The 72,089-nt window shown below is 37.0% G+C and overlaps 2 protein-coding genes across 3 annotated transcripts; both read right to left on the minus strand.

Annotated features, from left to right (window-relative positions):
* Nucleotides 1-17,418: 17,418 nt before the first annotated feature.
* Nucleotides 17,419-20,364, minus strand: LOC122314987 (pectinesterase-like). Its single transcript, XM_043130653.1, has 2 exons — nt 19,231-20,364; nt 17,419-18,394 (listed from the first exon to the last, which is right to left on the minus strand). Exons 1-2 carry the CDS (start codon nt 20,267-20,269, stop codon nt 17,697-17,699), a joined length of 1,737 nt encoding a protein of 578 aa, XP_042986587.1. The 5' UTR covers nt 20,270-20,364; the 3' UTR covers nt 17,419-17,696.
* An 8,575-nt stretch (nt 20,365-28,939) lies between these two features.
* LOC122314996 (ATP-dependent DNA helicase 2 subunit KU70) lies at nt 28,940-60,209 on the minus strand. 2 transcript variants are annotated; one of them, XM_043130664.1, is made up of 19 exons: nt 59,991-60,208; nt 59,816-59,893; nt 56,887-57,003; nt 55,775-55,889; nt 46,600-46,705; nt 46,350-46,467; nt 46,191-46,274; nt 46,061-46,113; nt 45,442-45,575; nt 45,264-45,307; nt 44,367-44,443; nt 39,996-40,143; nt 39,187-39,248; nt 32,685-32,745; nt 31,147-31,239; nt 30,951-31,071; nt 30,085-30,187; nt 29,687-29,873; nt 28,940-29,398 (listed from the first exon to the last, which is right to left on the minus strand). In XM_043130664.1, exons 1-19 carry the CDS (start codon nt 60,054-60,056, stop codon nt 29,285-29,287), a joined length of 1,881 nt encoding a protein of 626 aa, XP_042986598.1. In that variant the 5' UTR covers nt 60,057-60,208; the 3' UTR covers nt 28,940-29,284. The 2 variants fall into 2 exon arrangements, with proteins under 2 accessions (XP_042986598.1, XP_042986605.1); XM_043130671.1 differs by lacking the exon at nt 31,147-31,239 and having other exon boundaries at nt 59,991-60,209.
* Nucleotides 60,210-72,089: the final 11,880 nt, after the last annotated feature.

Here is a 72,089-nt window from a genome sequence, read left to right on the forward strand (position 1 = left end):
TTTTGACTTTGTATAAATTTTGGGTTAATTTTTTTGACTTTGTATATGTATATATGTGTGTGTGTGTGTGTGTGTTTGTTGACACAGGAATTAATATGATCGTGGTTTTACCCTGATCACATTTTCTAAACAACCAATTAATGAACATGTGTTGGGCTTTAAAATTCTCGAAATCTTTCCAATGTTCCTATATTTCTCCAAAACCAAGCGGCTGAGCTAACCGAAGAGAAATTAACAAACCAGTTGGACATCATGAAAACGTTGTGTGTGTATATATACTAGGTCAGGAATATCTGTAAAAGCATGTTTTCCTTGTTGGGTTAAACAGATTTTTTACAAAAATAATATGGTTTTTTTTTCTAAAAAAACTTGATTGATGAATAATTAAATGCATAGAGATAAAAAAGTAAACTTTAGCAAATATCTTTGAATAATGATAGGTCGATAAGTATAATAATTACATATTTAGATATATTAGAAAATAAAAAGATTAGTTCAAAATTAAAATCAATATACATTAGAATAACATAGACAAATATTCTGAAATGGAAACGTATGAGATGGTAGATTTGATGGGGGTAAGTAGAGAGACAGACATCAGAGAGTGGAAAAGAGGTTTGAAATGAAAGGGGAGAGAGAGAGAGAGAGAGAGAGAGAGAGAGAGAGAGAGAGAGAGAGAGAGAGAGAGAGAATGAGAGAGAGAGGGGGGTAGAAAAAGACTACTATATCCCTAAAACAAGAAAGTAATTGACTTAATTACAATACAAACAGACCTAACGGAAAAAAAAATTACTGTAGCAGTTACATAGCCACATGTGATAATAAAATAGATATGTGTGTGTGTCCAATTAATAAAGTAAGATCTTTACTTTGTTTGAAATTAATTGTAATTACAATTGAAATTACTCACATAATTTAAGGCATTGTAAACAAAAATAAAAGTAAAATAACAACAGCAATATTAACAAATGATTTTTTAAAAATATCCCACCTCTTCTAGAGAGAGAACTCTCTCTTCTCTTTAAAAAGTTCTCATCCTCTCCAATTAGTGTTTCCACTAGAGAGGGCTTTCATTCTCCTTTCGATTCCTTTTCAATTCCTATTTGTGTATAAGTTTTCTAACTAGTGTTTTTAGTCACCTCCTTTCTGCCTACTCAGTTTTGGTCAAATATATCACACTCCAACGATCGATGGCCTGCACATGCCCCACCATGCAACTTTCCATTTGCCAAGCTATCTGAACAAAGTGGAACCACGGCAAAAATTCATGCGTGTGATGCTCACGCGTGGCTTGTTCCACGCATGGCTGCCACACACCACCATGACAAAATGTGTCTAAGAGGTTACACGCGCCAAACCAGTAGATTCTCCACCTTAAGATCTTCCAAATTTGACCCACCCCACCTTACAATCACCGACATGTGATCCCCACACACCACCACCAATGAGCCTAAAGTAACTTAGTCTGCCGTAGTTCAGCCCATTCAATGCCGGTCTCCTTACTATGCTTTTGCTTTCCCTAATCGATGATATGGAGAAATGGAATATAGGTCTCTTTAGGAGACATCTCAAGACAACAAACTGCAGTGCACTTTTAGTATCCACTACCTCCAGTGGTATCATTATAGTTCGTACAGTTGTTCAAACTGTAAAAGCTGTCATTTAAGATGATGCCCTCTTTTGTAAGGCATGGGCGAGGACCAAGTTTTTATTCCCGAAACCCAATTTCTTTTTCACATTTGCATTGTGATTGTCATAATGGGGTGTTTGTTGGGGAATTACACCCCCTCCTTTTGTATATTGCTTAGAAAAACAAAAATACGAATAATTGAGAACATCATTATATGATCATGTGCAAAAACGCATGAAAATTATAGAATTGGTCATCTGTCCAAATGATGTCGTTCCATCATGGTGCTAGCTAATTAGAACTAAAGCAATGCTTGTTGCATGCTCCATATATCTCTCTATAATAATAAGCGCCTATCGCGCTTCTACAGGAATGAGCAGTGAATTCACATTCCATTTTTTTTCTTCCGTATTTATTGCATAGTTACTTTTTTAACCTTTTGTTTTATTCATTTGTGTTCGTTAAAATAAAGATATTTTGGTATTTTGCAACTGTGTTAGAGAGTCAGCTGCTTTTCTCGATTCTTCTTCTATTCGTCTCTCTCTTCTCTCTTATCTCTGTCTCCACTCCCCATCTTGCCGAACCACTCTCTCTCTCTCTCTCTCTCTCTCTCTCTCTCTCTCTCTCTCTCTCTCTCTCTCTCTCTCTCTCTCTCTCTGTTTTTGAATTTATGTATTATTTTGTTTATGGATTTGATGATCCGTGATTTTTGTTTGCAGAAAAAGGAAAATATTACTCCGATTAGCTTGAAGATTGTAGTAATTTCAACTCCATGTCTTTTTACTTTTCAACTCCTCACCCATTGATGTTAAGCTATCCCTTGGGGGTGTCGGGTTTAGTGGATACACCACCACAGGATAGAGCACTTGCCGCTTTGAAGAATCATAAAGAGGAGGAGAGAGAGAATCAACTCCCATCTCGATAAACTCAGGAGTCTTGTTCCTTGTAATTCTAAGGTAATTAATTGGCATATTATCTTAACTTACATGCACGGGTGCGCATATGTGTAAATTCTTTCTATATATGTGGGGGTTAGGTACTTTACTGACTTTGATGTTTGAGAAGGATTTTCTTTTCCAAGTGAAGGGTTAGTGTCTGCGAACGAGAAAGAAATTGTTTTTTTTTTACTCAACAGTCTCAACATGTGTTTTCAATTTGATTTTTGAATGGTCATTGTAAAAACTATTACAGCCTTGAAGGGTCACAAATATGCCTTACTCCACATAAGATTCTCGTGTTCGTTGTGTTTTTTGCTTTCATGTTGACTGTTTGGTTACTAAGAAAGTACACAAGGAAATGAGAGAGATAGATACATTGAATCTTGTACTTTCCACTATTTATGTCCGAGTAAGACGGCTTCTCTTTGGCAAAGAGTACTCTCATGGCCGGCTTACTTGCTCAAACTTAATTTTTTTCATCAACTAATACTTTGATTTTATTTTCGTTTTGGTCTGTGTGTCGGGCAGAAGCATTTTTTGAAAGAAAGGACTCGTGTTGTTTCTATTTCTAGGGAGATTAATTAATTAGGATGTTCTGCTACAAGAGAAGAAGAAGAAGAAGGGAGTACTTAAGAACCAGCTTTATAAATTTAGATGATCTGAAATTTTGGGTTCACAAAATTCTTTTGAGACTTTAGAATGTTCAAACTGCATATACAGAATCTGAAAAGAGATAAGGGGTCAAGGCCTTTCTAGCTTCTATGGCTACTCATCACTTTAATTGGGAAAGTTGCTCCAGCTTTTCAAAATACGGTTTTCTGATCCCCCCCCCCCCCCCCCCCCAACTTTATCCCTTCTGATCATCTTTACTTTTTCTGCATCCTCTCAGACAGACAAAGCTTCACTATTGGCAAAAGTGGTTGAACGTGTTAAAGAGCTGATAGAACAAACATCAGAAATCACTGAACTGGAAACCTTCCCGTCTGAAACTGATGAATCACCGTACTCTCGGGCGAAAGTGGCTAATCATCCCCACCACCATTAATTAATTAATTATCGCCCTGCAGCAGTAGTTTTACAGGGTGATAAGACGTCTGGATGATTGAGGACAATAGGCACCTTGAATAATTGAGTGGACCCCACTCGATTAGGAAACATACTGGTTGGAGATTGAAATAATTCAATAATTGCCCCCACTACTCATTTTTTTTATTTTTCATCTGTCACTGAAAGAAATAATATTGCCCCATCATTACTTTATAATGGTTCACAGAATCACACATATGAACTAATGAAAGCAACTAATTAAATAAATCAATTAATCAATCAATCAAACAACTAATTATTTTCCCATCATTACTTTATAATGGTTCACACATATGAACTAATGAAAGCAACTAATTAAATAAATTAATTAATCAATCAATCAAACAAAGCTAGCTAGCTAGGCCATTTTACCCATGAGATCGAGAGTTTTTGATCTTTTTTCTACTAAGATCTTAATTAACCCACCTCTTGTGATTAATTACCTAAAAAGAGACAGCTAGATAACTCAGGAAAGTTTGCATGCATACATGGTGAATTGATATTGAAGATAGCTCAACTGCACAACTGTGTTAAAATAAATATGCAAAGGTTATATACAGAAAGATGCGATTAAACTAAAGGAAGGTTGTTGGAGAGGTTTGTTTTGTGGGTGATTGATTATGTATGTTGTGGGACCAGGCTCTTTTCCATGCATGCTAGCTTTTTTTATTTTATTTTATTTTATTTTTATGAATCTTCATGGATAGCAAAAGATCATCATATAGATATAGGTCATGTGTTGACATATATAAATGATGAATAATCAGAGGGAATTTAAAAGGTTTTTGTGTCGGCAACTTGGATTTTTAGCTTTGTTAAATGCATCAATTAAGGTAGAGAAAAAATGATCTATTATGGAGGGAGACATTATAACACCTGGGCCCAAAGATATACATATATATATATATATATATTAATCTAAGCACTATTGCTTTAATATTCTCTCATGGATTGTCAAAGATTAACAGTACAAAAGGCTCATTTTATCTTGGTTAGGTAGTTTTTTTTTTTTTTTTGATAGAAAATGCTTCACTGCATATATTCATAGGCGAAGTTACAACTGTAACTTAACAAACTGGAGAACCAGACCATAAGCTAACTAACGCATCTGCTCAGGAGCTTCCCCGTCAACAAATTTCTTTGTGACGGACATTGTCTAAAACTTCTATACCTCCTCTCTTGACAGCAGTCTAAAGAGAAAGCTCTCTGATAAACAGAGATAAACGACCTCTCTTCCGAAGAAGAGAGGTACACCCACGCTCCATCCTCCCACAGAGGAGGAGTACCACTACACTCTCTCCTCCCACGGAGGAAGAGTACCAACACCTACATTCCTCCAAAAGAGGAGTAGGACAAAACCCACATTCCTTTTAGGAAGGAGTGGGACTCTAGACAATATTTATATATAAAAGCTAAAATATATTAAAACAAATACAGAACAACCTAATAAAAACAGAAAAGGGCTGTGCAAAACAGAAGGCCCAGCCCAGGCCCATGACCCAACATCGTGGGGGCCCAACCCGCTAACAAAAGAGGCGCCTAAGGATCGGACTAGGGTTTCTTCACTGCATCCGCCGCCCCTTCTTCCTTCTCTGTTCCTGTGCTGCGCTGCTGCTGCCGATCACCACAAGGCACGGGAAGACCCCCGATGCCTAGATAAGCCCCTCAAAACCGTCGGCCAGAAACAGATAGAGTAAACCAGCAGCCCCATCGTACGAAACCCAACACTCTGTTACGAAAACAGAGTATCAAGCCTCTTGCCGTCGAGCCACCCTGCCGTATCCTCGCCTCACCATAGCCCAAGCCGTCAGCCTTCCGTCAACACGAATAGGCTAGCTTCTCACCCGTCCAACTCCTCCTATCTGTTTCGCCCTCGCCGTACGTCTCCACTGCAAAGCGCCACCTCGCAGGATTGCTCACGCCTCCTCTGCAAAGCGCCACCTCGCTGGGTTGGTCGGGGCCCTTACCGGTGATCCTCGCTCCAGGAAGACACTGAAACTAGGGGAGAAGAGCTAACCACCACAAACGCAAGAACCGACTGATAAAAACCAAAAACTAGCCAAAACAACAGACGAAAAGGAAAAAATAGAAAAACAAAGGAACAAAACTAAAGGGAGGAGGGAGGGAGGAGGGAGGGAGGAGCCGAGGCAACCACCTCTCACACCCACTGTTTACTCCTATAACATTGATGATGATGATGATGATGTACTGGTGAAGTTATTGGTGATTTTGACAAAAGATTATCAAGATGATTAGGACTAAAAGTTTCTTAATTATTGAGTGCTGGCTAGCTAACTAGAAGATGATCAAGACAAGACAAGAAAATAAATGGTGGGATGGAAAATTGATTACACCTAGCTAGCAGCTAGCTTTCTGTATATAACCTGACTACAGATGGTGCGTTGAAAGTGAAATCAGAACTTAAAATATGGAAAATCAGTCGGCAAGAGCAGAAAACAACGACAAATTAGGAAAAAAGTAGACATGATTAAGAATAAAAAATTTAAAAAAAAATTGCCTAACCACTATAATGAGTTGATGCATTGGTTGTCGTTAACCTTGATTCCATTACTATTACTACATCACTCTTAATCATCCCCCACTATCATTAATTAATTAATTAATTTTTAAGTTTTCAAAATAGTCTACGTGAAAAGAAAACAACCGCGACCCCATTTTCATTCTTTTCACTTTCTTAATGATGGTGATAAGATACCTACAGCAGATCGAATTACTGTTTCAAAACTTATTTAAAAATCGAGTAATCCTACGTACATTCGTGAAATGCGTAAGTGTCGTGTAATCGTTTTGAAAAAGATTATGATCTATTATTAAAAAAATAATTTTTTTATATAGATCTCATATTTATTCACTTTTTTTAAATAATTATGCGGCGTTTACACACTCAAAACTGCAATTATCATTTATCTTAAAAGCTATAAATACTTTAGCCGCAACAAATCTCACAAATGTAAATTCAATGTAAGGCGGATTAGATTATAAAGTTATTTTTATTATAAAATAGATCTAACGTATTATATAAAATTATATCAATTTGTAAATTTAGAATTTTTTATAGATAAATACTTTTTTAAAAAAAAAAAAAATAGAAGAGATAATAGAACGTCAACTTGCATTATTTTAAAAAACTGGAAAATAATGCACCTCTTTAACTTCTTCTTCTAAAGACAAGGTTAGCGGCAGGATTAGTTTCATGCTTTATATTTTGTCGGGAGATCTTTTGATAACTTTATTTAATGTAGAGATTATCTTTGGCGGATCACAAAGATAATACATGGTTATTGATCGAAACGAATAACTTATAGAAAGAGGGTTCATTAATTAATCATGTTTGATGAAAAAGAACTGAAAGAAAGAATCTTATAAAATTAATCAAGATTGTAAGGTGATCGAATTTAACAAAAGCACACCAGTCAAATGATGTTGTTTGGCACCAATGATGATCATTGTTTGGCACCGATGATGATCATCAAATATTGCAAAAATATCACAAATAAATAAAACCACCTCAATATTATACATCATCATGTTCATGTTATAACCTGATGGAAAATTATGTTTATCACTTAACTCATGCTGTATTTCTTTTTCATGATTTGATTAGACCTCATCTCACCCTCACCATAATTTTTCTATGCCATGCAGCGTGGACCCATGATTCAAGGCTAGCTAAGGGTTCTCTAGCTCATGAATTAAGTGTCCATCACGTGCCTTAAAATCTAATCTTGAATTTATTAATTATTTAAATATTTTGTGTCAAATCCATATCAATTAAGCAACAGGGTATGGGTATCCCAAGTGGGCAGCCCTAATTGAAATGATCTGTCATTTATTAAATGGATCCACGAAGTCTTTCTTCTTTTTCGTCTTTTATGTTTTGAATCAAAGGAGGTCAGGCTGCAGCATTTTCAAAAACAAAAAGTCACTTCACGGACTAAGTGAGGAAAAAAAAAAACAAACTGCAACTTGTTGTATTTGGGACACGTTAACCAATTAAATTTTTAAATATAAATCCATCATTCCATATACTCCATATTATCTATTTTGTAAATCAAACCAAGATGTACTATATATGTTGAACTATTTTTAAATTGAAGCTATATAATAGTAGATCAACTGCATTTAATTTATATTCTTTTAACTCACCTACTCACCCCACTGGGCCCTACAAAGAGTGTGACGCCCCCAAATCCCCACACACGGACACGAGGAAATCTAGACGTCCGGATGATGACAACCCGGGTCACCACCCTAAGACGAGTGTCAAGTGTGTGTAAGAGCAACAAATGTGCAAAAGGAAACGCAACGGATAACGAAAGTCATATAACTAAGTACCAGAATTTTTCTTAATATAATACAACCTGTTTAAAACATACATAAATAAAATATTACATAACACAAAAATAGTTTTAAAAACAGCTACATAGCACAACTTCAACTCAAAATTCCGGCGGAGCCGCATCCTCGGGCTCAGCCTCCTCCTCCTCCTCGAACCCTGCACCAAAATCTACGGAATCAAAAAATGGCGCCGCAGGTAAGTAAAATCCAAATACCACCAGATAAATACATATAAAACTCAAACAATATGCATGAAGTATGCCCAATGCACATGTCTCATAAACCACATCTCAAAACCCATAAAAACATATTTTTTTCCACGCACGCCAAAAATCTCATTTGGCCCAAAAACATATCCTTTCCAAATATCACACCAAAAGTCACATTTGGCCCATATCCATCTCAACCCATTATCCAATTAATCTGTATGCACCATGACCTCCCCTAGGGGTCATCCGCACACCCTGGCTCCAGTGCCACACCGCAGGTTACGACCACGTATGTGACACCTAACGAGCGATGCCCAGTTCCGCGCCCCGCGCGTTCATACCCAAGCATCCTCTAGCCCTCGCCAGCGAAGGGCCACGGAGTCGGTGCGTAGAGTGATGCCCGGTTCCGCGCCCGGCGCGTTCGTAGCCAAGCATCCCCTAAACCCCGCTCTCGTCCTCGCCTAGCGACAACTCAGGGGACGTCACTCAGTTTATTCCACTCCCGAGTGACCAGAGGAGCTCCACCGAAATAATACCCCATCCCAGCTTGGGGTCGTGATACACACACACCCGAAAATCCACTTACGCCAATAAAACAGGCTTTTCTCAATTAAATAAAAAAATGCATGTGCATGCACCATGTAAATGCGATATCAATGCACAAAAATAAACAACCATCCATAAATCAATAAAACAAGCAACTCCGTCCTCCATCCATCCGACCCCCAAACTCCTCGGACTCAGTCCGGAATCAGCCAACCAACAGATAAATAATTATTGAATGAGCAAAATATATTTAAATCTGAAAGTAGGATTTGGAAAATACATACAGCGCTATACGGTATTTTTAGAAAGCTTGCGGCGTTGCAAACGACGGAGAAAAAGCAACGTAACAGTGAAAATTCACTGTGGCCGTGGGTTGCAAAATACCCACTTTTGAATGGGGATAAACCAAGGCTTGAGATTGATAGGGAATGGTCTAAGGGTGATTATGAAGCTAGTGGAAGTGAAGTTTGGTCGTGGGTGGCGGCGAAAACGGTGGTTAATGGCCGGATTTCCCAAAATGGAAAGCTAGCTCGTGGGAGCTGTTCCGGTGGCTATTAGAGGCCGGAAATGGGTGGGTTAGGACGGCAAGGAACCGGTGATGAAGTGGTGAAGAGGTGGTGGCCGGAGGTGGAGCGACGGCGGCGGATCGGGGGTAAAAACCGTGGGGCTTCTTGGGCATTTTCCGGCTAAACGGCTGGCCGGATGGGGCTGGGGTTCGATGGGGTGGTGCGCCGGCAGGAGGGGGTTCGACCGGCGGGGGTGGTGTCGACCACGGTGGCCGAACGGCGGTGGGTCGGGGCTGAGCTGCAACCGGCGTGGGAGAGGAGAGAGAGAGAGAGGGTCGATGCACAGGAGAGAGAAAAGGAAGAAGAAAAAGAAAAGAAAGAAAAAAGAAAAAGAAAAAGAAAGAAGAAAAAGACAAGAGAAAAAGGAAAAAGGGAAAAAGAGATGTAGGAAGAAATGAGGTCCAATCCTCACTCCGGACAACAAAACAAATCCGCTGAGAACGAGATTAAAAGCCGTAAAATAAATAAATAAATGAAACACAACATCCAACAAATAAAAACCAAATTTAAAACGCAATAATTTAAAATAAATAAAGCAATATATTAATTAAATTAAAAACAATCCTTCAGTGAAGATACACGCAAAAGCGGGTCATCACAAAGAGATATGTAGATGATGATCATGTTAGCATAATGCGATGTTGAAAATGACCCTATCGGTTTGGTAGAAGGATTGGCTTGGTGTCTCTCTACACTGTATGTCTATTTTAGGGCCCTTTTATGAATTGTAAGGATGATAATTGCTTGTCTCTCTCTACATTGCAATTAATTATAGTTTATCGTCACCAACACCTTGTCTCAATACGCATGGTAGCCAGCTCATCGTCCATTGAGGGAGTCCACCATGTCGTTGTTTGTCGTGGCATGATGACCTGTTAATTGTGAAAAGAAACCAAAGATATTTATTTTCATCATGTCTTCCATGCATGATGGGTGATCGATCGTCCATGCATGCATGCATGATTAGATGAGAAAATAACATGATATATTAGAGGAAAAAAGAAGCCGATTGAATAATATTAATTCTTGTTGAATTAAAATATAGCTAGCTAGCTGTAAAGTCATGAATATTAATGCAATATCTATATAATATTTTTGAGATTATATAATATATAAGATGAGTTGAGAGTAGCTACATGCGAACAAAAGATAGAAGAGGCCATTCAGTGGACATGACTAAAGCCACTTTTAGACACATTAATGTCGCGTGCACCAAATTAAATAGCTAAGTCATGTGATTAGACCCTGATTATGTTCATATAAATTAACTTCCCACCCACCTAATTACTTTGATCATCATGTTCATATAAATTAATTTGGTGTTGATTTTGTCGATCTGTAAGACATGAAGTAAAGGGATTTGCACTTTATATATTTTTGCTTGATTTAGAGATCAAAGTAGAAGAAGAATCACATGCTCTTATGTCATGCTTTCGTAAACAAATTAATCTTTTATATATATATATATATATATGGTCTTTCCCTCACTAAGAAATTAAACCCATCCGATCCTCCATCGACCATGTACGTACGTGGTGGTTTGCAATTAGCTAGCTGCTTCCATGATCATCATCACATTTTGGTGCTAAAAGTCAATTGGAGTGGACCTAAGATTTATTTTTCTTTAGTTGTTAGCTCTTTGTTTTGGACCAATTAATCATGCACCACACATATTATATGTATATATATAAGAAAAATATTTTAGATATAAATAAATTATACAAAAGTAAACTTACAAGCTGATATAATTTGATATGATATATGAGATTGTAAAATTAATTTTATTATAAAATAGATTTAAAAAATTATATTAATTTAGAAATTTATTTTAATGAAATTTTTAGACGCGACACTTCTCAATATATAATACACCAACGGCGCCAACAAGCTCTTAATTTCGTGTACGTTAAATAATATCTTTCTCTGCGAGTATTGCGGGAAGATTAACCCTTGAATAAGAAAATTAGCCTCTAATAAGCTGATCCCACAACACAGCATGTTGATTAGTTTGTTAATGGTGCTGAGTTGTGTTTAGGATTTTGACCCTTCAATAATTATATGTCCATGAAAAACCAATGTCCAATCATCATTAACTGGTATGATGTGGTACATATCCCTCTCAATATACCTTCTTAATATATATTTTTTTATATTAACTCACCCACCCACCCCACTGGGCTCTACTTTCACTATAACATTTTCTCACTAAATCATTTTCTATGTTTCAAAAGTTCCAAACAAATATCTTTGTACAAGGTCTTCATTGGAGCATTAAATTTCTCTCTTCTGGCTGCTATATATGATAGCTTGATGCATAGATTGATGCTTACGATGCGCAATTATTGAGCAAAAAGTTGTATCAGAAAAGATTGAATACGATTTTATATATAAAAATATTAATGATTTTTAGAGCTAATTAATATAAAAGTATATCTTTTTCTTGCATAACATGAATAATAATTAATAATGAATTGAGTTGATCATGATCAGTTTATTTCAATCTCCAACCAGCACGTTTCCTAATCGAATGGGATCCACTCAATTATTCGAACCCATCTTATAAAAAGTATCAGTAACTATTCACGTGTCGAGAAAGAATCCAAAATTGATTGACGTGTTGAATTGAAGATTGCAAAAAATTAATGAAAATCGTTCAGTTATTTTTCTGTCGACTTCTCTCTCATTTTCTTTCTTTAATTTAAAAGTTTAAGCACAATTTTTATTTTTTATTTTTTTATTTTTTAAAATCTTTAATCAATCATAATTAATGTTTTTATATTTTTTTTATTAAGACTAAATACCAATACTGTAATTGAATGATTAATTAATAATGAACGGGTAGTGTAATGTATTAAATATGATGTTATATCATGTTGATGGTGTTGCGAGTAGAGTAGTTAATCTAGGGATCTAACGGGTTGAAGACATACTTAGTCAAGCATCCAAACAAGTCGTAATTCACCAAAAAATAAAACCGAAAACTGCTTTAAGGACGCCTGGTTTTCATTTGGTGGGAGAGAATCCACTTCTCAGCACAAATACATTGCATGTGGGTTTTCCTTGTGTATATTATCACGTACACAAACCTCCCACATTCCTCTCACGAAATAAAACTATTCTTCATTGACCCACCCCGACTCCTATCATTTCACTCCTCACCTTCTCTTTCCTCTCACTTATTTTCTCTATTTTTTTTTGCCCTATCTCATAGAATTTGCATGTGGGTTTCCGTTTTTGTTGATAAAGCTCAGTATGAAGAGATTTTGGCTGTTGTCTTCTTTGTTTTTCTCTTTTTTGCTCTGTTTGGAAGGTTTTCTGATAGAAAACGGTGCGGATTCGACCTCTCGGGATTTTTTCAGCTGTACCCATGTCTAACATCTTCGGTTTCAGTGGTAAACTCTCGATTGCTTTAGAAAAATATAAATGATATACTTTAACTGTTCTTCTAAAAAACATACTTAGTAAAGAATTCATCAAAATTAAGCCGTTAACCACTCTCTCTCTCTCTCTCTCTCTCTCTCTCTCTCTCTCTCTCTCTCTCTCTCTCTCTCTCTCTCTCTCTCTCTCTCTCTCTCTCTCTCTCTCTTAACAAGAGCGGTGGCCCTCTGTTTTAGACTAGACAACTCTAATCCGTAGGATTTTTATGGGTCTTCTGTAGCTGTCAGGCGCCACATAGCTATGACACTACATTGCTCTTTTGTAGTTGTTAGGCGCCGCAGCTATGATACTACATTACTCTTCTGTAGCTGTCAAGCACCGCAGCTATGATACTACATCACTCATGTCTCTTGTAGAGAAATACTTCACGAGAGATGATTCATCATAATTTTCTCTATAAAAAAATTATTCAGTTCATCTTCTTTCGCATCTCATTTTCTTCACTTTTATGAAATTAGTCTACATTCTTACTCTGCAATCTCTTTCTGCTTTCTCACTTTGCAATGGCTCAGCAATCTTCTCATTACCAATATATGAGGTCTTCTGCACCTCGTTCACCAGTTGTTTCTACTTCTTCCGTAGGTGCTATAATGCAATCCAATAATGATCTGACTAATAAGTCAGATAATAAAATTATCTACAAGCTTGTGAGTCTCGGTACCCAATACTCATCAACCCTCGTCGCATATTCTCAGCAACTACAATCTAGGACTGGTGAGGTTGACAAACTCCACGAGAATATTTCTATCCTTCAGCGGCTTCTTATGGAGTCCAACATGAAGATAGAAGCACTAAAACGAGATAACAGAGATTTAAAATCTTTGCTTAACTCTTCTTTTCGAGTGGCTACTCCTTTATATAGGAAAGACATGCAGATTTTTGAAGAGCAAGAGCGTTTAAAGATTGAGACAAAGAGCTTCAAATTTCTGTAATTTTGCTTTGTGATACTAAAATAATACTTCACAAATATTCATATTTGTGTTTCTATCTTCTGGTATATGTTTTATGTGCTCTATTTTATTTCTTTCAGGGATTTTTATATATATGACATGATCCAATGACTCATATAAATATGCATTTAATCATGCATATCCAAACTCTCGGTAATCTTCAAGTTAATAAAAACCTCAAGGTGTTCTACTGGTCTAGGACTAACTTACTTCTTTATAATCGCAACAATTAGTCCTCTTCCTAAGTGGTAATTCGATAACTGACCAGTTAATAACTTAAACTTGAGACTTTCTCTCTTATGATTATCATAACTCTTCTATCCATCATGAGTTATCAATTATTCTAACTCTAAATGATTTGTTTCTAATGTTCACATAAATTCTCAAGACCAAGATTTTACTCCCCATATAATAGTCTCCAAAAGAAGATCGATCTGTAATTTCTATAATTTTATTTCGAGATAATAAAATAATACTTTACAAATATTCATATTTGTGTTTCTATCTTCTGTTAGATCTTCTATATGTTCCATTTTATTTCTCCTTTAATAATGCACACTTTCTTATAAAACCGTAATATGAATCTGAAATACTAATTGTATTTAAGAGATGATATTTTAGATCTAATAATTTCATTCATCTCCCCCATGAATGTTCTCTAAATCCCAATTGAAGCTTCTCATTTTACAAATTTTTTAGTTACAGTTCACTTGTAAAATCTTTGCTTGTTATTTAGAAAAATTTCAATGGATCAAGATATCAACAATCATAACAGTCTTGCTGCTCTCCTTCTAAACAGGTTGATTCACATGAATAACCTCAGTTGCTTCAGTATACTGAATGAGATATACTTATTTCTTTTATTCTTTATTTTAGGGCATTTCATAAATTTGAATTTGACTATGTACGAAAACTTGCTGCTGAGCTTTGTGGTCGCATTCACCCCCAAGTATCAACAACTATGCCCAACCTTGTTATTAGTGCATCTTATTTGGCTCATACTTGAGACTGTTTGATTATTTGATTATATTCCTGTTAGAAAAAAATTGTAATTTCAATAAAACTCTAATTTCAATTCCTCCAAATTTGTATCAGTTTTAACTTATTTGTCTTTGACTTAATACTTTAGTATTTATGTTTTTATATTTTTTTTTTTGTTAAGACTAAATACCAATACTGTAATTGAATGATTTATTAATAATTAACAGGTAGTGGTGGCTTTGGTTTGAGATCTCTGTTGGTCAATACAGATAGGTAGGGTTATAATAAAGCATAAGATTTTGAATTAGTTGTTGGGCGCTACAATTTGAATAATGAGAAATAATTTTTAGATAAATCTGGGTGTTTTTTATACATGGTAATTGAGTGTTGTATATTCAAGTTCTCTATTTTGATCAATTGATGGAAAAAACATCTTCATCATATATGCTCATGTTGGGAAAAAATTGTAATTTTAATAAAACTGTAATTTCAATTCCTTCAAACTTGTATCAGTTTTAACTTATTTGTCTTTGACTTAATACTTTAGTAATAGAAAGTAATTATTACTATCATTACTATCTTTTCATGCATTTTATTTATTGGTCTTTATTTTAGGAAATTTTGATAATTTTCTAGTAATATTGTATCTAATGAACATATTTTTTTCCTTCTCACTAGAAAAACGTGCCTTGCACGTTGAGTGCCAACTAGTATATATATATAGCATTAATTAATGATGAACATGATAAATTTGTGATTGTAAACCATGCAATATGCAGTTTGATTATCTCTGTTTTGTTTTTTTCAATTAGGTAAATTTAATCCCTCTAATTTATATTAGAGAGTATCCAACGTGGTGACTCTTCGTTGGACTATGTCCCTTTGTATGCATGCTACTTTTGAGAGACAAGGTAGGTAGGTACTCGGGGGTAGAAAAGTGGTAAGAGTACCACAAAGGCCGCCTTTTATTGGGGAATAAATGTATTCGGCCCCAACTCAACGATTCCAGAGAATATGACTGTTCAATATCAGATTCGGGCTTCTCTTCTTGGGCCAAGATTTAGGAAATGATTGTTTGAACATAATGAAGCTTGGACTTTGAAACCGAAAGATATAGATAACATTGAGAATCAGTCCTGATTATAAATCTTTGTTTTCTTGGACCGTCAAAAGTTGAATCTTTTAAATTGTATTCGGAGTCTTATTATGACCATTTTTGTTATGATCCTCGGATTCAGCTAGTAGCCCTACCACTTTGCAATCGTTGACACAATGTGTCTTTTAAAAAAAAATAAAAATTAACAAATAGCCATTTTTATAATATATTCGTCTCTTTATATATATATATATATATAGTAATGCTGTATATAGTCATGCAATGTATAAACGTCGTCTAGTTGTTTTGAGAAAAATAGAGTCCACTATTAAAAAATTAATTATTTTTATATAAATCTCATATTTATTCATATTTTTTTAAATGATTGCATCACGCTTGCACACTCATAACTATAACTATTATTTATATATATATATATATATATGAAATTGAAGCGTATTCAAGGAGATATATTTACAGAGCGCGAGTTGAAAGAATATCACTATAAATGATGCACATAGAGACAAACCGAAAAAGGGACATTTCATAAAATTATTGTGAAGATGTTTTGTTTCACATGAGGAATATGGATTTGCATGAACTATCCACAATAATATGAAGCAAAGATGCTCTCAATATATTCTCTCATGATGTGTACGTAAACATTAAATATTGGGTGCCGTCATATGTTCTATTTTCAAGCTAGTTTGTAAAACACAATATTTAAATGGTCACTTAATTAATTGTATCCGTAAGATTTAATTTATAATATTCAAATTTAAAATTTATCTGCCAAATCAAATAATATATATACATATATGTTATGTAAGTACTTTAATAGATGTGTTATCTACTCTAACTTATAAATAGAATTATATATATATTTATATATATATATATAAGATCGAAAAAAACTTCCCTTTTTGTAAAGGTGTGTGCCCCTAATATGAAAAGAAAAACTAAAACCAAAGCATGGTGATCAAGATAATGATTGAATTTGAAGAAATCCATAACTCAAAATAGAAATTTGGAATTGGGGATCATGATGAGTAATACTACATGAAATCATGGAGTCATATACAAGCCGATCATGCAGTCACTTTGGAAAAAAAAATGAGATCTATTATTAAAAAATCAATTTCTTTTTATGTAGGTCCCTTATTTATTTACATTTTTCAAACTAATTATACGATGCTTGCTTACTCATAATAGTAAGTACCATTTCTTAAACTAAAGAGTAATGAAAAAGTCGAAAGCATGCAGCCCGCATTTCTTTTGCTCTTACTAACTTTAAAATCAAATAATATTGTTGTTTCTAATTTGGTAATTTCAAGATACAAATTGTAAAAATGGCATGTTAAGTTCAAGACCTTATCAAGTATTTCATCAACTTTAGACAGAATTATTTCTCATGCATGTAGGTCCACCGACGAGGCCGGAAATGACTTTAATATATAATGTGTCAAGACCAAAAGATCATAGAGAGCAAAGATAAAAAGGTAATATGAAGCCACATTAATTTGATTATATCAGTTTCAAAATGCATTTGAATTTAAGAATAACTTTTGATTTCAAGGAAAATTTACAAAGAAATAAAGGAAATACAGTACTAATCAGACTTTGCTAATAGATAATTCTGAAATCCTTTCATACAATTAAACACAATTTGTATATATACATGCATACACCAACTTCTTTTTATTCCTGATTTTTCGAAGTTGCTTAGAAAATAGAAAGAAAATGCAAACTAATTAACAACTTATTTGTAATTAATGAGATATTGGCAAATATAGCTAGGGACCGGATCATGTTTTCCGGCTAGCAACATACACTTGGCTTTTGAATAGATATGAACACTTGAAAGGTGGCTAGCTAGGCCTGCTATCAATGACATGGTTCATCCAAGAAGTCCTGAATCAAAAGACACCCCGGTGGAGGGCAACCAAAGATTTCCGGCGATAAAACCGGCGACGGTAAAAGTCTGAGCTTCAGCAGATGTGAGAGAAGAATGGTAGCCAGGCCACTTAACCCTACCAGAAGTGGAGGCACCAGGCCCTGAGTTCATGTATTCCCCATAATACAGTGTATTCAAGGCAAAAGACCCCGACCATGGCGACCATCCTGCTGGGTGAATTAACCCACCCAGAGACGACTGCATGATTACCGTCCTCGAATGCTGCTTCCATGGCCTTCCAAGATACGTAGCAAACTTCGACTGCACAGGAGCGAGGTCGGATGCTGCTGCTATCTTACAGTTATGGATCGAAATGCCGGTGTTTTCATCTGAGCTGCTCCGACCTTGCGCTGTGATGAAGTTGTCGCGCCCTGACGGAGGCTTCCTCACGTATATGCCACAGCTTTGGAAGACGGCCGCGGAGTTGCCGAATATGAAATCTACTGTACCATAGATGTCGGTTTCTCTATAGAACTGGCGTTTGGAGAGAGTGTAGAGGGTGTCTTGGTAACCGAGGATGGAGCATCGGAAAATCACCGACTTGTCGGAACCAACACGAAGGGCAACAGCTTGGTGTTTTTCCGGGCCCGCAGAGTTCACAAATGTAATGTCTCGAGCTATAAATCCGTCTCCCATGGCGCCTGAAAGAGACATCCATAGTATATTAATGTTTATCAAAATTATATATGGTCAGCCCCACATTAATTTAATTTGAGTGACTATTTAGAAACACATAACCACCAAATTAAGTACATGAAATAGTGATCCCAGGCCTATCAAGCATATATTTCTGATCCTCGAACCCTATATAGCTAACCACCAATATTTCTTAAGAGTTGGGCTTATCTTCTTCTGATCTCATGATCAAGAAGATGGCCACAATCATGTCTATTTCCAGGGTCGCTTTCATCATCTAAAGGAAAGTAGGGAACAATATCAGAGCTGGTTATGGTGTTTGTTTAATCAACGTGTGGCCTACGTGAAGCTAGAGATCATCTATCGATTCTTCCCATCCACCCACAATTTTAATATGAGCATGCATGCTAGCTAGCATGTACATTAATTATTAAAATTCAATTCATAATTTAGTCAGAGAAATGATATTTACAGTAATGAAATATGTAAATACCGTATAGTTTAAATACAGAATTCATATAAAAATAATAATAAATATAATTTTTTAATAGTAAACTTTAATCTTTTCTAAAAAAATTATATACTTTACGTTTGTTTATAACATTAGTATGATATAATTAATTGAACTATCACAATAACGTTTTTATTGTTTTGAACGGACTATATATAATATTAAAGTGGTAATAAAAACCGATTTGAAATTAAGTTTATCGGCGAAGGGACTAAATAAAATAATAATAACCATAATAATAATCATAATAATAATAATAAATTTAAAAAACAAAAAAAACAAAAATTGTACGTGCAGTGAGTACTTCCCTTAATTATAATATGTACGTACCAACGGTGGCAGTCCCGTAAGTGGTCGAGCCATCAACAGAATTCTTATCACCAACAATGACCGTTACGCCCTTTCCATCCCCAACCAACATGACGTTATGTTGCTTACTGGGAATGTTTAGATTTTCCCGATAAGTCCCTGCTTTTATGTGAATGACAGTCCTACCGCCATCCGCCAATGATGCCACCAGCTCAAGTGCCTCTCCTATGCTCCCGTGCGTCCCACTCCCATCCTTTGCCACCACTGCATTTGCTTCTATCTCTCCTATCGAAGCTTGCAAAAGCTTCCGTTCTGCCGCCGACACCCACGTCGGAAAATCCTCCGACAACGTTTTTCTCCGGCCACCAGTACTTGATCTTGTGCTCGACTTTTTTGCCTCCTTTGGCTTGGAAGACATGTAAAGGTTTAGGGAGTTGCTAATGAAATGGCTCAAATTTTGAGCCTTAGCATCCATCACGCCTTTCCCTACCTTAAATCGATAATTCTCAAGGCTTTCGAGACATGCTGCCTGATTAGTAAGAGCAGCACTAAGCCATGTCCGGACATCATCATCGATGCTGGTGCCAGGCTTATTCTCACGGTTGTCAACATTCGAGAGCTGGTCTAGACTATCCTCGAGCAACTCGAGGCAGTCATTCATGCCGCCGCCAATTAGGTTGCCGGGGGCCGAGGGGTAGGAAAGGCTAAGGTTGTAAGCAAGGGCTCGAGCCGAGTGAGCCTGGCCCATGCTGTACTTGACCGAGTGGTCAAACAGATCTGCTAGGGTTTGTGGGGTCGCAGTAGTAGTACTTGTTGTAGTTAGCACCGATGACAGCATGGATTCACAAGCTGCTTTGTGGGGGGCACGCTTGCAATAAGCTGAGAAAATGTCTCCAGAAGAGAATTCGGAAAAATGGGACGATATTGGTGCAGTTGTTGCTGGCAGAGATCCAGCTGCCAATCCAACAAACAACAAGATTTCAGTGGTTACGAACACAGATAGTACTGAGACTACCCATGAATTATTTCCTAGTTTTGAACGAGAGGAGATGATCGGCATTTTGTACGTGATTATGATTGTATGAAGTTGAGAGACAGATAAGAGAGAGATCAGGGAGAGAGATGATCAGTGGTATGCCTTAATCAAGCATACACTAGCTGCTATATATAGAAAGTTTATGATATGGAAGATGGCATATTAATCATGAAGCTAGCTAGCCAATAATTAAATCTATGTATATTAATCTTTTTGATCTTCCAGCTTTTACTTACGTAACTAATTGTTTTCTGTTGGATATATGGTAAACTAGCTGAAGCCATGGGCTCCATTACGTACATGATCGAGTGCACGCATGCATATATAATAAGTACGTACTAGTACTGGTACGTACGTACATATGTAATTTTACATCGTCGTATGAAAGCAACCTTGCTCTTAATAATTGGTAGCTAGGTCATGATCAAGCCAGCTGGCTCGCTCGATCGTTGAATTGAAGGTAGCCCATCTGCCAAACACTAAATTGCAAAGAAGTCCTCGATACCAGCTGATCCAAACACTCGATAGTTGCTTGAATAAAGAAGATACTAGAAAATCAAATGATAATTTTTTTTTTTTTTTTTTTATATCTTCTTCCCCAGCTCAAGTACTTAGCTAATTATTTGGTCCCAAACTTTGAACTTGGTTAATTAATTAATTTGAGGAAAATGTTGGCAGTGCTATTTTATATATAAAGGCAGTTATAATAAATTAATATAATATTATCTTTTCATGGAAAACCTAGTGTGTAATATATAACTAATTATAGCTAGTGATTAAATAAAAAAACTAAATAAAAAGAGAAGTGTTTGGTCTATATAGAGGTCTTACAAATTAAATAAATATTATAAATTTACGTGACTCAACATAATATAAGTTAAAAGTTTTACAATAGGACATATATATTATATATATTAAGTTATATCAATTTGTAAGTTTAATTTCTTTTATAAGATCTCTTTATAATAAATCTAACGCGTGCTTCTCACATAAAAATGTTTCAAATTAGATTCCCTTATTAATTATAAGTAGCTAGCAAAGGACAAAAACCGTTGATTTATTCTCCATGTAGATATGCGTATGGATCATGTACAATATATCTTTCAACAGCGATTGATCAGAGACGGCAACCGAAATTATGCCGAAAAGTATATTAGCCTTAGGGAAATTAACATGATCCATGGGCTCTACTGCGATGCTTTTCATTGTGGTAACATGGAAAAGTCTCCACACGAACAGCAACATCTATCATGACCAGCTTTTTATTCATTTGAGATGATTCTAATTCATATATAATCTCGTTATATATATGATCCAGCTTTTTGGCTGTCGGCTTTCTGTATATGTCAAGGTTTAATGGGATCGGACGTTTCAACTAAATATAGAGAGAGAGAGAGAGAGAGAGAGAGAGAGAGAGAGAGAGAGAGAGAGAGAGAGATGGATTATAACTAATGGGACCGTGAATATATAGAAAAATTAATAGTACTCATGCACTACTCATAAGAAACGTCTTAATCTTTTTTTGCTACGTAGTGATCTTTTTGAGTCATGTTATTTCAAGAGCTATCTTTTTCTTTTGGTTTTATTTTTTAATTAAGTGAATGGTTAATTTAGCAAGCATGAAGAGCTAGGAGATCAGGAGTTATATATAAGTATGAATTATTCTTCTTATCAACCCCCTTAACCCATTTTACACCCACATCTTACGTGGCAGTCAGACCTTAACTCATAACTGAGATTTTCTCTACCTCTTTCTCTCAGTTCGCAAAATCTCGCCACGCATTTTCACCAAAATCCATATTTCAGCAATTGCATATCTTCGTTGAATTCGCAAATGAATAGTGAATACATTGTTTGTTTGTTTCTTGGTTGAGTTTGCAGGAAGAGATGAATAGGGATGATTCTCCGACCGTTTTGACAAAACGTAAAAGTTCTTTGACTATATTTGAAATTTGGGATCTATCCCTATTATTCCAGTTGCCCTGTTCGTGTGTATGTGCAATCAAAATAACTAAATATGTTAACATGATTTTGTAGAAATAGAAAAACATAAAAAAAAAAATGGGATGAAAATTGAATTTACCGGAAGGCAATTGGAATCAAGCATGCAAAGCAAGTGGAAGAGTGACAATTTCAACTTTCTCAACAAGCAAACATCACATAAGGAAAACCTAATCAAGTTTCAAACTAGGAAAGTGGAACAAAATGAATTTCACCTTGTCTCAAAGGAATAGGCGACGCCAAGATGAAGAAAAATTGCAACACTTTACTTTGGCAGTGATTTTGAAAATTTCTTGATTAGCATAGAAGACATAGGCTATGTTGCACGGTAGAGAGAGAGAGAGAGGGGGGCTCGAAGAGAGAGAAATTGAGGAGAGAGATGGTGATGATGGGGTGTGGGGTGGGAAACGACGTTTCAGCATTTAAAAAAAATAAAAATAAAATCCACATCAAGTGTGGGGTATGGCGTGGGGAACAGTTGCTGATATATTGCAAAACTTTATAAGTATATTATGATCAAAAGGTCGTAGCTAGCTAGTTGGCCTGATCAACTTTAATGATATATGCTTACACGAGGTGTGTGGTCGATGTTATGATTGAGTGTATACCTTGTCTCAAAGGAATAAGCGATGCCAAGATGAAGAAAAGCTACAACGCTTTTACTTTGGCAGTGATTTTGAAAAATTCTTGATTAACGTAGAAGACACAAACTATGTTGCAGGGTAGAGAGAGATAGAGAGCTCTTGAGGAGAAAGAGAGAGAGAGAGAGAGAGAGAGAGAGAGAGAGAGAGAGAGACGGTGATGATGGGGTTTGGGTTGGGGAACGACATTTCAACATTTAAAAAAATATATAAATAAAATTCATATCAAATGTGGGGTGGATAACAATTGCTGATATATTGCAGAACTGTATAAGTATATTCTGAACAGAAGGTCGTAGCTAGCTAGTTGGCCTGATCAACTTTAATTATATATGCTTGCATGAGATGTGTGGTCGACACTACGATTGAGTATATACCTTGTCTCAAAGGAATAGGTGGCGCCAAGATAAAGAAAAGCTGCAATACTTTACTTTGGCAGTGATTTTGAAAAATTCTTGATTATCGTAGGAGACACAGGCTATGTTGCAGGGTAGAGAGTGAGAGAGAGCTCTTGAGGAGGGAGAGAGAGAGAGAGAGAGAGATGGTGATGATGGGGTTTGGGTTGGGGAACGACGTTTCAACATTTAAAAAAATATATAAATAAAATTCATATCAAATGTGGGGTGGAGAACAGTTGATGATATATTGTAGAACTGTATAAGTACATTCTGAACAGAAGGTCATAGCTAGCTAGTTGGCCTGATCAACTTTAATTATATATGGTTGCATGAGGTGTGTGGTCGACGTTACGATTGATGAGTGTATTATCAGGAATTCATGAGGTTATTCGATCGAAAGAGCATGAGATTTGCTTTTTGACTAAATTTCATGATCGAGAGGAGTATCGATCCACTAGTTAATTAATTAATTAATGGGCTCATAAAAGTCTTGGTGATCATGATATTCTCAATTATAACAAGCTTGTCATGACTGGGTATCTACGTGCATGCGTACGTACGTCCCCAAGAAATCGATCGATCGATCGGGACATGCATTATCCCCCATAAAGCATCCACAAGTAAATTAACGAATGAAATTACAAGAGTCTGGCCAAGAGACACTGATACGTCCACTACTGATCAGAATCTCTATCGAGATTTTTTACTCAATGTCTTTACATTTTTTTTTTTTTTAATTTTTCAACATTTTTCAAATCCATTTAAACATTTCTTTTAAAATAAAATTTACAAACTCATTAAAAAAAAATTCCTTAATCAGTAAATTAAAAAAATACAGTTGAGTAAACATAATCGAAAGAACTTCTCGGTAGCTTTATCATTTCCTTATATATATATATATACCTTCTAATCTTAATTAATTATATATAATATTTTTTTAATTATATGATAAAAAAATATATAGAGTAATGCTATATACAGTATCTATAGAGTGCAAGAATACTGTGTAGTTATTTTAAAAAAGAGTAAAATATATATTATTAAAAATTAATTTTTTTACATATATTCTATATTTATTTATATTTTTTAAAATAATTACACAATATTTATACACTCACAATAATAACTATTATGGAGTAATAATATCGTAAGAAGTTAGAACTTAGAAGATCAATAATTAGCTAAAGGATGTTAGAAATTAAAAAAAAAAATAAAAAGTCAAGCACTCATAATTAGTATTAACGAGGAATGACTTTCAGGCCTAGCCATAGCTAGCTAGTACCACGGCATCCCCCACAACGAAAAGTGAAGTATAGGCTGCATCTTTTTCCAAAGAACAGCTGGGTGTATAATATTTTAACAGCTTCAATCAAATAGGGCATGATATGAATATAAGTAATTGTAACTGTAGATGCAAGCATATCTCGACCGATAATCAAATGATAGTCAGACTTCTATATATAATATATAAATTTTGTATATTCTCTTTAATTTAAAAATAATGAATAAATTTAAATAAACATGCAAGACTTACACACGTAAAATTATATTTAACATTACTCTAATTACAATATATATAAAGACAAGACAGTAAACAATCTAACTCTTTATATACTATAGATGGAAAATAGTTCATTTGTGTAGTTATGGGATGTATAGATATTATGCAATCTCTTTAAAAAGAAAAATAGGGCATACCTCTTATATATATAAAAAATATAAGTGTTACAGTTATTGAAAGATTCCGTAAAAATAAACGTAATTTTATATGATACGTACCACATCAAATCATGTCAATTTATAAATTTATTTTTGTAAAATCTTTTTGTAGCTAAATTATTTTTGATGTAAAAAAATTTTTTAAAAAATCAGCATTTTCATTATAGGTTCGACTTTTTTTTAAATATACTGAACGCAAGAACTTGTATACCTTATAAATATATTTGGTATTACTCGTAAGAGAATAAGAATTTAAAATCAGAGATAAAACGCCAATCAAATTAAGATAAATTAAGATGGAACAAAATTCGATATATATCTGATCAATTGCCATTTTTGTATTATTGAAAGCTATATATATATATATAGGAAACGGGTGGACGCATTATGCCGACTTGGAGAATTTGTTTCCAGCCAGTACATGGTATATATAGTACAAATATTAATCAGCTATTTATGAAAAATCCAACTGGATCTCTCTAGATTTGGAAAGTGACAAATTAATAATAAAGCTTCAAATAACTTTTTATATAAGAGGATACAATAATATATATAATTAGTTCCTTCCACGACATGACTACTCTATATATATATATATATATATGGAATCTTAACAAGAAAAAACTTCATTTGCTTAAATTAGTTACATCATATAATGTGTCACATCATTAAATTAATTTGGATGGTTATGATGATTAGTACTACGTACCCACACATATATAGTTTTAATCACACATGAAAGCTGTTGCAATAAAAGTCTTGAATAGAAAAGTCATGATAATGCTGGTCGCTATTCCGTTAAATGTGACATAAAGTGTTAAAGCAATATTTTTGACTATTAACATGATATATATATGCATAATTAATTTTATATATATAGATATAAAAGATACCATATGGATAAGCTATACAAATAATTAAACCTTATCATATATAGTTGTTTTTTAGATCTTACGGGGTTAAAGTAGTAGCCATCCATGCAATTATATTTAAGCTGACTTCCTATCGTGACATGATGATGATCAGCTAGCTGTTATTTTTCAATTAATAATTAAATTAAATGTAGGAAAATGACTGCAACTTTTGAGGTTTTTTGAGATCAAGTTAATTAAAATCTCTGTATCTTCTGGTGATCATAAGCGAGAACTAATTAATTATTAAAATAATTATTTATATTTAATCATATATATTAAAAATTTTAAGTGCAGTCACTTAATCTACGTATATTTTTGCGCATTCCATTAATGTAATTAGATGCATCGCTTTCTTTTAATATAAAATAAATATTTTGACCGATCATATCAGTGGAGTACGTAATAAATACATCAAAATGACTATATATAACAGAATTCTATATGTGTGTGTTGTAGTATATATATACTACATGCATGAGACAGATTAATATTGGTTCAACTCTCCAATTTTTCACATTTTCTAGGAGCCAAAGTACTGATCTTCTAAAAAGAAAACGGGGAAATTAAAAATAAAAAGAGAAACCTGAATGAATTAACATTAAGGATATATATATATATATATATGATCTCTGCAAAATGGGTAGGCCCCAGTACTTGTCCATTGTCCTATGATCATTAAGGAATGTACTTAAGTTATCAACAACTGGATGCATGGGAAAAGGCAGTGATCATGCATATATTATATGTTAGATAAGAACGGAATCATAGGAAACTTAATTAATAAGCTCATCTCCCATCCAAATTGGTTGTTTCACAGTTAACATCATCATCAATATCCATATATACCGTTGATTAGTACCATTCATTTGTTACTCGATCTTGATATTAACATCCCGCATGCAAGAGATAAGGTTCGAATCTCAGCCGTATATACGTTAATTGCAATCTTTGTACGTAAAATATTCCAACAGTAAGGAATTGAACTGCATATATGCTTTGAATTCAGAGAGAGAGAGAGAGAGAGAGAGAGAGAGGGGGGAAGGGGTCTTTGAAATTCCTTCTGATCAGCATGTGAACAAAAAAAAAAAAAAAAAAAGGTAGGCGGAAACATACATGAGATGCCTGAAAGAGAAGTGCCAGCGATCCCACCAGTTAGAAATTAAGATGAAACATATATATGATATAAAGCAATATGGCACGCACTAAAAAGGCATCGTGACTAGATTACGAATGGCCAAAATTCATAAAAGTTGGAAAGGATGCTTCTGGGAAACGACTTTATCAATAATTATTAGGTCAAGTGGTCGACATGAGGTCGGTTAACAAGTCTACTTAGAAGCAGACCTAAAGACATTTATATACATTAATATTATAACAACCCCCGTTCATTTTCAGAGAATTGTTAGATCGATAAAGAGATCTTATAATATCAAAATCATAAATTAGATATGATTCGATACGATGATTCAAATTGTAAAAATATTTTACTGTGAAAGATATATGATATATCACATCAAATCATGTCAATTTATAAATTTAATTTTACAGATCAATCAATAATGAATTCTCTTAATGCTATAGTGTTTCCATACCAAAACATGAGTAGGAGAGAAACATACCTCAAAAGTCAATTCTGCCTAATGGTTGGCTTAGCTAGTCTGGTTAGCCATCGTTAATGGTATCCGTAATGTGGACCCTTTGACGTTTCTTGTTAATCACTTTGCAACCAATAACTTGGATAACATCATAACAGAACCATTTTTTTCCTTATTTTTAACTGAGAAAAGGAAACCGCATTAATCGTTTTTGTTTTGATCTTTTTTATTATATTATATGATACATTACAAAAATCTGTTAAAGAGTACTGCAAGCTCATACTAATTAGCTTGTTCCGATAAATTAATTAAAATAATACTAGATATAATTTTAAGATATACAAACTTTACGCACTTTTATTAAAAAAGGAAAAATCTATTATGAAAAAAAAAATTATATAGATCCCAAGTTTATCTTTTTCTTTTCTTTTCCAAAATGAGTGTATTTTCCAATCAAGTATGGCTACATTAGCGAGGCACTCTCCTCAAATAATTTGAGAGTAATTTAAGGGTAGAAGAAGTGAAACGGTTTGGATAGTGAGTTGAGATAAGATAAAAATTAAAAGTTGAATAAATTATTATTAGAATATAATTTTTTTATATATATTATTTTTATTTTTAAATTAAAAAAATTGAATTATTTATTATATTTTATTTTAAAAAATTTTTAAAATTATAATAATTATATAAGAATAGATTAAATAAACTGAAATAATTTTACCATCCAAACAGAACCTTAGATTTGCGAGTTGTCTCGTGTAGCTGAGCTAGTAGCCAAGTACGAAAGAGCTTTCCGAAAATTTTCCAAACAAATAGGGATAAAAAAGGCATTTCGAACGATCATCGGATTAAATTAAATGTTACAACTGTATATCCTATATGCATGAGGAAAGAAAAGAAAAACAAAAATATTTTTTCAAGGAATTTATTATTATAATTATTATTATTATTTTGTAAAGATTTGAAGCATTTTGCGCTATAGGATTTGAAACGTTACAAAATATCAAGGACGTTGCTACCTCCACAGAAATCCTCTACCGTTAAGTTAAAATCTGTTTTTATTTTTTTTTTTTCTCACTATTTTTTTAAACTATTTAGACATTTTTTAAAAAAATCACATTTTCATTTAATTAATCACTAAGTAAAAAAAGTTTAAAAAAAATATATCAAAGGTCAGTTACATCACTTTAATTGACTAATGGCAGGTTGCCACATGGATTTTTTCCACATGACTACCAATTAGAGCTCAACATCTAGCATTTAAATGATACTTCAGCACCCACTTTAAAGAAAATAATAAAAATTACTTAAATCAATTATTCTGTTACTTCTAAAACTTTTCCACTTTTCACGAACATGTAACATGCCACATGGATTTGAATGCTGAGTCAGCATTATGCTTCTTTGTTTTTTTTTTTTTTTTTTAAAAGAAAAAGAAAAATTACAGTACCTGAGCTGATAAATAACACGACAAATGGACAATACTGTCTGTTGGTGTAGGGAAAGTGATACCAACTACCAAGCAAATGTCCCGTTAGAAACAGAACCTTTTGGTCTTGTGCTCAAGGGGGCAATCGGTCCCCACGAAGAAAAATAGGAACTAAAATACTATTGTGTGTGTGTGTGTGTGAAACAAAAGTACAACAAAAACAATTTTCAAACAAGAGCTACATGCACAAACTGATCAAGTTCAGCACAATTATTAAAAAGAACGTATTTTGTCATAGCTTTTAGACACAATGCAAAGGATGTGTTTTGATGCCCAAGTTCCTCACTTTCCCATGTGTGTTAATATCCTGCTTATCAAAGCTTCCTTCTTTCCACCAACAGGAAGTTTGTGTGCTGTCAAGTAGAATTTCAACTCCACCACTGTCAAATCCTTCAGCTGATTGTAACAAAAACACCCCCAATCATCAAGTTATAACTTAAGTCATAATATTTTTTTAAGGTTTAAGTCTGACTGATGAAATTTTACCAAAGGTTTTTTTTTTTTTTTAACCAATAGAATTTCTAGAAGGAAAGCAGCAGTACTCTGCAAATTAACGTTAGACAGATCCTATACTAATCTCAATTCCACCAACTTTGCACCTGAAGAGTAGGATTTTTTTTCCTTTTTGGCCAAGGAAAAAGCACTAGGATCAAAGCAAGACAACAAAAAAACTTGTAATCTCACCTTCCCACTGTCTGCAAGGTCATCCCAATCAAAGTTTGCACACTCCTTAACTGCATTTTCAGCAACTGCTTTTCGTTTTTTGGAGGTCTCACTTGCTTTTCCATTATCCACAAGTTCACTTTCCACATCATCGTTGTCCCCATACACAGAAAGCTTGAATTCTTCCAATGCACTTACCACTGCTGGCCTGCAGCCCGTGCATGCAAAAACAATTTCAAGGTTTTTTTTCCTCGTTCTTTTTTATAACACAACTTCAAGTTAACAGCATTAACAAGCTTTTGTCAAGATACAGGAGATATACGGAAGTGAGACCAGCAGATTTTTCTCCTTTTGTTCTTTCATTTGGTTGAGATGCAATAGTATAGGGAAAAGGACAGTAAGAAGGTATCAGTCCTAACCTAGACATGCCTTCTTCATCAGGGAGGGTTTCATCGTTTGTTTCTGGTATGTCAAGCTCCTCCAAAGCCAGAGCTTGCAGTACTGCATAGTGTCTCTGCAAGGCTGCAAGAAATTACTTTGTAACACACCATGTAATCCCAAAAAACTCTAGAGCTGGAAATAGGCATCATAATCAGCTTCATGTTCCACTCGCTGAAGTAAACATTGCTCGATATATATGTTAATTATTATAGCTCATTAATTTGCTAAACCCACTAAACCAATATACTGATTGCAGCTTAATGGTTTCTAACAGTTGGAAATAAACTATAACTTTTCTTCCAATATAAACACAATAAAAAAGAATAACTAAAATATCTTCACAATGATAGATGTTTGGAGCCTTTTTTTTTTTTTTATAATAACAGACTCCTCAGTGAGACCAACTCTTGCTAATCATTTTTTAATTCTCTGGCATCACCTGGTAAACTTAACAGCGAAACTTAAAACTTCACAATTTCTACACGACATAAATATACTTATTCTCTTTCCTCATGACTAATGTGAATGTCAAAGTCTATGGATCAGAGGATGATCATCATTTTAACAACATATTTAATCAGTATCAACCATTCCTAAACGGAGAGATCTTTCAAATGCATTGTTCCACAACTTCAGAAATGTACTTAATAATTATAAAACAACAGAGTAAGTTACACTATATTGTTGCTCATGCCAACACAAGATATTTCCTTTCAAGTGACATTCAATTTAAAACATGGCCGAAAAGAGATCATGATAAACAGCCATTGGAAGAAAATTACACCTTGATTAAAAACCTTAGCTGTTTTAAGTTACAGAACTACCATGTAATAGGGCAACATACCAGGGTTAGAAAATTGGAATACTGAAAAATCTTTCAAATCGATCCGATTCATTAAGGCAGCAGCCTTCATAATTTGATCATCAGTTGCTTTAGGTGTTGCCCCATTTGAATATGAATAAACCTGCAAAATATCACGTATTTGTTGTTGATAAATTTACCAGAAACCTACTCTAATCAACTAAACTATTTCTCTCACCTCTTCAACATGCCTGATGTCTTCAGAGTAAGGAAGATATATCATGTGCATTCCTGGTGGCTCAATCTGACCACCATGGCTGATAATCTCATCCTGAGAATTCTCAGAGAGAAGAGATTAAACCAATAAAGTCTTGTTATGTAGGTTAACTGTGGTTTGAAGAGTCTAGACATGTTCTGGAGCAGTTTAAATAAATCGTGGACTCCCAAATAGCATTGTTAAGAAATCGGCAGTTATCGTTCCAAGATCTTAGATAACTGATGACGTTATGTAAGTTTTGAAAACTTGCAACAAAACTATTATACAATACGTTTTTAGGCCCAGTTTTGAATGCTAAGAAACTGGTTTTGAGTATCAGATGTCAATTTTCTTCTACTACTCTCTTCTCGCTGCTCTTTAAAATTGAACCTTTTAGGAATTTCGATAACTTACCCTCAAATATTTTTGGGTTACAGTTCTTCTTATATCCAAACCTTCACCATTTAAGAACCATATTACAAATCTATTCAAGTTCAATAACTGACTATGCATGTTTTGATATTGATGAAATATGAAAAATTATGAACGGCAAAGTTTTTTGTAATAAGTAATAAAAAATTATTAAAAACAAAAAGGCCTACCCAAGTACACAAGATGTAGACAACAAAACCACCTAATCAAAATGGAAAGAAAAAGCACCAAACTAAGCCCTAAATCCACCAGGTCCTATCCCAGAAGCCACCTTGCAGGCCGCAGGTGGGAGAATATATAACACCAAACACTACAAATACGGAACTCCCCTAAAGAGAGAGACATGAAGGAAGAAGGCAATTGAGGCTATGCTTGCTGATGTGACTATCATTATTGGTTCTGTCGATCACAATCAAGGGCTCCATTATCACCCTAAGGGGCCACCTCTTAAGGATGAGACAGACTTCAGTGTATCAAGTATAATGTTACTGAATTTAGAAAAACTAGTCTCATACGTGGGTGATGCACAAGAATTACTAAATTTATTAACTAAAAGATAATATATATATATAACTAAGTTAGTTCCATGCTATGGATCATCAAACAATAAATAGAACCTTTAAATGAGTGCTAGAACCTTTACAGAGTGTCAATAATAGCACCTTGATCTCCAAAATTTAGTTAAGCACATTAATCCACACTCCTCCCAATCTCTTTTGTTTTTTTGTTAATGATGGGAAAATTGACAAACTTTGCTCTAGTGGAGAGAGGGACCAAGAGCTCTTTATATACAGTGCCCAAATTATCATGGCCATCAAGAGTCATAACTATAATCTCTTAAATTTCCTTTAAAATTCAATTTTTATGAATCTATTGATTATAAAATTAGAAAGGCATGATTGAGAAACCAACAAGGCGTGCGTTAGGAAAACCAAAAGATTCTACCAACTTTAAATGAAAATTAGTAACTCAATTAGATAATTAATTGTCCATTTCATAGCTTATGCATAATTTATTTTTCATTTAATAGATAATAGACAATAACATGTATCAATATACAGACTGTTTTGAAAGTATTAACACCTTACTTGAGCAATAAGAGCAACCAACTGAGGACGAGATGAACTGCCAAAAAACGCAAGTGCAAACCTGAAAACAGTAAAAAAACTCTAAAGTTTCAGTATAATGCACAACTTCTTGCAACAACTCTACCTTTAATACCATCCAACATCAGCCCTTTATAAGTAATCAAGAGGTCTAATACAATTCAAGTGAAATAGCCAACTAGGCATCAAGAATGAATGAAGTTTGCACTTCTGCAAGCACCATGCTAATGTGTCCTTTTTTTTTTTTTTTTGGAAAATAATTCGGGGTGGGGTGGGGGCTTGTGGTTGGGTAGTAGTGTCACCAAATATCATCAGCATTAAAAAGGTATATGTTTTCAAAGTAAAACTCTACAAGGCATAATAAACATTATTCTTTATTTTATTTTTATTTTTTTGATAACTAGTTCTTTATTCTGTTCATAGCTCAACCAAGAAATTCAAGTAGAGAATTTTGATATGATATTTCAGGCACATGGTGCAGAATAAAAATAAAAATTCTAATGGGAACATTGGGAAGTGACTACCAAATTTTCTTTATTTAAAAGCCGCAAACATAAATAGTATCATTGCAGGTAAAGGTAGCATTCATATAAAAGTGTTACGGGAAATCCAAAGGAATAATGGCAAAATGTCAATCATGATGAGAACACAATACTACATGCTTGGTTAAAACCCTTTTTTCACTTGATAAAATTATATCTTGCCTACATGCACGCACGTAATCCCTCCTCCGGCGCTTCTTGCCAGAGCTGACCTGCCTCTCCTTCTCTGAATCCTTTCCCCCTTTCCCTTTTTCTCTCTTCCTTTTTTCTTTTTTCCCTACTCGTATGTCTTTCTTCAGTATGATGGAGGAAGATAGGCATTTTACGGTGGAATAAAACACTTTCATCTTCTTGAAAGTCAGTGGTAACAGCTTCCGTATCATAGAGAGGAACAGGCGAATGGCTATGTTCCTATTAAACGGGGCGTCGGCTTCATGGGTGGTAAAGATGGTGGTGGAGGCCCTTGACTCTCGCCGGTGTGAAGGGTTCTTCAAAAAGCTGAGGGTGTGTAACAGGGCCCTCACCTTACAACATCACAAAAATGCCAGGGGATGCTTTTTGCACTTGGAGGAGTTCTGCAATGGCAAAAGGAGGGGCTCTCTGTTTGTTCGTAAAGGCGCGAAGGGTACCGGCTGGGAAGGGTTCACATACCACCTCAAAAAGGTGGCTGACTTTGAGGGGGTGGAAACATAGGGTGGCTTGCGCCAAGGTGGGGTGTCTGGCAATGGGCTGGAATCAGGGAGTTTACTCCCCTCCAACGGTGTCATGTATGCCTCGGTTTTGAGGTTACTTGCCAGTTCTTTGGTAAGGGGTAGCTCTGCCATGGCTTCAAAGAAAAACGAGCCCAATGCTGATGAGAATAACGGTCATTGTCCTATGGGTAATAGGGGATCCTCTGACGAAAGCATGAAGGTGGGGGGAGTGGAAGGTGCACTCTGGGCTATCAGACCTCAACTGTCAGGGTACTAAAGGAAGTTACCATCTTGATGAAAAAAGTTGACCTAGCATGAGTATGGTGATGGGTTTGGGCAGTGAGCTAATTGATACCACTGAAGTTAACATGAAGTGGGAGGCGTCTATAAGGGCTACGGGTAGTGGCTCAAATGAAAAGGCTAGGCTAGGATTGAGTATGAGAAGAGGGAGGCGTCTGTAAGGGCTACCTGAGCCCTCAGTCATGGGCCGAGCCCATTAGGCCCGCTCATTTTGAATGGCATGCCAAAGCTCCATCTCGGACCCAAGAATCCTCTGGCATCGGCTTGTTAGGCTTTTCTCTCCAGTGGTTGATCTGGCCGCCTCACTCTTGACACAAAACGCACCGCCGATCGCCGACGACTCTACAGCCACGAGTAGGGGGCAACCTCTGGTCTTGCAAGAGAAGCACGAACACATGAAGGCCTCTGGGATGGTTGAGTTAAATGCCGCTATCTGTTCCCAAGCCAATAGGAACTCGCCACCGACACAAAAAGGGCCGCTGTCCACCAGCATCCCTTTGGTCAGTAGTTTGGAGCAATTCCTGGTCGCAGATGGGAGGTATAACAGCGTAGGGGTGTCATCCTCAACTAGGCTGCTTCTATTGGAATCCGATGACCCTCAACACTTGATTGGTCTCTCAGAGACTACCTCCAAGGTCTTGTGCATAGTGGCAGAAGGGGATGACAAGTTACTAATGATGGGGGGGCTCTCAGATGATGAGTCATCTATTGGGTCAGACTTACAGCTAGTATGCAAGGAGCTTGGTGTTGATGCTTAGTTAATTGATCTGGGGGACTCCAGGGATGCGCCTAGACCTCTCTGTTTGTTGCCACCAGTGGCTTCATGGGCTGGCTTACAATTAGATTGGGTCCTACAAAAGGTAAATAAAATACGTCATTGCATGAGGATTTCCTACGAAGGTTTCGAGGACCACTTATTACCATAGAAGCATGTCAGCCCCACCTTGCCAAATCTGTTGCTAAAAAAGATAGGGAGCTTACGAGGCTTGCCTGTTCCATAAATTGTGATGCACGGGAAGGAAGCATGAGTAGGGGGAAACACAAGGATAGGGTGAACCTTGGCAATCCATGAAGCCCAATATTCTTTCATGGAATGTTCGGGGATTAAATGACCCAAGCAAGCGCCTTAGAGTGAAGAATTTATTACAAGAATGGAAGGCAGATGTGATTTGTTTGCAGGAAACTAAATTGAAATTTATTGACAGCTATGCCATAAGAAGTTTGTGGAATTGCTTTTATGCGGGATGAACCACCCTTGCTTCCAAGGGTGCATCATGAGGTATTATGGTGACGTGGGATAAGAGAGCAGTTAAACTAGTGGAGGAATACGTCGATGAATTTTCGGTAGCTTGTTCTTTCTCAAATGTGGAAGATGGTTTCAGTTGGGGGTTCGTAGGAGTTTACGGGGCCTAATGATGACAGTAGTAGAAAACTTCTCTGGGATGAGATCGCTAGCCTGTACAGTTGGTGGGATGTCCCATGGTGTATCAGGGGTGATTTCAACATCACTCGATTTCCAAGTGAGAGGTCGGGGGTTTTTAGCATGGGTTCAGCCATAGCTAACTTCTCAGCTCTATTTTTCGAGCTAGAATTGGTGTATCTACCTTTAGCAAGGGGAGACTTCACTTGGTCAAACGGGAGGGCTTGGTCGAGGTTGGACAAGTTCATTGTTTCTCCTCTTGGGAGGCCCACTTTCCCAATCTATACCAAAAACAGCTCCCTAGGCCTTACTCCGATCACTTTCCCCTTTTACTACATTGTGGGGGTCTTCATGAGAGACAGAGATACTTTAAATTCGAGAACATGTGGTTGAAAGTTGATGGGTTTCTAGAGAAAGTTAGTTCGTGGTGGGCCTCATATCAGCTCACGGGCACTCCTAGTTTTGTTTTAACTGGGAAGCTCAAAGATTTGAGGAATGATTTAAGAAAATGGAATACTAAAGTCTTTGGAAACATTAATGACCAGCGGGACAAACTATTTCAGGAGCTACAACAATTTGATGAAAAAGACGCAGAAGGGGCCCTATCAATTGATGAGCAAGGACAACGATTGTAGTAGCTGAGCTGAAAAAAATCACCCTTATGGAGTAGATCTCGTGAAGACAAAAATCCTAAGCCCTTTGGTTGAAGGAAGGGGATAGAAACACAAAGTTTTTCCATAAAATGGCTAATTCCCATCGAAGAAACAACGCCATAGAGGTCCTTCATGCGGAGAGTAGGGTCTTGTTGGACAAAGACGCTACCAAGGACCACATTGTCCACTTTTATGATAAGCTTATGACAGAGTAATATCTTTGGAAGCCCAAGGTAGACGGAATAGTTTTTGATTCAATAGACCAAACAAGTGCGGCTTGGTTGGAGAGGCCATTTGAAGAGGAAGAGGTGCTTATAGTGCTAAAAGGGTTGGACAAAGATAAAGCACCGGTCCCAGATAGCTTCACAATGGCTTTTTTTCAAGCTTGTTGGGACATTGTCAAGGAGGATCTCATAAAGGTTTTTATTAAATTTCACTCATTCCTGAAATTTGAGAAGAGCCTTAGTGTCTCTTTCATTGCTCTTATTCCAAAAAGGGCGAGGTCGGTGGAAGTGCAAAACTTCCATCCCATAAGTTTGGTGAGTGGGGTCTACAAAATCATTTCTAAAGTTCTAGTGAAGCAAATGAGTGAAGTCATGGGGAAGATCATCTTGAAGTCACAAAATGCCTTTGTGAAAGGAAGACAAATTCAAGACTCAGTCGTCATTGCCAACGAATGCTTGGAGAATAGAGTCAGAGCCGGCATTCTAGGTATCTTATGTAAATTGGATATGGAAAATGCTTTTGATCACGTGAACTGGGATTTCTCGATGTATATACTTGGTAGGTATGGCTTTGGGAAAAAATCGTGTCAGAGGATAAAGCATTGTATCACAATCGTCAAATTCTCAATCTTGGTCAATGGCACTCTCGAAGGCTTCTTCAACAGTTCTCGGCTCTTGAGACAAGGGAACCCTTTATCCTCACTTTTATTCATCTTAGTGATGGATGTGCTAATTAAGATGTTGGAAGGGTGGTGGATAGGGGATTCATCTCAGGCTTCACGGTGGGTGGTTCATCACATGGTAGCTTGACAGTCTCCCATCTCCTCTTTACCGATGATACGTTGATTTTTGTGACCCAGACCTTGATCAGGTTCGCTCCTTGAGAGCCCTCCTACTTTGCTTTGAAGCTGTATCCGGTCTTAAGGTGAATTTATCAAAGTCTAAAGTAGTTCCAGTTGGTTCGGTTAATAATTTAAGTGAAGTGGCTGCCATCTTGGGCTGCAAGGTGTCATTCTTATTATGAAGTACCTTGGACTCCCTTTGGGGACCCCTCATAAATCCAAAGTAATGTGGGACGGGATTGTTGAGAAAATCGAAAGCAAACTGGAGGGTTGAAAGAGAATTTACTTGTCTAAAGTGGGAGAATCATACTTATTAAGAGTATTTTATCTAATTTCCTAACGTACTTCCTATCATTATTTCATGTGCCTATAGGGGTGGCGAATAGTCTGGAGAAGATTTTCCATGACTTCTTGCGGGGAGGGCTAGAGGATGTAAAAATATTCCACTTGATTAAATGGGATAAAGTCTGCACCCCTTTGTCTTGTGTTGGGTTGGGGGTAAGAAATTTGAGAACATTCAATAAGGCCCTTCTTGGAAAATGGTTATCACAATATCATCAGGAAGGAGATGCTCTTTGAAGGAACATCATAGATGTTAAATATGGAAGCATTTGGGGAGGTTGGTGCTCTAATGAAGTAAGGGGCTTATGGCGTGGGAGTTTGGAAATTTATTCGGAACGGTTGGGATGCTTTTCTCGGTAATTTCAAACTTGAGGTAGGAAGGGGCACGTGAATCAAGTTTGGCACGATATTTGGCGTGGGGATATTGCTTTGAAAAACGCTTTCCCCTCTCTTTATAGGATTGCGTTAGATCAGGGTTCCTTGGTTGCTGATAATATTTGCATTTCTGCTGATTCCCTTCAATGGTCTGTGAGATTCACTGAAGCTGAATAGGATTGGAAGGTGGAAGACATCACTGATTTCTATAACGCGCTGAAACTAAAGGAAGGAGGGGAGGACAAATTACTCTGGACACGCACAGGGAACAAGAAATTTTCAGTTCAATCATATTACAAGGCCTTGATGACTCACACCTTCAATGCCTTCCCTTGGAAGACTATTTGGAGGAGCAATGTTCCCCTCAAGGTTGCCTTCTTTGGCTGGCTGGCATCCCATGGTAAAATTCTTCCCATCAACAAGTTGAAAAAGCATGGCCTTTACATAATAGATTGGTGCTTCATGTGCAAGCACAACAATGAATCAGCAGATCACCTTCTTCATTGTGAAGTAGTTAAGGTTTTATGGGATGAAATCTTCAATAGGCTTGGTATCGCATGGGCAATGCCTAGGAGGGTGATAGATTTATTGTCATGTTGGAGAGGGATTCAAGGCAATTGCCACATTGCATCTGTATGGAAGATGGTGCCTCTATGCTTAATATGTTGCACATAGAACCAAAAAAATGGCCACTATTTCAATAATAGGGAACGCTCTCCGGATGGTTTTAGGAATTTTTTCTTTCATACATTGTTGTTTTGGGCTTTCTTCTATTGCATTGGATGGAATGAGTTTTAATGACTTTTATGCTACTGTCCGTAGCACGTAGTTTGTAATTAGGCTCTTTCTTGTATACTTCATGTGTACTCGGGCTTTACCTAATTCCGTGGATTAATAAATTCTCTTTTACCTATCAAAAAAAAAAAAAATTATATCTTGCTTACCAAAAAAAGGATGAAACCACAAAGTTGAGTATTGAATATAAAAGATGATAACGGCATATATAACCATGAGCAATCTAAGTACTGGATGATGGTCAAAGTTTGAAAAATAGTACCATAGTAGAATAAAGCATTGTATGTTATGGTACTAACCGCTTGAGCCGTAACATAGATCTATGCAGGGCAATGAAAATGCTAGTGCTACCTATTACTTCCTGCAAATGGAAACAATTGTCAAGGTAACAGACAAGCAAAGGTCATTCATATAGGCATTTACATACTATCTATGTAGGTATATATCACAGGGGGTGACCTTTTGTATTGTGATTCGTGGTGCTGTAGTGACACTACTGCCATTTATATAAATACTAAAGAGAACTAGAAGATGTTCTCTGACCAGAAAGACAGAAAGGACAAGAGACGATCAGTATCTTCTGGAAAACAAATGAGTAATTATCCAGTAGTTATATCAAATATTAGGGGCAATTCATATTTGATATAACTACTGGATAATTACTTTCAAAACTCTCTCTCAGATATTTTAGGATGAAACTTTTTGCCCCAAGAAATATTTTTCATCTCTAGTGCACAAAGATTCAAGTTATGTATCTGTTACATGCAATATGTAGAGTGTTAGTAAGAAGGGTATAAGTATTTTTTTTTTTTTTTCTGAATAATCTCTCCCCTCTCCTGTAGATTTTCCCTCAAGAATAATTAATTGGTTTTCACAGGACACAATTTTATAAATATGTGGTTTATCTGTTGAACCCATGACCTAAGTACCTCACATCATGAAAATCTGCATATACACCACATTTTTTAAAGTGAAAAAAAAAAGGGTAGAAGAAGAACGAAGATGAGCAGACGTTTTCAATTATCAATTAATAAAGTAAAAAGAAAAAAGTAGCACGTCAGCATAAACAGACATTGCAATAGTATCAAAGAATTACAACAAAAGCAACCTCATCACTTGGAAAAACAAAAGTTGATGGCCTCAAGTTGTGATGATCTTTCAAGCAACTTAATGGCTTGAATCCTAGAAGATGAAGATTTCCGGTTGTAACTCTTTTTATCTCTGATAGCTCCTCCGCCGAAAATGTAATATTCTCACTAGAGACAGATGAAACAGGTAAGACTGGAATTTCAAAAAGAAAACTAACATGAAAACAGCTAAAATAAGATGAGAAAACATGTCAAGCATCTACTTGCATATGAGAATTGTGACTACAGGGACAAAAAATGTACTACAGTTTGCAGAAGAATGGTTGGCTCGGTTGAGATAACTTAATGAAACTCTTTAGTGAATATTTCACCATGTGGAAAAGTTGAGTGGTGACTTTCCTTGGAAGGGCATTTGAAGATGTAAGGTACCTCTTAAGGTAGCTTTCTTTTATTAGACTGCTTCCCTTGGGAAAATCCTCACCATTGACAAACTAAGGAAACATGGCCTTATTGTCATGAACTAGTGCTACTTGTGCAAAAATAATGGGGAAACGGTAAATCATTTGTTATTACATTGCAAAGCGTCCAGGTTCTTGTGGGATTATATCGTCAACCAGACTGGTGTGGCATGGGTTATGCCTAGAAGGGCGATGGATATTTTTGAGTGTTGGATAGGTTTTAGGGGTAATACCATTATATCCATATCGCTACTGTATGGAAAATTATTCACCTTTGTATTATGTGGTGTCTTTGGATGGAGACTTTGGAGAGAAATGGTCGGTGTTTTAAAGATCGGTAGTGTTCCTTGAATGAGCTTAAGAGATTCTTTTCAGCATGCTATTACCTTGGGCTTCTGTCATTGATTGTAATGTGACTAATTTTCAATAACTTACTAGTACCTATTTCTAGTTCCTAGTTGTTAGGTTCATTCTTTTCATACTTCCTGTGTACTTAGGCTACACTTTCTTTTAATAACAAAATTTTAATTTTACCAATCGAAAAAAAGAGTTGAGTGGTGACTTTGCAGTCCCTGATTGGTACGTTAGCTTTATATTAATTAAAAACAAAGGCTTATGGTGACAAGGCAAAATACACACATGGGGCTTCATTATAAGGCCCACTATATATTTTTCTCAAAAAAAAAAAGAAAAGAATATAAGGCCACTATATATTATACCTCTCACTACTAACATTGCTTGATCTGGTACATTTGTATATTATGGTCTTGTATCAGGGACTTGTAAACTATCTTCCTATGTAGTCTTGCTCAACAAACTAGAATTTGTTCCATGTGTTTAGTCAACTAATTCTTCATGAGAAACTATTTTCAATGAAAAGCATCTTTAGAGAATAGCCCATCTCTTAATTTTTCAGTTGTTTGGAATGGAAACAAAAGAGTTGTTAAACTTTTCTACATTAAAATTAACAGATGTGTGCCAGTATGATAACTATAGGTAGCAGTTGATGGCAAGGTGGCAATGATCGGTACTTGGGGGATGACTAAGGACTACAAGAAGGTCAACCAGAGGCAGTTTATGACAGCATAAGGCATTAGCTTGTTCAAGAAGGGGACAAAATTAGGCTCTGGAAAGTTCTCTCGGAAATTGGCTAACTTCATAGGTTTCTATCTCTTTGGGCTTCTATGTTTTGCAATGAACAGGGTTAGGCCAAGCCTAAATAATTTATGTATTTAAATTGAGATTTAGCAAAGCCAATACAGAAGTAAAATGTGGGCAAGCACATTGAAACCCTCTGAACGGTCCTGATAGCTATAATTGGGTCATCGATTTTTTTTTTTTTAATACAAACTCTGGTTCTCAAGCAAACCCCCATGCAATGGTCTTATCTCTCTTTCTTGGTCTTCTATGCTTCTTACTATATTCTCTCCAACTGAGTCAAATATCTTCTATTTCAAAATAACTAAATTGTCATTGCCAAGTCACTGGACATATGTTATGATCAATTTAGCAATCTAGTGTGAATTTTAGTATTATTTTTTTTTTTTATGTGTAATATAAAATGTTATTGAAACTAGTAAATAGGCATAGCCCAAGTGCGCATGAAGTATACAATAGCAAACACATAATTAAAAGTTAGGAGCTAGAAAGTGATACAAGAAAATCATGTAATCTGGCTCCATTAAAAACACTGGAAGAAGCCCAAAGAAATAAAGTATGGAAGAAGAAACTTCTAAGCTCATCCGGAGAACGCTCCGTATCTTTAAAAGCTTTGACCGTTCCTTTCAAGCCAAAGACACCACATGACACATAAAAGAATCATTCTCCATACATCCACAATATGGGAATTGCCCCAAATCCCTTACCAATAAGCGAGCAATTCTACTACCCTCTTAGGCATCACCCATGAATTTTTGTATCATTAAATTAGAAACCTTATACAATTTGTTCTAGCACCTTTATCTGTCAAAAAGTCACTATATGCCACAAATCACTTTTTATAAGGATATATTATTCAAAGCAAAGAGGGGGGGAGTAACCCAAGCACTATTCTCTGTATTGAACACTGTACAGGATGTTTTGTCATGAATGTGGTGTAGGCATGAGCTATTTTTATGTGACCATGTTTTTCCTACAGTATAAACAGATAAACCAATTTCTGTACTGACTTTACAGTGGCAAGATGTTTACACATTATTGCACTGTTGTTGTTATTGTACTGCTTCTTGAAAAGCCCTAAGGCATGAGATTACTGTTACTGCTCCTGCTCAGTTACCGTTACTATTACTGGACCTGCCGCAGGTGTAAAGCGTGGCTACAAATTACTGATATTGACACTGCTCTATACAGGTCCCACCACAGGCATAAAACTGTGGCTACTATTATTGATATTGTTACTGCTCATGACCTTGGGTTAAGTATTATCGAGTTACACTACTATGGTATTGGTATTTGGTCCATCACTGCATTGCTTACAAACTACTGGCTCAGGTTCTACACACTAGTATAGGTTCGTTGCTTTCTGGGTTGTTGATAATTCACCTGTTTAACTCTATTATTTTTCAAATGACATTTTGTGATACCCCATTATGATAAGTGATAAGGGTAAGTGGTGTATGGAATCTCATATTGTTTGGAAAGGAGAAGTTCTTGCTCTTTATAATGTTCCAATGGGGCTCTAATTGTATCATTGACTAGTCATTTTGGAATATAGGTCATGTGAGCCTTCTATTGGGGCATTACAAATGGTATCAAAGCCTATCTCAACAAAAAATGTGGGACTTGAGGTATGCCACCTAAGATGGACTGGCCCGATGAGGACATCGAGAATATAAGGGGGGGAAATTGTGATACCCCATTCTGATAAGTGATAAGGGTAAGTGGTATATGAGATCCCATATTGCTTGGGAATGAGAAGTTTTTGCTCTTTATAATGTTCCAATGGGGCTCCAATCATATCATTGACGAGCTTTTAGATTATAAGCTATGTGGCTTGAGCCTTCCATTAGGACGTTACACTTTTTGAGGTTCTAACTGAGGATTAGAAATACAAAGCACATGGGTGGGACTAATGAGTGTGGTAGAATTAAGTGCCAAGGGCACAAGTGATTTTAGAATACTAGAATAAGTGCCAAAGGGCACAAGGGAACTTATCAAAGGATTTTCATTAGGGAGATAATTGTTTTCTTGAATGTTATGTTGAGATATTGATTCATTTATTGAGATTGTTCTTCTAGAGTTTCATTTTTGCTTAGGAGTTCAATTATGTTTCATTGGAAGAATATTGTTGAAGACAATGAAGTTATATATTATTGAGGTTTCCTTATCTTACTTGAAGTTACATTACTATTGTTGATGATTGATTTGAGTGACAAGGACTCACCCCCTAGCCCACCGGGTCCAGCCTTCCAGGGTGTGACACACCTTATAGTAAAGCAAAAGATGATCAATGCTTATTCCACCCTGCATACATATACAACACCAATCCATAACTAGGACATTCCTCCCTCCTTTTCAAGTTGTCCACCATTAAGATCTTTCTCAAAGCTGCCAACCAGATAAAAAAATGCCACCCTGGACAGTGCACTGCTTCTCCAAAGTTGATCGTTTCTATACAGTAATGCTTAAAATAGAACTATTTTTCCAGTGTTGCTTCAAATAGATCCCGACACCAAAACTTGTGTTTGAAATTGAGCCCTGATCCTAATCTGCACTACCATCCCAAGAGTATACAATCACGCCTCAAAGGCATCAAACTATGCAATTAATGTCATCGAAGTTCACTTTATGTCTCTTTAGAATGGCATATTAAGTATTCATTAAGGTAAAGCGTGCAGCAGAGAGGTATTAGTCAATAAGGATGAAGAACTATTGATTTATTAGCACTGCACTTCTTGTGTGGTATATTATGATAAACAAAAACAAGAAGTTTACTTTTTGTAGGACTGATAGCGTTTAGGAGGTTCTTGCAACAATGCACCAGTGTCTGAACAGATGAAAGATCTTTCAGTCTGCACAAAGTCAAAACTGATCTTGATTTAAAAATCTGGTTTACATGGTAAATACCCAAATGAAAACAAATGACACGATAAGTGTGAAACACTAGATCAAAATCTTTTCTAATTAGTAGGACAGTTCCCCAACAATCTAACTGTTATTTTTTAGAAGTAAAATAGTAGATATTTACTCGCAGAAATATATAAGGCAACTGAGAACTAAATTATTCACAGGCAGAAAAGCTAGAATCAGGATAATAAAGTAAAAAGGATTAGTAATTTGAAGAAATTAACTATTGGGGGCACCAAAAAGATAACTGTCCCTTGGCAACTACCTTGACTGTCACAAGACAACCTACACTACCACATCAAGCAATAGGGGAAGAATTACATGCCTTCTAACTATGTTCTTTCAAACCAAAAAGTTCCAAAAGCTCTTCAAAAGATAAAGAACCCACATGAACTTCAAAGTTGAAAAGGAAATATCATTGGACTAATTTAAATAAACTACAAAGAAAGAAATGATTAACAGTATCCTGTCTGGATTCAGGCCATTTGAGAATTAACAGCATTGTATAGATGAGTTGATACTGTTCCTGATCAATTCCCAAAATAACGCTCATTACCTCAAAAGCCACATTGGTTATTCTATAAATCATCAACTCTCTTGAACACTCAATTCACATCTCTTACAGAATAAATACACATCATGGAAGTGGATTCCCCAAGACACGTCCTTTCAGGCAGTGGCCACTTGGGCTAACTACGAGTACAGTGTAAATAAATATATATCTAAGCATCTGCATTCAAAGAAATATAATTCAAGTAATGTCACCTTCAAAGGACGATTGCTGACAGAATCAAGCCAGGTAATTGCTCCTTTAAAACCAAGAAGGGGAATTTAAAAAAACAAAAACAAAAACAAAAAAGTTTTGCTATTAACTGTGCATACTAGAAATACAGAATCTCACTTTTGCTTAACACCAAAACTTAACTAGAAAACGGTGACATACCTGGAAGAGTGGGGCGTATCAAAGCATAGGAATTCAATTCAATTGATAATCCATTTGCAATAGAAAATGTGATTTTTTTAACTATGCGCTTTTTGAATATACGCTTTCTCAGTTGATCTTTCATATCTTCCAATCTGAAATTGGAATATAGATTTTTCATATCTTCCAAAGCAAATGTATCAATACTCATTTTGATGGTTCTTCAATAGGTAACCCAAGAACTGTTGGAGGTCATATCATCAGCAAGTGTATAGGAAAGATATATTTGCTTTCTCCTTTATGGGAAGCACCAACGTGCAATAAAAAAAACAGAAGTTTTGTAGTTCTTTTGTCTAAAGAGTGATTTCCTTTGCATCACAAGACCAACGTTGGTATCACTTCAAAATTGATCATAGATGCATGGCAAATATTTTTCTAAGTGCAAGTGAAAAACATGCTAAAGGGAGACTAGAACTACAGCTAAAGGGAAACCATAACTACAATACTAATTTAGTTAGATGCATAATGCAACTATGTGAAATGTCATATGCAAGATGGAACAAGTGGTTCCCCCACTTCTGATGTGATCTCAAAGTTCAGAAAACTAAATAATACCATTAAAAAAGGATAGGAAACATACTTCTCCACTGTGGAGACCAAAAACTGAGGATGACCTTCCAATCCAATCAAATCCTGAGATGCACAAGTTTGAACTACTAAGGTAACTAGATATCAACGTTACTTGAAATCAAAGTGAGCTCCGGCCATACAGCATAGAAAAGAGAAACATTGAACTTCTCATCTGGCCAACTCAAGGGGAGAATTTCGATTGAGATGCCTAGATCTTGTGCATCCTGGAGAGAGAGAGATTTAAAAAGGATAGCATATTAAACAAAATAATAAAGTAGGAAACATCTGCAAATCAGTACTTTAGCTCGCTGCAATGTTGTTCTTGTCATATCTATTTTTGTTGCTCCCTTGATATTCTCAAAAGGATCATCTTCATTTGTAAACAGAAGTATCCGTTTATCAGCCATCTTTGCAGATCTGAGATGGTAATGTGTTGATTGTTATAAGATACTATATAGATGGGGTTCTTAGGAAACAAAATCGAATTCACGTAAAGAAATACAGAATATTTGCCACAGAAAATCAACAGTGGTAATAAAGTAGAGTTACCCTTTACGCAGCAGTGCTTGTGCTACCCAAAGAGCATTGTAAAGAGAATTTTCTCGAGTCCCAGACACAATACCATACTGACTCCCAATTTCTTTCACAAATCTTTCTGCAAGAAAAAGATTCTAAGAATCAGGCAGGCCTTCATTACTCCATCACAGAGGCAAGTAGCCAAGTAGAACCTCTGTCATTGCAATACAAGCAATACTAACCAGTATCCGCAAAGCTCAAAATATTATCTACATAGACGTTATTTCAATGCCAAAAAATAGTTTATGCTAGGGATAGAGAAGGATTAGTTGTTTTCTTTGAGAACAAATATAATATTTCAGAAAGAGAAGTGCTACAGCTACAAAGGGATCCCACAAAAGTAAATTCACAAGCTGATGTGGCTTCATACGATACATTCGATCTACTTTACAATTTAACATCACATCAAGCCACGTCAATTTGTGGATTTATTTTTGTGGATCTCTTTGGGGCAAAATCATTTCTTTTTCAGAAATGGTTATCAGTATTTGATACATTTTCCACATACATCCATGAGTGGTTTTGAATATTATATCGAACAACGATTTTTTATTGCTTCGTGTTTAAGGTATCACCTTATTTATCAAAGGTCATTTTTTTAATTGATAAGTTACACAAGCACTTAGACTTCAACTTCTACCCACTCTTATTAAAGAAAGATGTGTGGTTCACAGAAAAGGCAAGCATCTTCCCAGCATCAAATAAACTACTGCTTTTGTTTGGAATATTCATCATAATATTAAGACCCATCCAGAGTAAAATAAAAGGTCTCTAAGATAATAAAAATTAAAATAAAACTTTACTGTTGTAGGTCTAATTAGGTTAAATGAAGTAGATCCAGATACAACTCATCAGGAAACAAACAAGAACAAATAAAAAAAAGGGGGAAAAAGCTATAATTTTTTATTGATTTCTTGCATTACCTTGACAATTTTCAATAAATTAAAAACCCAAAAACTAATTAATAGATATACTTTATGTAAGCTGGATATGGAGAAAGCTTTTGACCATGTAAATTGGGATTTCCTCTTCTATTTACTTGAGAGATGTGGTTTTGGGAAGAGATGGCACACGTGGATAAAACATAGTGTACCTATGGTTCAGTTCTATGTTTTGGTTAATGGAACCCCTGCTGATTTTTTTAACAGCTGACACAGCAACAAGGGGACCCGATCTGCCCTTTTCTTTTTGTGATTGTCATGGATTCTCTTAGACGTATGTTGGAAGCTTTGGTTGGTGCTGGTTTTTTATCTGGCTTCTTGGTGGGAAGCATTAACAATGGTTTCAATAATGTGTCTCATCTTCTTTTTGCAGATGACACTTTATTATTTTGTGATACAGATCCAGGTCACATGCAAACATTGAAGGCTTTATTGATTTGTTTTTACGCTGTTTCAGGTCTTAAGGTGAACCGTGGGAAATCCGAGATGGTGCCGGTGGGAGATGTTAGGAATGTTAGAAGGCTGGCAAGTATTATGGACTGTAAGGTTGCTTCTTTGCCAATGAAATGCATGGGCCTTCCACTCCTTCAAAGCTAACGCAATATGGGATGCGGTTGTGGAGAAAATTGAGAGGAGATTGGCTGGTTGGAAAAGGCTGTATTTGTCTAGAGGGGGAAAAACCACACTTATTAAGAGTACAATTTCTAACCTTCCCACATTTTTTTATCTCTTTTTCCTTTGCTGGCTAGTGTGGCTAATCGAATTGAGCACATTTTCCGAGCCTTCTTGTGGGGTGGAATTGGAGAGGAGTATAAGTTCCACTTAGTCAAGTGGAACAAGGTTTGTCCACCGATCTCTAGTGGAGGGCTGGGAATTCGTAATCTGAAAATCTTCAATAAGGCACTTCTTGGGAAATAGTTATGGAAGACTATTATTGAGTTGAAGTATGGGAGTTTGCGAGGGGGTTGGTGTTCAAATGAAGTGAAAAGTGTGCATGGTGTTGGTTTATGGAAGAATATTTGAAATGGATGGGAGGATTTTACTTGGTTTATTAATTTAGATAGGGGTAAGCACCAAGTCCAACTTTGTCGGAGTTCAAATCCAAACTCCAACTCCAACTTGTGTAGACTCCAATCCAACTCCAACTTGTTGGAGCAGAGTCAGATTTGGGCTTCTTCTTTTTCTAACTTCATATTTAGCCCATTTAAAAAAAAAAAAATGTTTTTTGTTTTATAAGTAATAAGAAATTTTATTGATATAAAGATAGGCGTAAACCAGGTACACCGGAAGTATACATGTGAAAACACCGCCTTTAAGAACTAGAAACTATTATAAGGAATTCATGGAAGCTGAGACCATTAAAATCTAAAGCAATGGCCCACGTAAATAAAGTCTTCTATAAAAAATTCCTAAACTCTTCCACAGAACATTCATGATCCTCAAAATGTCTATCATTTCTTTCACTTCAAATACACCAAAGAATACAAATGGGGGCCATCTTCCACATAGCTACAATCAGTGATGTCCCTGAGATCCCTCTCCAACTTGCAAGTAATTCAACTACCATTCCCGGCATTGCCCATGCTAACCCAATTCTGCTAAAAAAATAATTCCATGTATCCCGGGCAAACTCACAATGTAGGAGTAAATGGTCCACTATTTCCCCATTGTTTTTGCACGTATAGCACCAATCCATAACTATAAGACCACGCTTCTTAAGTTATCAATGATTAAGATCTTCACAAGAGCTACTGTCCAAACAAAGAACCCAACCTTGGGAGGTGCTTTACTCCACCATATGCTCTTCCACGGAAAGTTGGGCAAAGGTTGAGCTGTAAGTGTCTCATAAAAAGAGCATACCAAGAATTTCCCTTTCTTAAGATGTCTCCATTCCATCTTGTCTTCGGCTGTAACAGCAGGGGTAATATTATAAGCAAGTTAAAAAATTCCACCAGCACACACACTTGCCAATCATGTGCCTCCCTAGTGAGATTGATGTTCCACTCTTGAGAATCATGTGTAGATACCCGCAAGTCAGCCACCATCGCTTCTTTCTCCCATGCAATTCTGAAAATAGTGGGGTAAGCAACCTTAAGAGCCGTGTCTCCCACCCACACATCATGCTAAAAACTTATCCTCTAGCCATTTCCCATACACAGCCCAGTATTACTAGACAAGACCCCCCATCGTTTCCTAATATGCTTCCATAACCCCACACCATATGTGACACAAGACCCCTGTTATGTGACAGAAATACTTGCACAATTTTCTGGCATCTCACCAGTTGAATCCTATCTCAGGATCAAAACATGCACTTTATTAATTAATCAAAACTTCCCTCAAATTGTACAGTTTAGATCTTTAAATAGGCCCATCAAAGTGCCTGACTATAAAACAAACAAAGATGAACTAGGACTCAAATATGATAAACTTACTAAATAAACTTAAACTAGGACTCAATTATGATAAACTGATATGGGAATTATCCCTTATTGAATAACTTGAAATAACTATTGGCTAAGCCTTATTGATGACTACTACTTAACTCCATCAAATTATCCATTCAACACCGTTGAGTCCTTCTTGCACTCAGACTCCGTCAATATGCCCCCCCCCCCCTTTCTCTCATTAGAGCACCAACCCCCCCTTGCACTCCCATTCTTCACATCAATCACCCATTTCCATAAGGCTTCCCTCTCAAAGTTATAGCGCCACAACCATTTCCCTAATAGGGCCTTATTAAAGACCCTCACATTGCGAACCCCCAAACTACCACCCTCTCTCAATGAGGTACACACCTTATCCCACCCAACTAGATGAAATTTAAACTCATCACCTAGACCACTCCACAAAAAGTCACATTGAAGTTTCTCAATCTTAGCTTAGAAGCAATGCTAGCTGGAAGGGGAATTAGAGACAATAAATATGTGGGAAGGTAAGATAAAGAACTCTTAATAAGTTTGATCCCCCCCCCCCCCCCCCCCCCAACCCTTCTCTTTAGATAAATACAACATTTTCCACCCGGCCAGCCTACGCTCTAATTTTTCTACCACCTCCGTCCAAATTGTCTTAGCTTTAAAAGATGCACCTAACGAGAGTCCAAGGTACTTCATTGGCAGTGAAGAGACCACGTACCCCAAAATGTTGGCCAGCCCCCTCATGTTTCTTACATCACCCACCGCAACCATCTCCATCTTAGCGAGATTTATCTCTAAACCGGATACCGCTTCAAAACAAAGTAGAATGGCCTTCAAAGATTAAAAATGTCCTACATTATCCTCACAAAACAACAACGTGTCGTCTGCAAACAGGAGATGGGAAATAATAGTGGGGCCATGAAGAGAATCCCCCACTGAAAATCTTAAAAAATAACCACCCTCTACAGCAGCCGACACCATTCTACTTAAAGCCTCCATCACAATAATAAATAAAAGGGGAGATGATGGATCTCCTTGTTGTAACCCCCGTGAGCTATTAAAGAAACCCACAAGCTCAACATTTACCAAGACCAAGAAGCAAGCCATTGACACACAATGCCTCATCCCTCCCCTCCATCTTTCTCCAAAACCACAATGACCCAGCAAATAGAACAAGAAATTCCAATTGACATGATCATAGGCCCTCTTCATGTCCAATTTGCATAAAATACCCGGATCTCTCAACTTATGCTGGCTGTCCAAGCATTCATTGGCTACAAGAACCGAATCCAATATTTGCCCACCTCGTACAAAGGCATTTTGAGACTTCAAAATAATCTTATCCATGACTGTGCTCATCCTGTTGGCCAAGACCTTTGAGAGTATCTTGTACACGCTGCCCACAAGACTAATAGGCTTGGAATCTTGCACTTCTCCTGCACCTACCTTTTTAGCAACAAGTCCAATAAAGGTAGCCTTTAAACTCTTCTCAAATTTACCAAGAGTAAATAATTCCTGGAAAACCAGCATTACATCCCCTCTCACCACCTCCCAACAAGTCTAAAAAATGTCATAGTAAAACCGTCCAGCCCCGAAGCTTTATCTTTGTTAATTTTTTTGATGACTTGGTGTACCTCAACTTCTTCAGATGGTCTCTCCAACCAAGCCATACTAGTTTGATCAATGACCTCAAAAGTTAAACCATCTACTGTAGGCCTCCATGCATATGGTTCTTCCAACAATTGTTCAAAATGTCCAGTTACATGATCTTTAATTACTGCTTGATTTGAAACTGAGCCACCTTCTAAGTTCATGGACTCGATGGCATTAACCTCCTATGTGAGTTTGCAACACAACGAAAAAACTTTGTACATTTGTCCCCCTCCCTAAGCCACAAAGCCCTTGACTATTGCCTCCACGAGATCTCCTCCATTAGGATCAACCTTTCTAACTCTAAGACTACTTGCCCTTTGCAATCATCCTCATCTTCCACACCCTCCAAACTTTATAGTTCTTGAAGAAGGTACTTCTTCTGTAATGCTACATTACCAAATATCTATTCATTCCATGTCTTCAAATCCATCTTCAAAGCTTTCAATTTTCCAGCCAATAAATTGCTCAAAGTGCCCTGTAATTGATATGAACTCCACCATTGCCTAACCAAATCCACAAACCCCTCAGATTTTAACCAAAAATTCTCAAACTTGAAAGGCCTTCTACCCCCCGGAATTCCACCACAATCTAATATAATAGGAAAATGATCCGAGCACAACCGAAGGAATCTTTTCTAACATGAATCTGGAAATTGCATCTCCCATGAAGAAGATATGAGAAATCTGTCCACTCTTGACCAGGCATGGTTGTTAGACCAAGTATAATCACCTCCCATGAGAGGTATGTACCTCCCACCATGAACACAAACCGGCAAGCTCATCCCAAAGCAACCACCGCTCACACTCCAAGTTAGGACCATAGACCCTAGCAAAGGCCCATCTTCAGAATTTTTAAACAAGCAACCCACTGAATATTCTCTCACAAACTCATCAATGTTCTCCACCACCCTTTTATCCCACATAACCAATATTCCACCCGACGCCCCTTTCAAAGGTAAGTATGCCCAGCCTACATATTGGCAACTCCATATACTCCAAATAGTTCTTCTTGTGATAAGTTTAGTTTCAATTTGGGTTATGTTTGAATAGTGAGATGATCTCAGATACTTTGTGAATAGCAGTGAAAAATTAATAATAAAATATTGAATAGTAATGAATAGTAGTACGAAATAGTAAAAAATAGGTAAAAAATAATGAATAGTAGTGGAGTATTCTCATAACACTCCACTACCCAAACTAGCCCTTAGTTTCCTGCAAACAAATGATGTCCACCTTCCATTGTCTTAGCAACAATCTTATACGTAGGCGTTTGTTAATCTCATTCAGCCCCCTAACATTCCAAATCAAAATTTTAGGCTTCATTTATCAACTATTCCAGCCCTCCCTTTGTTACATTCACAACTCGCACTCCCCTCCTTTCCATCATGGTTAAGGGACCAAGTTAGCCTCTTTTACTCCCTGTTTCTCTTTGTCCATGTTCCTCTTTAAACAGAATTTGTTGTGGGCTTTAAAATCTCAAATTTTTCAAAAAATTAAAAATTAAAACTAAACCATTCACTAATTTACTTCTATACTAATATCTAACTTATTTTTATACTAGACTTATACCATAGTGTCTAATTACATTGTTATCATACTATAGTATTACATATTATTTTTAGCGTCTAATTACATGTTATTATACTATAATATTACATGTTATTATATTATACAAGTGTCTAACTCATTTATAACTTATTTCTACGCTAGACTTATTAATTATTTCTATACTAGTGTCTAATTACAGGTTATTATTTTTTTTCTTCTAATTACATGTTATTTTTTTTTTTTTATATATCCTTGGGTGTCCGGGCCAGCTTACACGCACCTCGACTAATCCCACGGGGCCCTGAAATTAACAGCCAGGTAAACTCTAGTGGCCCTGAGGGGACTCGAACTAGTGACCATTGGGGAGCAAACCCAAGGCCTGACCAATTGAGCTACCCCTCCAGGGTTAAATAATTACATGTTATTATGCATTAGTATTACATGTTATTATACTAATGTCTGACTTATTTCTAACTTAATTATATACTAGACTTTCTAGTGTCTAATTACATGTTATTATACTTTAGTAAATTAGTATATGTGTTATTAACTTATTATACTAGACTTATTTAAATACTAGTGTCTAACTTATTTCTATACTTGGTTATGTGTGGTAGTAAGACTATGATGTTTACATATACTAAACTATCATGAGTCTATTTATATTATAGTATAAATATATTATTTGATAACTTATCAAAAAAAGTATATCATTTTATAATAATTAGTTTATACTAGTATATTATTGAATTTAACTATATAAGTTATAGTTATATAACTATATAACTATACTAGTATACATGATAACTTTTTTTTCTTTGGATAAGTTAGTATATATGATAACTAAATAAATAAATACATATTTTTATAACATATGTACAATATCGGAGTCGGATTTGGAGTCGAAGGGTAAAGTCGGAGTTGGAGTGGGAGCCTAAAGTCGGAGTTGGATTGGATCGGAGTTGGAGTTGGTCTAGTGACACCCCCGACTCCATTTTTTTGAATTTTTAGATTTTTGCTCAACCCTAAATTTAGAGGCTGGTGACAGTGTGAGGATCAGCTTTTGACATGATTTATGGTGTGGTGATTCAGCTCTTAAGACCACTTTTTCCTCTCTTTATAGGTGAGATTTGGATAGTGAGTTGAGATAAGATTAATTTATATGAAAGTTGAATAAAATATTGTTAGAATATTATTTTTTAATATTATTATTATTTTAAAATTCGAAAAAGTTGAATTGTTTATATATTTTGTGTGGGATTCTGTGAAAATTGTAATAATGAGATGACATACAATGAGATGGGTTGAGAGCCCCCTCTGAATCTAAACCGAGCCTTAGGATGGCCTTTAATCAGGAGGCTTCGGTGTCTGAATTATTAGATCATTCCAATGGGTTCCCTTTGTGGAATGTTTATTTTTGTAGAGCTGTTCATGATTGGGAAGTTGGAATTATTTCTATCTTTATAACTTATTGTATTCTTTGCAATTTGGTAATTATGAGGTGGACAGAATGTTGTGGATGACGACTGGGAATCGGAAGTTTTCTGTTTGGTCATTGTATAAGGCTTTTTCAAGCCAAAATCATACTTTGTTCCCTTGGAAACCTATTTGGAAAACTATGGTGCGCCCTAAGATTGCCTTCTTTGGGTGGACGGCAGCTCTTGGAAAAGTTTTGACATTGGATAATTTGAGTAAGAGGGATCTTGTTGAAAGGAATGGTGTTATATGTGTAAGAAGAATGGAGAATCGGTTGACCATCTTTTACCTCATTGTGAAGTGGCCAAAATGTTATGGGCGGAAATCTTTCATACAACAGGCATTGCTTGGGTAATGCCCAAGAGGGTGGTTTATTTATTTGCTTGTTGGCAACAATCCAGGGCCAATTCACATATCGAGGACGTATGGAGGATGATTCCCCTATGTATCATGCGGTGCTTATGGATTGAACGGAATGGAAGAAGTTTTGAAAACAAGGAACGTTCTCCGGATGAGCTAAAAAGTTTCTTTTACCATTCTTTATTCCTTTGGGCATCTTCTTGTGTTCTTAATGGACATGCTCCAATGACTTTCTTGTATCTATCTAGCTCCTTTGTATGTAACTAGGTGTATGCTGTTTGTATACCTCCTGTGTACTCAAGCTATGCCTATTTACTTCTATTAATAAAAAATTATCTTACTTATCAAAAAAGAAGCAAGCAAAAGGAATAGGCTCACTTTTTAATTCCCAGCTCACAAGCACCCATTGGGATGGCTCATTTATATCGAAGCACTATATGGATAGGTTCATGATATCCAAGTAGTTCACAAAAATAAAAATGGTGCAACCAAATATTAGAAAAAATTCAATCAAAATGTCTTAAATCAGCATTATATAAAGAGGATCGTTTTTTATTACTAAGTATAAAAGGTTTTAAAAATCCCAAGAAGTGAAACCATTTGAATTTGTTTTAAGTTTCAAAACATGGACCACTCAAATTGGATTGATAAAAAAATTTAAAAGTACAAAGTCCAAAGGAGAGAAGCCATATTACAGCCAGGCTTTCACAACTCATCACCCTGAAAAAAACATATTACTCAGTGTAGGACTTACCCTCCACACAATCAAATTCTTTTATAAGCCTCGCTGTTGGTCTGTCTAGAAACTCCCGTTCAGCAACATCAAATATAAAAACTCCATTTATGTCCAGCAAATTTTTCTTTTCCCTCTGCAAATGATTCAAAAAATAAGTTCCCAACATCAAATAAATCATATGCCAAAAAAAGTCATGATACCAAACAAGCAAAGTGGAAACCAACACAAACATAATTTGGCCCTCCGGAAAGTTCTTATACTCAATATATATTTCCCAAATAATTTAGGCTACCCAAGAAGAAAGGATAAATAAGAATAAACAAACTTGTGGCAGTCACATATTCAGTTCCAGTGGTGCTCTAGATTATGATACTGAAAGGATAGAATGCACTATGCCATGCAAAGTTGCAATCCGAGAGTACAAGTGTTGCAATTTTGAAAACTTTATAAGCCTTTATATAGTTATTTAATTTTTTGTATCCAAGTATTACTTTTATAACTTTGGTACTATAATTTCACTAAGTACGTAAACATGCTTAAAAATCATTTAGAAGGCCCAACTAGATACAATGGCTCAATCGCATTAGATACAAAACACCATTAAGTCCAGAAAATTCTCCTTTTCCCACAGAAAATGGTCAGAGCAAAATCCCAAAGCCACTTTCTCCCGAAAAAAAAAAAAAAAAAAAGTAGCAGATTTGGGGTGGAAATGGTAACAAATATCTGGGAAAACAATTTGAGGAAAAAAATTTTAAAAATTTATGTTGAAAGAAACTCTTATTTCAATTGAATAGGCATTCTGCAGCCATATTTTTAGAGAGTGCCACATATTCTCCCCTTTAAACTTTCAGGGAGGAAATTCTTCTCTAGTTCCAAATTAAAGGTCAGCTCACCTCTATGCTTGTGCTTTATACTGAAAACTATAATGATCCAACTGTACACCAACGTTTAATAGCATCATGTTCAAGGGTTAGAGTAAAGATTAATGGAAAATCCAAAAAGAAGAAACTGCCTAAACAAATGTAAAGCAACTAGAATGTAAAAAATTGAAAAAATACATGGTAAATAAATTCATAACTTAAAATAAACTTGGAAACGTGTCTTTTTAGTGAACACAGCTAACATCTTACAGTGTTAAAGAAGCAAATAGCAACTTCATCGTATGAGCTATTGATAATCCGAGTCTTCAACGACTGTGAGATAGAACTCAGAGCAATGTGGAAATGAGTTTCATCCTTTTGATCTCCCTGCCAGCATTACCAAATAAAGAAATGTTGATCAAATTATGTTTGCAATGGTACAGACATCAGCATGTTCTCAAGCCTAAATAGTTGAATCTGGACCGACATCAAAAAGACAAGGGTTTACAAATTATTTGCAGAAAGCATAAGTAACTAGTCTGACCAAATAAACTGAAAGAAAAGTCCATGGATGATATAGTCTCTTTTGCTCAATGGAGTGTATTAACCAATTTATTTGATGACTTAAAAATAGAATCAACAATTTCCATAATTTGACAACTATATATTCCAAAATATTTAATATTGCCACAGGCAATATAAGTATTCATATAGAGTGATTACAAGCTATGGTTGTTGCATATCATGCCATGCATTGGTGCCCAAAGTGCATAATCAATGGATGTCACATCCTACACTTGGCACCACCACATATAGCCGCATCTCTAACAAAGCTGCAGTAGACTACCCAGCACTCCTCGCATGCCTTATAATTTTCAATTATGCTGCAAAACATTACTAGAGTCATGACAATGTGCTCTAGCTCACTCAGCATCTTATAAGAAGAGGAAGAACGGTGGGTCCATGGGTTCAAGACCCATCAAGTGAGTAACTTAAAAGTCATAAAATTACAAGAAACAAATCCCCAAGATATATTAGATAGTCAAACCATGTGGAGTCCACGTATTACTTAACCACTTCAATGGCTGTAAAACTTACAACTTGAAAGATTTTATAAGGCATTGAACTGTCCAGGTTATAAAGGGCTTCAACTTCTCCCTCTCAATCAATGCAGGATTATATTCACCATCTATATATACACAATCCAGGATATTATAACTTCCACCCTTCAATTCTCGACGTTCTCGTTGGGCTATTTCATCATAGGTAAGCATGGCTCAAGTCCCACACTTGGTTGGGATTAGCTCTAATACCATTTTATCGACTGAAGGAAAACTCAAGCTACATCTAAGCTCATACTCCAAAAGGACTAGTCAAGACTACAATTAGAATCCCATGGAATCATTATAAAGGGCTTCAACATTTCTCTCCCAAGCAATGCACAATCCCATTCGCTACCTTCCTATTCACAATCCGAGGTATTACATTAGGTGAAATAAGCACTTGAAAAACCTATAATCGATACAGAACCAGAGTTATATTGTATCATAGTCCGATCTTATAAATCCAAAGCAAGGAGGTTGTCAACTATAGAAATATACTTTTCCAATCTTCAAAATTTCAGTACCTTTCAGATACTCCGCATCAAGCATAAAGGCGCCATCCTTCAACCTCTAATCCTATGACTCCACCTCTATAAAGTCCCAAAGCTACCATTAGCTCCACCACACAAAATGGCATCACCCATTCTATCCCATAAGTTGAAATATTATTGCCCACAAGGTCCTAGCCACTTCATAGTGAAGCAATATTTGAGATGGGGTTTACCACTCTTCTTACACATGTAACACCAATCCATTTACAAGATGTACCACGTCATTAGATTATCCATTGTTATAATCTTCACCAATGCTACTGTCCTCAGTATTTTCCGCCAAAGTCCCCTTGGACGATCTTCTTTCTTCCCACTAAAAGATTTTATAGCCAATGGGTGTAAGCCACGGCATAACGATCTAACCTCCACCATATTTAGCCAATGCTAAATAACACTTGTGAGCATTTGAGCACTGTTGAGTGAGGTATGATTTATTTATGACACAAAAAGTTTTCACAAACTCCGGCCTTATCTTTGATTGAACACAAGGTTCCACTATAGACGACAACCTCACTATATTGAGTAAGCCCAAGGAGTCCACCCAAGCAGCCCTCGTACTCCTCTTGAGAATGAGCAAGACAAAAATGCCATCCTCCACCATCAACTCAAACACCTACGATTCCACAAGAAAACACATAGCACCCTCCTCAGTCTCACATTGGAGGGAAGAGTATGATAGAGGTGAATGAGTACGATAAAGATGCATTGAGTGTTAAGTCACACATTGGTTCTTATTGGTGGAATTGGACTTCATAATGATTACAAATTACTCTAAATGTAGCAGTGACCAATCCTTTTTGAAGTAAAAGCCTAGATGTGGCTTCGGCTTTCTTTCGATCGTTATAAAAAGCAATTTCTCAACTCTTATTTCTAAGCCCACTGTAATAAGCAATGATTATCTCATATTTATGCCCTAGCTGAATTCTACAATTATGCTTCATGTATTTTTAAAGTAATTTACCCTTTACATATAATTTGTTAAAGACCCAACCATTGATCCAAAAGCCCCCGATCCAAAAGCCCTAGGACTGTTGGATACTAATTTGGTTAAGCATTTAACCCTCAGGATCATAAGATTTCACCACGCTGCCGAATTCGACGTCCATGGTGGCCTACTCTATCGACACTGACCGGGTAGTAGCCTTTTCCCTTTTGGCAGCTTCACTCATCTATTAGTATTCAATGATTTAAAACTATACCCATACATAGTACCAAGGCATTTTAATCCAGCCTATAGGTCGCCCCCTCTATGACTTGAACCCATGACGCAGTCTCTGCTTTAATACCAATTGTTAAATACTCAACCATTGATCCAAAAGCCCTAGGACTGTTAGATACTAATTTAGTTAAGCCTTTAACCCTCAGGAACGTAACATTTGGCTAGAGTCTCAGATCGCAACAGAGATAAGGAAAACTACCTATTCATAGATTACTATATACCCATCACTATTCACAGGAATGAAAAAACCTTATACTTTTTATGTTAAATACACAAAGATGTATAAATTTTTAGAGATGTGAACCAAGCTGTAGAGGGAAACTCACGGCAAGGGAAGTAGTGGAGAACATTTTGGGGGAAGCATCGACAAGGTAAACCAAAAGCTCTTTGGTCGACTCTCTGTCCTGAATAAAATATAAACACATACTATCAACAACAACGAACTAATCGAAATGACATTAAAAATGGGTGCTTAGATTAGTAAATAAAAGAGGAGAAGACCAGATAGAGATCGTTGTCGGGGTCGTCTTCGTCGTCTCTGAAGACGTCATCTGGGTCCAAGTCCATTACTCTCACGAAATTGGGAGAGAGACAGAGAAAGTGATTATGGAAAGAATCTGAGAGTGGGAGAGAACCTAGTATTACCGTCCTCACCCGCCTTATTTATTTGAACAAGCTTCCGGGCTACCCTCCCTATTCTCTTCTATTGCTCTTTCAGCAGGATAAAAGTCAAGAAGCATCTATCAAGAGGATTTTTTTCTATTTTTTTTTTATTTTTTTTTTTTTTTTTTTTTGAAGGAAAATGCTAATACCTTGTTTGAAAAATGAGTAGATTTCAACTCATTTCGACGCATCTAATTAGTATAATTTTTTAAAATTTTTAAATAAAATATAATAATTAATTCAAATTTTTTTAATTTTAAAATAAAAATAATATTTAAAAATTATTATCTAATAATATTTTATTTAAATATCAATTCTCATTTCAACTTAACTTACTATCTAAATGACCTCATGATTTCCCTTCACTTTTGGATACACATTTTAGATAAGATAAGATAAGATATTTTGAATAGTAATAAATTTTTAAATTAAAATGAGATAAAATAGTTCGTAAAAAAAATATGTGTTTGGATAAGGAGAGAAGATGAGACAATTTTTAATTTTTAGAATTTGAAAAAGATATGGGTCCCATTATTTAATAATATAGCCGAAATGTCTAATATTCATGCATCGTTCACACACTATTCACGCACTGTTCATATTAGATTATACTATTTATACACCGTTTATATACTGTTCATATACTGTTTATGTTAGATTTTTAATGTTTATGTATTGTTCATTACTATTTATTTAAGGAGATGTTTTTAAAATTTAGAGATGAAATATAATGTGTTTAGATAGAAAAACTAGTGTACGGTACGGATGAGATGTTTTTCATCTCATCTGTGTTGGCCATCCAAATGGGGCTTGTTCATGCATTTTATTTTTCTTTTCAGTTTTTTTTTTAACTAAATGATTAAGGAAGTTAGTGAAGTTGTGTATTTTTTTTTTTTTCTTAAATGATTAAGGATGTTAAAAAAATGTTTAAAAGAAAATTAAAAAAAAAAAAGCAAAAAACTTTACACTAATAGTACACCCAACGGTAAGCACTAGACAGCCGACTAGTATGACCATTTATTTAATTATAATGCAAAACATAACATTAGATACAGATGTGAGGAATTCTCCCATAATTTTTTTTTAAAATAGTAGTGCTCATCGTTGGAAAATATGTATTTTTATGTCCACACTATTTTTTTAAAAAATGCATTAGGCTTGGATACTTAAAAGATTGCACACGCTTTTACAAATTAAAGTCCAAACTTTTTAACTTTAATATTTTGGATCTCAGTCTTTGATGGGTAAATACGTGACATTAGTATGCCACATCAACAAATCAAAATGTGACATGTTGCTACATGGCAATCTCCTTTTAGTTTTCCAATAATAGGTGGGGAACTCCAACAAAGCACCCCGCTGCATTTAAAACAAGAAATATACTTTAAAAGAATAAAAACAAAAAATTAAAAATTATAAAAAAAAAAAAAAAAAAAAAAAAAAAAAAAGATAAAAATGCAATCAAGTTAAAATATTGGTCTGGACTCATGTTGTTATGGATGTGTTTCATCGCTATCGACTCACGATCACCTGCAACCAAAACATAAGACAGCTTGGGAGTTCAAGGGAACAACTCCGATACCTAAATCAGTGGGGGAATAAGTTCTCTTCAATATCAAAAGAGTCAAATGACTTTTGCATACCTAGGTTCTTTCTTTATATAGAGCCCCAAAAATGTTATGTTATTATGTGATAACAAATACTTCTGTTATTTGAAATTCATAATTGGGGATGAGGGGCTTATCCCATATTTGATTCAAATGATAACCGTTTTGACCCCATGCCACCTTTAGATGTTTATCTTGTTGGTAGTGGCGATGGGCTGGATCATCGAGATTGTTCTGAGCTTATGGAGTTAGATGGGCCACAGGCCTGGCTAGCAGCCCAGATCCACTCTAAATATTATGCCCTCTCCAGTACCCTGCAAAGTCTTATTACACATAACATGATGGGACTTAAAATTATGCTGCAGTTTCGTGTATTGGGTTCAGGTATCGTAGCATCATATAGTGTATTAAGAACCTCTATCAGGGCTAGGACTTAAAATAATGTCGTCGTATACAATTGTCAAAGTGTTGTTCCATATTCGCGCCTTTTCAAGCTTTAACCGTCACTTATATTTAAGGCTTTCTAGGCCCTCATTCTTGCTCTTCTTTTCTTTCGAGTTTTTTTCTTCTCTCTTTCTTTCAAATTCTCTGCCATTCTTGGTCTTGAGTTCTTGCTTCGTTTTCATTCTGTGAACTTTCATACTCCTTTGATGGCTTGTTCTTCTTCTAAGGGAAAGGCTTCGGCTTCCTCTTGGGGTACTAGTTCTCCACCACTCTGCAACTCTTCCCATCAAGCTGTTGACACTGTAGCAAACCCTAGAGAGGGGGGGAACCTGCCATCTTTCAGGGCCACTGTTGGTCTTTCAATGTGTCTACTCGCGAACTCAAGAATGCCAAAAACAACTTCAACACCCCTGATTTGGCAATTCTGAAGGCACCTCTCCAACGACAACCGACTATCGATGTTAGAGGTATGGTCGTTTCTATGACTCTTTATTTGGCAATGTTCACCATGGGGCTTCGGTTGCTCTTCGTACGACCAGTTGGCGACGTCCTAGACATCTTGGGACTTACCTTAGTCCAATTGGTTCCCAATGCTTGGAGAATCCTGATGGCCTATTGCATTCTATGGCAACGGGTATTGGAGCCCACGGGCGATGAATACCCTGACCTAATAGCCTATGAATTCCTATCACTTCATGGGTTCAGGTGTTTGGAGGGTAACACTTGCAGTTTTAGTTCCCATAGCAAACTGGTCGAATTGGAGCGCAAGTACTCACAACCAAAGATTGGAAAAATAAGTTTTTCTTTTATTTCTGGTACGGGTTGGGAATTTCTCACGGATGAATTTTCTGGTCAGGAGTTTCCCCTTAGGGCTTATTGGTTCCCTTTTCCCGATGAGGATGATTCTAAAGTTCTTCTTTCCCCTCGTGAGGAAGCTCGCGTGTAGCTGGTAATTCAAAATAATTGCAAGTCTTGCTTTTTAGATATTATTTTGACATCCAACAATATAGAAAGATTTCTGATGGTACATAGTCGGGCCCACATATTTGGTTGTGATTTTTTGGGTGACCCATCGCCAGCGGGTGATTTAAAAAGGAAGTCCCAACCTTATGCTAGCGGGAAGAAGAGTAAGAGACCTAGCATTTCCTCCTGCTCAGATGAGCCTGTCTTGGTGAAACATAGCTCCCCGCCTCCTCATAAGGCGAGCAGTGAGGTTAAGTCAGTTCCTCCTCGGGTGCAACTAATTACCCATGAGAAGCCCGAGCTTGGTTCGGCAAGAATTGGCTCTTCTTCCGTTCAGGCAAGTGGTGGGGCTAGGCCCCTCACCCCTCGGGCGCAACCGAGCACCCACAAGGGACTAACCGCCTTTGTGCCACCCCCAACTCTTTCCCTTGCAGATGTTATGGCCATGGCCAAGCAGGATTTGGAGATAGTGTTAGCCGCTGAAGTTGCTGCCGCCTGAGGTGTTGATGAAGGAAACATCTGTGAGATCACATGTTCCTCACTTGTTCCAACTAGTGTCGAGTGTCATGAAGATGATAGAGTTGATGAGGGTGAGGACATGGTTTTCTTGAAGCCTGATTTGCTTGTTGGGTCCTCATTGGCAGAAGTGCCCTTTCCTTCTTTTGATGCTTTTGTGGGGTCCCCTCAGCCCAAACCTGTGGAAGAGACAGCAGCAGTGTCTAGTTCGCCTCTTGCCTCTACTGTCCTTGGTGGTGTTACTCTTGATCTGCCCTTTAACTTTCCCACTATGTCATTGACTCTGACTATGTCCATGGCTAGTGGGAGTAAAGTATCGATTCCTTCTTCACCTTTCAGCATCTCTCCTTCCAGAGGCGAGGAAGATCTCTTACTTGATTAGGTGTCCCCTCCTAGAGGTGATGATACTGAGGTGCTCTTGGGTTCATGAGCAAAAATGCATGTGAACCTTCCTGACTATGTTCCTTCCAAGTCAACTACGGGGAATCCTGCTCAAAGAAGCTTCACTAACATCTCCTTTATAATTCTAGAATTCTAGACCCGCGGAGTTCTTCTAGCTCTTGCTCAACAAGTTCCTTGCCATCCCCATGTACTCGCCTTGAGGATGCCTTCCATTCTATTGTTCAACATCTTAGGAGTATTCTCTCGCAGGTAAATTTCTCATGCCTTTTTCTTCCTTTTTCTTTATGCAATTCTCCTAAAGTCTAAATCTGACTCTTTTTTTAACAAGGAGTCAACCGACTGGATACTAACTTGGTGGAAGATCATTTGCAATTGGAAGACAAAAATCAGTCTATGTTGTCTTTCATCGAGCAAGCTCATAGTGCCATTTGTGCAGCTCGTGCTGAGAAGGACTGAATAGCTAATGATAGGGGTGTACAGGAACCAACCAAACCGGCCGTGAACTGATCAGACCGATGGCCGGAGTACGGAACCGGATGGAACAGGCAAAGAACCGGTCGGCGGGCGAGAGAAATTGAAGCAAAATTGACATCGGCAGTTCGACGTCGATTTGGACCCCTGGGAAACCGCTGAACCGACTGATCCGGTGTGTTTATTTTTTTTTCAAATATATGAATATAAAACAGCACCGTTTCACTTAAGTAAGTGAAACGGCGTCGTTTAGAGTATGTATGTTTTAAAATATATATATAATAGAACAGCGCCGTTTGGCTTTTAAGCCAAATAGTGCCGTTCCAAAATAAGTTCATACCCCCCCAACCCTTCTTCTTCTTTCCCGCACCTGTTCTTCCTCTCTGCAACTCATTCATCATCCATGGTAGACGATGGCACCGGTGTTCATTCTTCTTCCTCGGCTCCTTCTCCTTCACAGAAGACGCCAACGGTAGACCGACCACCGCGCCGAAGCTAATCGAAACCGATATGATCGGTTTTTTCTCCCCAAACCCTCGGTTTCGGCCAGTTTAATAGGGATATGAAGAGTTCGGTGGTGTCTCGGTTCGACGCCGAAACCGACGCCGAACCCATCGGTGTACAGCCCTAGCTGACGAGTTGGCTCAAGCCTGGCTCATTCTCGCACATTTGAGGATGACTTGGCTTCCCTCCACGCCCAAGTTGATTTGCTTCAAGAAGAATTGGCGACTTCTACATCTGATACTAATCACTATCACCAAGAAGTGATGGTGATCGAGAGGGACAGAGATGACCTTGTCGTTCGCTTAAACCAGGCAGAGGCAACTATGAGGGATAATGATGAGTTGGCATCTTGAGCATAGATAGCCATGAGAGAATGAGATACCCATGAGAGAATGAAATGACTTGGTTGCCAAGGTGGAGGTGATTGCAAAAGAACGGGACGACATGGCTACATGGGTGGAGGCAGTCTTACGAGACCAAGAGGCCACGACAGCTCGGGTAGAGGTTGTCTTAAAAGAACAGAATGCTTTAGTCAGGCAAGTTGAGGTCGCCTCCAAAGAACGGGATGCTTTAGTCACCAATCTTACCCAACTTGAGGTCGATCTCAATGAATTGGAGAAAGTCAAGTTTGGTAATGCTTCTCGCGTGGTTTCCCTTAAAGATGAATGTCGAGGATTGAACACAAAGTTAAGTGTGGTGGAAGGGGATAAAATCCAAGTTGAGAAGAGCTTGGCTGAAGTGAAAAATCTTCTGAATGATAGTGATCGCCAATTCCTTCAATAGAACAACGTTATTGAGGTTGCTAAGGGGAAGTTGGCGACTATAGAGAAGAAGATAACCAAGTTGAACGTCCTCTTGCGAAGATCCCAACAGGAACTTGCTCAGGTCCTTCTCCAACTGGTGGCAGCTCCTACCGTTCTCTTATGGGCTTAGGGCTTAGGTTTCAAGCTTGCGATATACCTAGACAGATTTGTAACAATCTGTTCATATCGTAGTGTATTACAGTTCGTTTGCCTCCATGTGGTTCCTCAATTTTTAACAGAATGAGGGTTTTATAAGAAGAGTTTGGCAAAGAAGTCCTTCGACTGCTAGATTCTTTGGCGAGAAGGTGTAATGGTAGATTCCTTGACCATTTTATCTTAAAAATTTTAGGTTAGTGGGAGAGTTCCTCGACTACGTCACCTTGGCGAGAAGAGTTTGGCCGAAAAGTTCCTCGACCGCTCAACTCTTTGGCGAGAAGGTGTAACAGGAGATCCTCAACTGTTTTATCTTAAAATTTTAGGTTAGTGGGAGAGTTCCTCAACCACATCACCTTGATGAGAAGAGTTTGGCGGGATAATTCTTCAACCACTCAACTCTATGGCAAAAAGGTGTAATGGGAGATCCCTCAACTATTTTACCTTAAAATTTTAGGTTAGTGAGAGAGTTCCTCAACCACGTCACCTTGGCGAGAAGAGTTTGGCGGGAGAGTTCCTCGACTGCTCGATTCTTTGACGAGAATGTGTAATAGGAGATACCTCGACCGTTTTACCATAAAATTTTAGGTTACTGGGAAAGTTCCTCTATCACGTCACCTTGGCGAGAAGAGTTTGGAAGGAGAGTTGCTCAACCACTTGACTCTTTGGTAAGAAGGTGTAATGGGAGATCCCTCGACCATTTTACCTTAAAATTTTAGGTTTGTGAGAGAGTTTCTCGACCACATCACCTTCCCAAGAAGAGTTTGGCGGGAGAATTCCTCGACCGGTCAACTCTATGGCAAGAAAGTGTAAAGAGAGGTCCTTCGACCATTTTACCTTAAAATTTTAGGTTAGTGGGAGAGTTCATTGACCGCGTCAACCTGACGAGAAGACTTTGGTGGGAGAGTTCCTCGACCGCTCAACTCTTTGGCGAGGAGGTGTAACGGGAAATCCCTCAACCATTTTACCTTGAAATTTTAGGTTAGTCGAAGAATTCCTAGACCACATCACCTTGGCAAGAAGAGTTTGTAAATAAAATTGAGTTGTGAAATGAAATGAAAACATGTGCACGCATTTTATTGTTAAATAAGCGGAATAACAGAATATAAGAATTTACATATTTCCCATCATAAGTGTAGTACTTCCTGAGGTGCTCTACATTCCAAGGATTAGGTAGTTCACACCCTGTGGTGCCTTTGAGGTGGTAAGCTCCCGATCGGTGACTTGCAACTACCACATACGGGCCTTCCCATCGTCGGCCCAATGTTCCTTCATCTACCGTGGTCACTCCTATTTCTTTCAAAACTAAATCGCCAACCCTGAAGGACCTGGGTCTCACTCTTTTATTAAAGTATAGCCCTACTTTTCTTTTAAAAGCCTCCACTCTGGCCTCTACATCTGTTCGAGCTTCTTCTAGCAAATCTAAGTTTTCCTCAACCTTGCCTCATTTTCTTCTGGGGTGAAATTTTTTCCTTATGTGGCTTGCAGTCCTACTTCCACTGGTATCATGACCTCGCTCCCATATGCCAGAGCAAAAGTCGTTTCGCCCGTGGAGGTTTTGGGCGTGGTTTTGTAAGCCCACAAGATTTATGGGAGCTCGTTAGCCCATAGTCCCTTCTTCTCTCCCACAAGATTTCTTCAGTATTCCAACGAGGGTTTGATTAGTTGCTTCAACCTACTCGTTCACTTGGGGGTGCCCTGGGGAGGAGTATTTGACTTTGATTCCTAGTTTCACACACCACTGGCGATAGCAATCGGAATCAAACTGCCTACCGTTGTCAAATATGATGCATTGGGGTATTCCAAATCTGCACACCATAGCTTTCCACAAAATTTTGTCACACTTTGGGCTATTATTGTTGCCATTGCCTTAGCCTCCACCTACTTAATGAAGTAATCAATAATAACAATAATAAACTTGGTCCCTCATTTGCCTAGAGGCATGGGGCTGACCAGATCTATTCCCCATTAGGTGAATGGCCACAACGAAGTCATTGAATTCAATTCCTCAAGAGGTGCGCTCGGGACTAGTGCATGTAATTGGCATTGGACACATTTCCTCACAAACTCCTTTGCATCTTTAAGTGTGTTTGGCTAGTAATATCCAGCCCCCATGATTTTTGCAGTGAGCGATTATCCTCCTTATTGATTTCCACATATTCCTTCATGTATCACTCTCATCACATACTCTACCTCTTCCTTTGCTGTGCACCTCAATGATGGGTTTGAAAAACCTCGTCTATACAGTACCCCGTTTACTATGGTAAACCTAGCCGCCCTGCTTTTTATCTTCCTTGCCTCCTCTTGAGATGGGAGAAGGTCTCTCGTCTCCAGATACTTGTTTATACTATCAGCCCATCCTAGTGTACCTTCTCCAATCTATAAGGTTTCCTCTCCTACAATTGGACTGTCTACCATTCGAAGGTTAGCCTTCCAAGGAATCTTCTTGCTTTGCTGAAGCTACTCATGCCAATCGTTCAACTTTAAAATTATCTACTGGAGATATTCGCTTGATTTGAAAGTACTTTAGGCACTTGCAACTTTCTTGAACTTGTTGGAGGTATGTTATCAACTTAACTCCCCTCGCCAAATATTCACCTGTGATTTGCTCAACTACCACTTGCAGATCAGCTTTCATTTCTATCTTCTTGCCCCTAGATACTTTCATTATTGCTAACCTCGCGAGCACCGCTTCATATTTGGTTTCATTGTTTGTCACCTTGAATTTTAATCGTAGGGCATAGGGGTGTAAAAATTAACCAAAAAACCTGTCCGGACTGGACTGGACTAGTTGGTTCGGTCTGGCTTTCAACCGGTTCGATTCGGAATATGTTTCTTCATTTTAAAAACCAGTCAAATCTAGTTCACCATCGGTTTTTTGTTTTCCAATATCGAACCAGATCGATTCCCATCTTATATATATTTTATTAATTTTTAATATTTTATATAATATATTTTATATTTTATATAATTTTTAATATATAATATATATAATTATGTATGAAATAATATATTATAATTTATAACATAACATTTTAATTTTAAACATGAATATTTATTTGATCATATGTTTTAAATATAAAATATATATATTAAATGCATTTTATTGCCTAATAAATTCTCAACATATTTCTTTTGATAAATACATTAGTATACTAATATACTTAATATATTAAAATCGGACTGAACCTGACCGGATTCAATAAAATCGGAAGGACTGGTTTAGGAGATAACCGGTGCATAATCGATTTTAAAAAAAAAAATGCAAAATTGGTTTTATCGGTTCGGTCCTAGATTTTGTCCAAAACCAGACCAATTACATTCCTAGTAGGGTGTGGTATAATTCTTCCCCGTCATCATATGCATGCCAACACCTCCGCCTACTCGGTAAGATGATCCATCCACATGCACTTGCCATGGTTTCTTCTTGAGTGACTTGGGAACCTCCTTATGGAAATTTGAAAATTCCACTAGAAAATCAGCTAGGATATGCCCTTTTATGACATTTTTGGGTATATAACAAATGTTATACTCATTAACTTCAATGGACTATTTGACTAATCGGCCAAAAGTGTCAGGTTTTTATAGTATCTTTTACAGGGGTGACGAGGTAACAACTCTTATCGGTAAGGCCTGGAAGTAAGGCCGTAGTTGCCGGGTTGCTATCACTATGGCAAGGGCAACCAACTTGATCTTTGGATACCTAGCCTCAGCTCCCCTCAGGACCTTACTCACATAAGATACCGGCTTCTACTCCTTCCCCTCTTCTCTTACTAATGCAGTTGATACAGCGTCTAGAGTCACATCTAGGTACTTTGACAACGGTTCTCCTTATTTTGTTTGGCTGAGCAACAACGAATGCGCCAAGTATTCCTTCAACTGTTTAAATGCTTTTTCGCACTTGTCATCCTAGTCATTTTTAAGTACTTAAAAGAAGGGGAGGTGTTTGTCCGTTGACCAGGACACAAATATGTTGAGAGCCATTATCCTCCCCGCTAGCCTTTGTACCTCATTTAAATTTGTAGGTGATTTCATCTCAAGAATTGCCCGCAATTTCTCGGGATTGAACTGAATACCGAACTTTCCCTCCAACACTCTGAAAGTACACTTGGTGGGGTTGAGTTTCATTCGATATTGCCGCAAAACTTGGAAAGCTTCCCTAAGATCCTCTATGTGTGCTAGGCAAACTCCATGCTATACTAGGCAAAGATCCTCTACTTAATGAAAAGCGCTAGTATTTTTCAAGAATTTAGTGAAACAAGTCTCTAGCTACAATTAATTCATCTAAACTTCGAATCTTCATTGATTGATTATCTCCCTGCGGGGTAACAAAAGAATGAGTGTAATGCCAAAGGCTGCTCTACCTATCCCGTGGCGGAGTGCAAGCCTGTCCTTAAACAACCCGACACACATTATTTTCGTCATAGGTGTCAACCAAAGACGAGAGCAAGTCCAGTAAGACATACTACACGAATAGATTACCTCCCATCAGGGTACCAAAAGGTGAGATGAGCATCTTGACTCTCCTGTGGGGAAGAGCAGGTCCAACCTTGAGGTTGCCCGAATATTACCTCATTCCACCACGGCGAAGAGTTGACACAACACCAGCCTGACCCTCACTCTCATTTCCTACGACGTCAACAGATGGGAGCGGGTTCAATCAAAACATACTGCCCGAACAGACTACCTTCATGTAAGGGTCAACAGGCGAAACTAATCTCAGGTTAGACCGGCCTCCCCTGCGGAGGAGAGTAGGACCAACCCAGAGGCTGCCCGAACATTACCCCATCTCGTCCCTGCAAAGGGATGATTACCTCCCCCAAGGGAATGAAGAGGAAGAATGTGATTTGAGGCGCCTCTACCCCTCCCTCAGTGGAGTGCAGGTTTATCCTCAATAGCCGACATACATTATCTTCGTTGTAGGTGTTGACCAAAGACGGCCCTAGTTGCCTGAATATTACCCCGTTCTGCCACGGTGAAGAGTGGGCATAGCACCAGCCTGACCCTCACTTACCTTTCCTACGACGTCAATGGATGGAAGTGAGTTCAGTCATACATACTGCCCAAACAGACTACCTCCACGTAAGGATCAACAGGCGGAACTAGCCCCGAGTTAGACCAACCTCTCCTACGGAGGAGAGAGAGACCAGCCTAGAGGCTACCTGAACATATTACCTCATCCCGTTACGACAAAGGGATGACGACCTCCCTGGTGGACTAAAGAGGAGGGTGTGGCTCGAGGCGCCCCTACCCCTCCCTAGGTAGAGTGCGAGATAGTCCCAAGACTACCCATCTCAGCCTCAGAACGAGCCACATGCTCAGCCGAACAGGGACAAGTTGGTGACTAACAAATAATATATTGTATTTAGATTCTGATTTTACAGGGCATAAGAAGTCTTTTGGGCGAGTCCAAGCTTACGCACCACTCGCCCCCTCTCGCCGAGCGTGATGGTTAACAAGGTGCACCCGGTCTTACATATCGCGCGACCTCCGCAATATATTTGGACGAGTCCAGGCTTACGAACCACTTGCCTCCTCTCGCCGAGCACAAAGGTCAACAAGACGAGATCGATCTTACATACTATGCAACCTCCACAAAGTGTTTGGGCAAGTCCACACTTATGCGCCACTCGCCCCCTCTCACCTGGCGCAATGGTCAACAAGTCGTGTCCGATCTTACATACCGCGACCTCCACAAAGTATTTGGACCAGTTCAGGCTTACACACCACTCACCCCCTCTCACCAAGCGTGAGGCAAGTCCCGTTCTACGTACCACAAAACTTCTGCAAAGGCCTCGTCTGCTCAGCATAGGACCTAAGTGAATGAACGAGACTTCAGGCAGAATGGCTCGGACAAATTCGACTTGAACCCTTAAGATGTTCCGAGATATTGCCAGATGACGAGTATTCAATGCTCACAAAGTTAGGTGGATAAAGAAGCAGTATTACTCAGCAGGGTGCCACTCGAGACATCATTGATTTGTCAAGATTAAAGAAAACGTCCAATCCCAACAAGCGGCCAACATATTGTTGCCTGCAAGGGGCATGCATGAAACATAAGCAAACTATGTGGA

This window comes from Carya illinoinensis, chromosome 1 (assembly GCF_018687715.1).
Source record: "Carya illinoinensis cultivar Pawnee chromosome 1, C.illinoinensisPawnee_v1, whole genome shotgun sequence".
In the NCBI taxonomy this organism is placed as follows: domain Eukaryota; kingdom Viridiplantae; phylum Streptophyta; class Magnoliopsida; order Fagales; family Juglandaceae; genus Carya; species Carya illinoinensis.

Coding starts and splice junctions, on each gene's coding strand:
- LOC122314987 (XM_043130653.1), bottom strand. CDS start 20,269: ATGCCGATCATCTCCTCTCGTTCAAAACTAGGAAATAATTCATGGGTA. Junction 18,395..19,230: donor TTACGGGACTGCCACCGTTG/GTACGTACATAT, acceptor TGTCTCTTTCAG/GCGCCATGGGAGACGGATTT.
- LOC122314996 (XM_043130664.1), bottom strand. CDS start 60,056: ATGGACTTGGACCCAGATGACGTCTTCAGAGACGACGAAGACGACCCC. Junction 57,004..59,815: donor TCTCCACTACTTCCCTTGCC/GTGAGTTTCCCT, acceptor TAATGCTGGCAG/GGAGATCAAAAGGATGAAAC. Junction 46,706..55,774: donor AGAATTTGATTGTGTGGAGG/GTAAGTCCTACA, acceptor TTTTTCTTGCAG/AAAGATTTGTGAAAGAAATT.